Source organism: Ciconia boyciana, chromosome 8 (assembly GCF_034638445.1).
Source record: "Ciconia boyciana chromosome 8, ASM3463844v1, whole genome shotgun sequence".
Taxonomy (NCBI): domain Eukaryota; kingdom Metazoa; phylum Chordata; class Aves; order Ciconiiformes; family Ciconiidae; genus Ciconia; species Ciconia boyciana.
Window position 1 is genome coordinate 42244977 of NC_132941.1, and position 63200 is coordinate 42308176.

At 44.6% G+C, this 63200-nt stretch overlaps 2 protein-coding genes and 1 long non-coding RNA gene across 3 annotated transcripts; 2 read left to right on the plus strand and 1 right to left on the minus strand.

Moving 5' to 3' along the window:
- The first annotated feature begins 15182 nt into the window (after nucleotides 1-15182).
- On the plus strand, nucleotides 15183-18662 carry LOC140655668 (dual specificity protein phosphatase 13B-like). Its single transcript, XM_072870438.1, has 3 exons — nucleotides 15183-15343; nucleotides 16468-16688; nucleotides 18436-18662. Exons 1-3 carry the CDS (start codon nucleotides 15183-15185, stop codon nucleotides 18660-18662), a joined length of 609 nt encoding a protein of 202 aa, XP_072726539.1.
- A 17605-nt stretch (nucleotides 18663-36267) lies between these two features.
- Nucleotides 36268-47214, plus strand: LOC140655606 (dual specificity protein phosphatase 13B-like). Its single transcript, XM_072870347.1, has 3 exons — nucleotides 36268-36458; nucleotides 37156-37376; nucleotides 47000-47214. The coding sequence occupies exons 1-3, from the start codon at nucleotides 36268-36270 to the stop codon at nucleotides 47212-47214; spliced, it is 627 nt and encodes a 208-aa protein (XP_072726448.1).
- LOC140655607 (uncharacterized) lies at nucleotides 39830-54894 on the minus strand. The gene is made up of 3 exons (XR_012043813.1): nucleotides 54779-54894; nucleotides 41686-41755; nucleotides 39830-40232 (listed from the first exon to the last, which is right to left on the minus strand). It is a non-coding gene; the product is annotated as an uncharacterized lncRNA (long non-coding RNA).
- Between the last annotated feature and the right edge of the window lie 8306 nt (nucleotides 54895-63200).

Genomic DNA, 63200 nt, shown 5'->3' on the forward strand with positions numbered 1-63200 from the left:
AAAGTGACAGGGAGAAACATCAGACAGACAATCTGAATATGAGATAAAGATGAAAGGAACATGACCTAAAGCTTTGGCATCAAACTATCTTTCCTCTCTGTTTATGGGGTAGAGGGTTTCGGAATTTCGTAGACTCCAGTCACTCCTCAGTCGTTTGGTTAGATGGGGGCAACAAGTGTGCTACATTCTCCTCTAGGATACATTCCTGGTTTGTTGTCCATTCTGCTCATTAAAACTCATAAAACTCAACTCCAAGAGAAAATAGGCCCCTGTTTAAAGTTAAAGCTCTGAAGGATATTCCTGGACATAAAAAGATGCTAACCTGTTTTGCTGCATTAGGATCAGCAAATGAAAAGGGGGGAAGAATGTTGTAGTCCAAGACGTACAAGGAGTCACCCAGATGGGGGACAGCATTTTCCTACCCTAGTGACAATAGATGCTCAATGGCTGGGGACTTTCTAGAGGTACCTTCATCCCACCATGCCCTCTGCCCAGCTCTATCTTAGCTTTACGGACCCAAGATTTATAGCAAATGTAATACATTTTCAGCCATAAATTAGTTTTCTTTTCATGCTCAGAATTCCCCATTCCCACCAAAATTCTCTTTACACAAACAGTGCTGTGCCTCCAGTGCTAGTGAACACAGAAAGAGACAAGTTCTTTAATTTTACAGGAATATTTCATAAAGGAACTGGTCTTTCAACCCTACTCTGCTTGCTCAGAAGACAGGTTTCTCCCAGTACCCTGTCTTCTGTCAATGTCTCACAAAGGCAAGGGGATTGCAAAGATAAAATACAAATCAGACTTTTGAAATGACTACCCAAATTGACAAGCTAAGCTAGACTGCCCTTGGGTAGTTCTCATCTTAGAGTAGTCCTGGAAAACAAATTGCAGTTTTAGGCTTAAGTCCTAGACACGTAGAAGTAAAATACCTGGGGAAAGATGCTGGTGGCAATTCCAACATCTCAGCAGAACTATGTAGCACTGGCCCAGAGCTGATTTGCTGCACGCATGCATTTCTGTGCAAGGTAACACAGCTTAACATTGGAACGCCAACACTGGGGCCAAATTAATCCTTGGGGAAACTCCCACCAAAAACCAGTGGTGCAACCCAGAGCTGAATTCGCCCTCCTATTTCCGAACAGAGAAGTCTGCCAAGGACGGTATGGCCTAAGAGGCATACAGAGCTGGCAGGCTTTCAAGTGTCAAAATAGAACCAGCATCACTGGCCACGTACATCCCGTGCTTCGCAGGCGAGACACAGACAAGAAAGGCAATCAAGTTGTCTGGTGGAAAAAGCAGCTTCCCAGGATCGCTCTAGCCACGGTGTAATTGTGATCAATCCGCATTGGCAAGTATCAGCTTTCCATGTGTGTTTCGCCTAACGCAGGCTGCCTGCGGAGAGCAGCTCGGGCAGGCTGATGCATGCTTGTTATCGCTGGCGTAAATATCTCTGCCTTGTGTTACTGTGGCACAAAGCAGCTGGACCATTTGAAAATCATTTAAAAAGCACTATAAAATTAGGGCTCCAGTGCTCTTATTTTATGACTTTCATGAGCAGCCATTGCCTAGAGAGAAATTATCCTCTTTATTTTCAAGGCTAAAGGTTCTTTTAACATTCATCAAAATCAAAGTGCACCCTTGATAACACATTGAGCGGTTACTTATCTAGTACAGGCTCTTTACCTTCTGCATAATATCACATTTGAGATCTCAGTTCTTCATATACAACTCCTTTCATTGTGTCTGCTGTTGTTTGCACCAAGTGAATTTGCATAGTTTCAGGAGAGGCTGGCTGATGCCCTGAAACATATTCTTTCCATAATTCCTAATTTTTTTTTAATTTCTAGAACAATAGCCCAGAGTGTTTTTGTTACTGATCCTTCTATAAAAATGGTCAATTACCTCTTCTGGCAATGGATTTGCACAGACCAATTAAGCACTGTAAGCGAAAGATTTTCAAGGGCATAAATAGTACTTAGGTGCATAACCTGATAGACTCCCCTTTCTGCCTTTGAAAAATCTCTCCCCCATATATAAAAAAGAAAGTCTTTGATAATTTTCTTTTTTTCCATTCTGTTTTCACAGACAGCTTCTTTACTAAACTCAGGAAAACGGTGAGTGAACCAAAGCAGCATGACAAAATGCAAACAGTACAAAGGGAAAGCCATTCTTTTTAGAAATAAAAAAGAAGTTCAGCTGTATTGACCATACTTAAAGCTCAGATCTGAAGGGCTTAGGAAGAGACACTGCATGAAATCCTCAGCCACAGAGGTTGCGAGTGGGGAATGGTGAGGTCCTGCACATCCTCTGCCCTGCAGCTCAGGAAAACCACTGTTTTCCTCTGTGGTGTTTAACCTGCCTTAGGTTTCTGTAACAGACTGGTCACCTTATTATCCAGACATCAAATACAGACTGAAGAGAAACATTTGGGAAGTCATAACCTTAGCTCTGTTCTCACGATTCCCTCTTTGGCCAGGATTTTGTCTTTATTTCCTCTGGGGGTAGCAGGCTGCATTCCTGTGCCAAAAGGTGGCACGCTTTCAGATCTCTGCAAGGGGGGCTCGTTGGTGCTAATAGATCCCGCTGTGAAAGCATGTGTAGCCCCGTAGAGGAGCTGTAAAATCAAGATGCAGCGTCCTGCATGGAGGAGGTGTGACTGGCCAGAAGGCAGGCTGCATGTGTGTGAAGAGAGCCTTGCCACCATGCCAGCACCTCTGCTAGCAGAGGGAGTCTGAGTTTTTATCCATAGTGGTCTTGCCTGTTGTCACCCAGTTTGTGATTCATCAACAAGATGCTTAAGTTAACAGGGGGACGAGATGGAGTTATTTGGTGATCACAATTGTTTATGACCCTAGGAAGGCAGAAAACGGGACAGGCATGATCAGCAGACCCTAACACAGTCTGCTGTCACCACGGATGAAGGAAGTGGGACAGGCATTTAGCAAGTCAGGATAAGAAAGCAACTCAGCTCTGTGGCACGTTTTTCTGTTCCAATAGTGAGCAAGCCAGTAAGCACCTGCCTGTGACTGATGGTCCCAGAAATAGAGAAAAGGGCCCGACGGAGCTGACCTAGCTCTGGGCTCCTGCATTTCAGACCAGATTTGATATTTTAGGTTAGGACTGATCCACCCATTCTCAGCCCTTACTTGTGGCAACGGTCAAGAGCAAGCGGCACGACAAGTGCAGAGTTCAGTGTAGCCCTCTCAAGGCCTGATCCAGCACCACAACTGCAGTTCTCAGCTGTGCAGGAGCTTCCTCCCTTCTGAGCTCACCTGCGCGTATGCTTTTTCCCTCTCAGTCAATACACCTCACGCAATAGAACAGAAACAGAAAACTGCAAAATTCTTTCCACCCAGACCTTTCAAACTCCTGGACAGCCCTGATTTGCCTTTGTTTTGGGGATAAACTACCTGTGCTGAACTGTTTCTCACTACTGTCTTCACTAAAAAAGATAGCAAGTTAACATTTGAAGTTAATGCTTCAGTGCTGAAAGGGGAGGATTTTCCTTTCAAGCATGGAAGGGGAACAGATGTCTATAGAGCGTTGTTTGCTGCATACACACATACCTACTAAAACCTCAAGGTGTAAAGGGTATGTGCTTGCTCACCTCCTGTCCAGAGCAGGATTAAGCATACCCTGGAGGTGCTTTGACCTAGATGATCAGTTGTTGGAAGCCTGGCACCCAAGTTGCAGGATGTCCTGGACGAGGCAGATTCAAAGTCATTTTGTGCTCTGTTAAACCTATTGATTTTCAGGAAGGCTTCCTCTACTCCTGAATAGCAGGTGGCACCCCATAACTCAGAGGTGGGCAGCCAAAGGGCAAAAGAAAGCTCCCGGATGCTGGCAGTGCTCTTGTGGTGTTGCCAGCAGCCGCAGAGCTTCCATCACTCACTTTCCTTATAAGATGAAGCTGATTCCTGCTGCTAACCGCAGAACCAAGCTGGGAACAAAGTTATTTTACCAAAAGGAGCAATATAAGGAACAATAACTTAAAAAGCCAAGTAGGATCAGAATCCTGAGGGGGAAGGTGTGAGGGCACTGGGGTCTGTGTTAGCATCATCTCATGGGACAAGGGCGTTCCTGCCCAGGTGATGGGCATCCATATCATCAGTTGTTTTTCCTCATTGTCACAACAGTTGAAAGTTGCTTTAAACATTTTTCTTTTGCTTCTTCACTCCTGACCCCTTGTCATCCTCCTCCTTGCTGCCACCGAAATCAATCTTGGGTCATAGTGACAAATGTATTCCCAGCGTGGGAAGCAGATGCTGGATGTTTGGTGCCCATGTTTTATTCAATATTTAGTAATGGATATTGTAGACACCTCATTCATAAGACCGGTGGAAAAGGTGCCAAGGCAGGTTAGACCTGAAGGTCTGGCTAGTCCATCATCGTCCATCAGCCCAGAGCAGAATCTAGGGGAAGACAGCCTAAGAAACAGGACGACTTTAGAGCGATTCTTCCCCTGCATGTCTTCCAGCTTTTGGCCTTCAATAGATTAGTTACTTCCTAAACCTCATGATGCTTTTAATTACTGCAGACCAGAGAGAAGGTCTGGCCCTAGCAAAAAACTCTCCAGTTGCACCCCCCCGCCCCCAAGGAGCATCAGCTCCAGGGAGGTTAGCTCAGGCTGGGGGGGGAAGAAACGGAAGGGTGAAGGACTGGGGAGAAAGCCGGCGCCGGAGGGGGGCTGCCGCGGCCGCGGGGCTTCGTCCCCTCGCCGGCCGGCCAAGGCTCCTGAGAGACTGCTCGACGCCTCGGTCTGACGCGAAGGGAAAGCGAGCGGGCAGCAGGCTCCTCCTCGCCTTCCCCTCGGCTGCCGCAGCCGCCGCGCGGGGGCGGGGACACCTGCCGGGCAGCGCCGGGGCCGGGGCCGGGGCCGGGGCCGGGGCCCCACCGCCGGGGCCCCCAGGGCCCGCGCCGTGCTGCCGGTCGGAAGTAAGCCCTACCGGCTAACAAGCGCCTGATAATTTTCACTGATGCCCAATAACCTTTGCAAGTTTTCTTCGGTTTTCTTCTGTTTTTTAGAAGGATACAAGGGAAGCATCACTCTGCGTGGGGAGGGAGAGTAAAGCCTTCGGTTAACTCCAAGCCCCCGACCTGTCTGATTATTGTAGATAATTTGATGTATACACTCAGGTCAATACCAATTTAACTCATACAGTACACTTCACATTTTTCATCCATCCAACCAGTGCAGTTTCTTGTATATCAGTAACAGCTCCCTTCAAAAGCCAGTCACGAGTATGCTGTGTATTTTTAAATCATTCAAGATTGCTTTCTTCTGCCATCTTCTGGCAGTACGAAAAAATCACAGCGGTTCAGTAACGGCAGTGTTGCTGTGCTGGTCTAAGGCAAGGGTTGTCAGTGAAGGCAGTGTATAATTAGATCAGTTAGCATAACTGGAAAAAAATATAGCCCCTCTTGCTTATTTGAAAGCTTGCCTAATTCTTCCAGCTCTACCAGTTGATCTAGTAGCAGTGGCTCGGGGGTTATCCCAGGACAAAATGTCTGTTTTGCAGACCTTCTGTTTCTTGAATGTCTGTAACAGCAAAGGAGAGTTGCATAACATGTGAGGCTTTATCGTTTTGTAACAGGACTTCACCGAGTGTACCCTAAATATTTTGAAGACAGTCCTTTTTGCCAGTTTTGCTCTCGGCTCTTCATAGCTCCTTGACAAAAGACATCTTTGTTTCCTATGAAACCACAGGAAGATCTTGTCCGATAGGCATGTAAAGATTTTCTTTCTACTGCAACAACGATTTCTTTCTGATCTGTCAATGTAAACACCACAAATCATGCCAAAGCACCTTGCATTATTTGCTTAATTCTAAAACAAAACATTTTCAGTATTTTGTTAAAAAAAGTACGTAAGTTTTATATAAGATTAAATTATGGTTTCTGGGGTTTTTTTTTCCCCCTTTTCCTGCAATCACATTGAGGTTCTTTGTAAATGACTACTTGTGATCCCCACTTTCCTGTCACAATAGCTTTTCCCACATAGTTTTGCTGAAAATATGAAAGTAACATATGATAAGTAAAAAAGGAAAAAATCCAAAAGGAGAAAATGCCAATATTTTTCCTTAAAATAAACTCAAAATTCAAAGCCAGTGAGAAAAACTACTCACAAAATTCCAGCCTGCAAAGAGAACATAAATAAAAGCTGTTCAAAGCTTTGTTCATTTTCACTAGCACCAGCAAAAATGACTGCTTGGGATGCCAGGCATTGGAGAGAAAGGATGTTAATGCTATTTATAGCTCACGGATGGCTCCCATTACCATTGTACCTGAGAAAGCTCGCAGTCCTTAATGTATTCCTGCTCACAGCAACTTTCTCAAGCAGAGGCCAGCCTTCCCAAGGCTGTGCTGGAGGCACTGGGGTTTGCTTTGGGAAAATGGACTGTTATATTTGCAGCCTGTTCCCAAACTGTCTATTATAAACCGCCTCCGGCAGGCACAGCCTCCAGCAAGGCTGCACCCCTCCCTGCTACCTGTGCTTGACTCACCCTCCTGGGAGCCATGAGGCTGCTGCTTTGCTGGAGGCTCTTCCTCCCTCCATCACCCTACCAGCTTTGGCATCGATCTACAGTCCACACCAAGCCTCAGCAAGAAACAGCATCAGAAAACCAACAGCATAAAACCTGACAAGATAAAGGTGAAAAAAAACCTTCAAAAAACTTGCTGCCATGTAACAACCCTTGCTCCTGCCCTGCCTGACCAACTGCACAACTCAGGTGGCATCAGCATGGTATCTGGGGAGTATGGTCCTTGCAGAGACCGTGCAGCAGCAGGGCCTGGCAGGGAAACTCCTTCCCACAAGCCAGCAAATGCCAGGACAAGCTCTCCCAGGGACCCTGGGACTGGACGTCTCACCGACCAGCAAGCATGTCCCCTCTGCCCTTAGCCCCTCGTCCACTGCAGCCCAGAGAGGTGTCCGCACACGCCGCTTTACCCACACCCCCCGACTAGGCAGCTCCCTGGCTGCTTCCGCTCTGCTTTACCTGGTACCCCAATACCAGGGAGGAGCAACAGGAAAACAACCCCCAGTTTTATTTCTTCAAATTCAAGATAAGAAATTAGGAACAAATATTCATCAGACACATAATCAAAAGTCTGCAAGAGAAAGTAAACCCCAGTTCTAGGTCTTAGTATCTCTTCTTAGCTGTTCTCGTACACCTCATCCGTGGTCAATTCCTTTGACAAAAACTATCACCCTACTTAAGAGATGACTTCATTAAAAAAAAAAAAATCATTATTTTAAAGTCAGCAATTAAAAAAAATCTAAAGAAAAAATATCCTGCTTTGCCCCAACAAAGTTGAGAGTGTCCCTTGAAAGCTCTGTGATTTGCCTGGAAATACTTAAGTGCCAAAATAGGTCTTTCACTGTAGAGTTTTGAAGGCTTTTTGTTCTTGATTCCACTGCAAAGACTTTGTACAGCTTTGTTAACCTTAGAAAAAGGTGCCTTTCTCATATGTACCCTTTCAAGCAAGGCAAGGCAAGGAGAGCACTTCACTGCTTATGTTAAAAGTGCAGGGAGAGACAGACAGCTCAAAGGTACCACTGCCAAACGACTGAGGAATATCAAAACCCCTTTACTCGTGCCTTCAAATATTCTGAAATCTTGCAAGCTTGACAGCATTGTCAATTTTGTATTGACAGCAGCAGTCAGAGAAAAATCATTTGAGGAGTAAATCAAGGAGAAGAAAAAAAAGCCCTTTAATCCACAGTCACACAAATCCATACTGCCTGCAGAAGGGCAAGTGCTTTGGAGCCCCTTTTAATAGCAATATATTAACATCCTTGTTTGTCTTTCCTGAAGCTTGCAAGGCATTTCCCCCCCTCCCCTTTCAGAGTCTGGTCTCTTCGACATCATTTGTCTCAGAACTGCCCATAACTTACACCTATCGACAGCCTGTGACACCGAAGAAATCTCGGCGCAGTGCTGGCTGTGACGGCACTCACCGGACTGTTCATCGATATCAAGGTCACTTTGTTTTTCTTGCTCTCGCTGGAGCTCCTCTGCCCTCAGGGCACGGCTGCCCAAGGAAGCTTTCTGTCCAAGCTCCTCACAAGCCACAGCTTCTCTGCTCCATTACTGGCGTTATATAAGATTAGAGGAGAGTTTCTACTATTAGAAGCAGTTAGCTGCATGGGGACTGTGTGCTCTCCTGATTATAGCATATAGCACAGTTATGGCTGCTGGCAGCAGGACTTAAAACTACAGCTATTTTAATTCGGGGAGAAGCCTGAGTGCAGTCGAGATGTGTCAAGAAAACCAGTAGTTTTGAGTGGTTTTAATTCCTAGCAGTGGTACCCTGGACAGGAGTGCCCCAGAAGAGAATTAAAGGGGAAAGCATCACCCTAGGCTTGACAGATACCCACAGCCGAGTCGGAAATTATGGTAGGAGCCTGTGGAGGGCAGCGCTGTCTTGCTGGGGATGGTGCATTGAATAGCTCAGAGATGCCAGCTGCTAAGGTAATACTTCTTTTTTTTATCTCCTTTGAATCTGAAAGCTGCAGATGTAAAAGCTGTCGTCCTGCCACAGCTATGGCCTGTCACCGCAAGCAGGACTCCCCGTTTTTCCACCCGCCGCCCCCATTCTCCAGGCATCTTTTCCTGCAGCGTTAGGCCCGTGCATGGGCGGGTGCCTCTTCCTCGGCTGCGTGGCTCTTAAACAGGAGGCTTGGGGGAGGCAGGCTGGGGCTGGGGGGCTGGAGGCAGCTGGAGGTTCTCCCCCCTTGGAAAGATACGGTCTTGAGAAAATATGTGCAGATCAGTTACATTGCAAAGGCAAGGAAATGCTCTCCAGGAGCACTTCCATGAGCTAGCAATAACATCCTCTCCCCAAAAACCAGCAGGGCACAGGTGAAGCTCCCCCCACCAGCCTGAATCCTGCTGGCAGGGCCATGAGCCTGGCTCGGCAAGCTCTGCCCCTCCTGGGGCTCACCTTGTCCAAGGACAATGGTGGCTGGGTGACCTGGGACGGGGCTGTGGGAAGGAGCTGTGTGAGAGCGAGTGGTGGGAGGCCTCGCTGGGGCTCCCCACCTCGCTCAGGGGCCCATCCGAGCTCAGACACTCGGGCTTCATCTCCACCTGCGCTGCCTCGCAGCTCTGCCCATGCCTGGCCAGGCACCCCTTGACTTCCCGCTTCACCTGGGACCTGCCTTACCAGCCCAGGCTCTCCTGGCTATCCAGACCCCTGGCTGAGGCTGGTTACCCTCACCTGCCCTGCCCTCTGACCGCTCCCACTCCTGAAACAGCCTCGTGTGTCCCTGCCAGGGGGCTCACAGCTGCCGTGGGGCAGCAGCAGGCTGTCTCTGCCCTGCAGCAGCCCCTCCAGCCCCACGGGCAGCCCTGCGCAGGGACGGGAGGGCTCATGGAGGAAGAAGCCTTTTGCTCAGGAGGAGCCCAGCTCAGGCTCCTCGCAAGCAGAAGTTGGTACCTTCCAGCTCAGTTCGGAGGAGTAAGAGGGCCCCATCATAAATGTGCCAGGACGGATGTGAACGGAGGTGTCAGGAGGGAGACCAAGCAGTGAAGAGGTGTGAAGACTCGGATTTTTCTCCCACCCAGTAAAACACGGCTGCCAGCGTAGGGCGAGGGGCATCTGCGAGCTGAGCTGAGGGGGTAGCCGTGGAAGAAGCTTGCAGGGCTGCTCCCGCTCCTTCCCGACGCTGCGGTTAAAGAGAGGGCTGTGTTTTCCAGAGCCCTCGATCTGGCATGTTTCCCGGGTAGTAAATTCTCTTAAAAACCGAACCAAACAGAGCTTTAATTGTACACTCTGCTTTTCTCTTCACTCCGGAATAATGGCAATGGCATTAATACAGTGCTGCATTGAACACATACCCGCATTGAAGCCGAGGGACCGATTCTGCTTTCCATTATTCAGGGGCACTGCCTCTGGTGAGGCAGATCAGGGTTTAAACAGCGAGCAGGAGCAATGAACTTCTACTGTTCCCCGCTGTTTGAGTGTGGGCAAAATAAAAGGCCATAATATATGATGCAGTCAGCCAAGAAAGCAATATTGCTCTGCCATGTGCACGGTCTACACCGAGACGAGTCCAGGATCTCATTTCTAAATTCCCATAGGTGCCTCATTTAAACCATCAGCCATAACCTGCTTCTCATTTTCAATACCACTTGGTATTAGAGCTGCAGTGAACTGCTGGTGAGAGATTCTAATTCCTGCAAACAAGCCCCTGTAGGCTTGCAAGGAAAACAGAGAGTTCCCCTCTCGGTTGCCTGCTAGGTTCCCATCTGGCTGTTTTAACTTTGCTATTGCTTTTAAATGTGCCTGTTTCTGCACATGAGGCTTTCAGCTCTACCTCAAGAGACTCCTGGGTTCTCTTAGTGTCAGATTCTGGCCAAAGTGTAGAGACACAGATTGGGTCTTCTTAACAAAAAGGAAGATCAGATTTCACATTACAGTATCTGAAAGATTAATTCCACTTACATGATCATTTCCCTGTGAACCACACTTCTTTCCATCTGGATTTTTCCATCAGGAGGACAAAGAGCCGAAGTGTTAAGCACTACCTGAGAGAAAAGAGCAAGGAGTGTAAAAGATGAGTGCAGAGATGCTTGCTGAGAGAAAAGAGAAGAGAAAACAGAGTAGAGAGCAATTTCAAATGCATCGAGAGTCGTCTTTTTTTTTTTCACGTGAATTATATTCTGATCTCATGCTTTGGTATTTTGACCCATTTAGTTTGTCAGGTTTTGATTCAGGGAATTTAGGATATTTGGCTGCAGGAGCTTTCTGTATCATGTTATTGTTATCTAGTGTTCGCGTTATTGTAGTAGCCACAGGTCCAGCCAAAATCAGTGCCCTGCTGTGCCAGAGGCTATCAATAATCTCATGTAAGACCTTGTTATTGAAAGACACCTGTCTCCATCCAGGCTACCATCGTAACCACAAGCAGAGCTGTGCCAGCTTAGGAAGGTGCTAGCAAAAGGGATAGAGGAAAGATGACAGCTCATGCCCCGCCACAGACTCCTCTTGGGACTTCAGACAGTCATTTAATATCTCTGTACAGCTCAGTTCAGTCTTTAGGAGACAAGGTAACAACCATGGTAAAATGGTAAGAGGCTTTCCCCCTGTTGCAGAAGTGAAAATGAGGGCTAGGTGAATAAGTGGCTGCTCAGTTAGTTTGTGTTCATTTTTAGTTAAAAAAATATGTTTTTCTCAACCAGGAACAAACCACTTCATCTTGGTTTAATATTTTAAAAGATTTTATGCAATGCTAAAGTAAAACTCCAAAACAAATTAACTTTGAATAGAAACATGGAAATGGTAATTTTTTTTGAAATAACAAAATGAACTATTTCAAATCTACAATATTGGAGTGTTTGCATTTTTTTCCAGAACTTTGCTGAGTTTTCTTTGACTGGAATCTGCAAATGCAAGACAAATCTGTTAAATGCTTTAGCCAATTCAAGTCAGTGGGGGTTGTGTGTTTTTTTTCTTTTCTTTGCCAGAAAAATCTTCAATAGAAAACAGCAATTGTTTTCAGTGTAGAAAAAGAAAAAAAAAACAAACCTTGCAGACTGTAGTACTCAAGTGGCTGGATAATATCAGGGAGATACAACGCTCAGCTAGGTTGTGGTAGATGAGGTCCTGGAATGACCGAGTCCCTCGGGAGCTGCACCCAGCTGCACGCAAACAGTGTGCGGAGTCACGCCGCGTCCTCCCTGGTGCTCCCTGCAGCCCGGCAATGCTGGCCCCACGGCCACCTGCAGCCTGTGCCTCCAGGCTGGCTCTCGTGCCCCCAGGGAAATCCAAGCCTCCCTGACACCCAGAGAGGTGACTCAGGCTCCACAGCTCAGACGTGGAGCCAAGCAGGCCCTGGCCATTGCTCCCGTGCCCCAGTGCTCTGGGTGTCTGGGAACTGATGCTTAATGACAAAACAGTTCTAAATCTTGTGCTACCTTGTATTCTCCCGGGGAAGCAAGGAGGTTAATACATCTGGATTGCCCTTAAAATCTCCATCCAGTCTCAAGTGTCTCCTATAGGTAGGCGGCTTTTTTTGTTGCTGTTGTTTTGTTTTTAACCAGAAAAGAAAAAGGGAGAGAAAGAAAGATAGAAAGAAAGAATCTAATGAGATGGTCTTTAGGTACTTCCAAGGCTACAGTTTAAAAGAAAAGTAATCCTATCCAACTTGCATGGTCTAGAACTCTGCAGAAAACTTTAGTGACCTTGTAAGACAGAGAAATTTTTTTCCCAGTTACAGGGGCTCCTGCCCTCCTGCAGTCACTGGCTGTTTCCAACTAGAGCAGCTTCTGGGAGCCAGCCAGAGGGAGAAGCTTAGAGAAATGTAATCAGTGGCAGCACTTTTGCTAGCTTTGCAGTACCTTAAAGTAGAAGGGGGGGGGACATGGACCCTCAGCAAAGTCCCTGGACTTCAATTAAAAAATTCATATTACTTTCCTCATTAGTCCCATCATCTGATATAGCTATTTCCAAGTTTACCCCAAAGGCCCTGCAGAGCAATTCAATTTCAAGGCCAGCACAGAACGGAGAGGTGTGCTTGGGAGGAGCTATGCTTTGTGTTGACATGAGGAGCTCACTTGTCTGGCATTAGTCATGTGAAGCAAATGATGTTGACGCACTTTTTGGAAAGAGGATTGCTGTATGAAAGGGAGTTCTGTTGCAAAGCACCTCCTTGGCTGCAAAGCCTGGAGTCACCTGCTAAGTTTCACCAGCACCAAAACAACTCAATTCTTGGAGAACCTCCTCAAAGTCAGGTCTTGAGCAAGAGGCCTCGCAATGTAATTCTCTCTGCTGATCATCTCTTTCCCTCTCTCTGCTAATCATCTCCATTACTGTAACTAGCTGACAGGCTACAACAGAAGTTTAAAGCAGTGGGGGCTAGGAGAACTGAAAGTTTAGTATCCATCTGCTTACCTCCACAACTTCAGCCTTTAAATATCTGCAGAGATTGAGAGTCAGCCACACTCCTTGAAAATGAGCCTGTGGTCTTATGAATCTCCTGATGTAGAAGCTGTATTATCTTTTCCTTTATTTCGTTTTACTGCTTCAGCTTAACGTTCTGTGTCGGTGAAAGTACAAACAGGTCATCATGACAATGCTGGCAGTAGCTCTTGAGCACAGTGCATGACTTTCGCAAGGCAGTAAAACTTGTAGGGCAATGCACAATATCTTTTTCTGTGCTATTCTTCATGCTAATCTGTGCTGCGATTGCACAAGATACTCCTTTACCAAAGCTCTTGGTGTTACGTTATCTGCCCTGAAAAATTTGTAGGCTTTTATCCCTATATTCCTCTCTACTTCCCTGCAGTTCTTTTCCTTCATCATTAAAAGTAAAACCAGTCAGCTTTTTTTCCATCTCTCCCATCATTTTTATTGTGCTTTTCATATTTTGCTCATTAAGTAGTTACCCTAGGGGGACTTCCTTTTTATTGGAACATACAAAAAGCTGTAACTGCTCTTAACATTCGTGGGGAGGAGGAGGGAGAAGGGGGCAGGGGAAGCAAATTTAGGCTGAGATCACAGAAATATATGTGGTGTGTTCAATAATATGCCTTGCATCATCTCTACTTCTTTTTCCATAAGCAACAAGATATTCTCCCTTGCCTTCTGCTTATTCCCGAAATCAGCCTACCCTGTTAAAAATAACGTACCTGGATATTTGGACAAAGTTGTTGTTGTTGCTTTAGGAGCAACATCCATCTGGCTGCTGCTGCTGCTGTGGGGCACGGGACAGACTAGATGACTTCCAAAGGTCTCATCTGCACTTATTTTCTAGAATTGCTGAGAAAATAAACCCAAACTCCAGATTTAGGCATTCAGGCATTAGAGTGAAAGCTGATGCCACATCAGAATAAACACCGGCCACCCCACTTTGGGAAGAGTTTTAGTGTGACTCCGATGTTGATTATGGCTTTAATACCAACAAGCAACCAAACAAAGCTCACCCATGTTCTCTGGGGGTGAGAACAGCAATTCAGGATAATGAGATCCTGGCAGGAGAAATGCTCCTAAAGTCTCAGAGAAGGGACTGCTTGGATATCTTTGAACTCTTGCTCTTGACTGAGCTCTGCTTAAGGCTGGACCGGCTGGTCTGAGCTTCCTGGGTCTAAACCAGCAGACAACATTGCAAAAGGGATGCCCCATGTTCCACTGCGTGATCTGTGAGGGAGCAAAACAGTCCTAGATGGGATTCTCAACAGGGCAAAAAAGCCAGAACTTTCAGCTCTATAATTTCACAAAATTCAGATGCTCTTTTTTCTCACATCCCAGGTAAGTACCCTACCCCTCAGACAAGAGAAACAGCCTCTCTCTGGAGGCAAATAGCTATCACATAATTTATACAAAGTGGAACAGCTCCCAGAGGAGAGACTGAGACAGACAGACACAAGTATACCAGTGTAGCTGAGTGTTCAGGGGTATTCACCTGAAAGACAGGAAAAACTAGTTCAGATTCTCTCCATTTCTATTTATATACATACAGACATATATATAGATATGTATATATGCATGTGGAAATCCATTCATATATATACATGTCTGTATATGTATGTGTATACATGTTTAAAAACATCCCTATAAATGGAAGAAAATTGTACGCACATATATTTTATATATGTATGCACATACACTATATGAATATATGTCTTACATACACATCCTAAGATTTCCACCTTGACCCTAGAAGCTTTGTAAGTGTAAGTCAGCCCAATGATTCAGTCTTTCAAAAACTTCCAGTTTCAACTAACCAGAATCAAGCGTGCACAGACACTTCGGTAACTTTCCAACATAAAGTACTGGAGCTTTCCTGCATATACTCGTCAGCGCTATACTAACAGAAATAATACATGCACCTACGAGGTTCAGCCACTGCTGCATTCAGGTGGCACAGGATGTTCTTTTTCAACAGCGTTACTTGACAAGAAATTAAATCATATCGTCTTATGCTGCTGCTTTCTCAGGGGATGAATTACATGCCCGTAGAGTCCTACCACAGAGTCAGTCCTGCTCTCTGGATGCTTTTAGCAACACCCGCAGGCCCTGCTGCACACACCAGTTATAATAATGCAATGCTATTTGGAGGGTAATGAACAGGACTACTTTCTAGGGAATATTATTTCTGTATAAAAATTTCCTCTTAATTCATTTCAGAAAAGCTGTCTCTGATATAGCCCGAGTGCATGCAAGAGAGGAGCAAGATGCCTCACACCAGAGACTCTTCATCTCCGACTAGCAGTGCAGGGAGCAGAGCTTCCTATGAAACACCAGCGCTATCAGACCTCCAGCGGCTCTTTTGGTTCAGAGGAGGGTCTGATAATCATGTGGACCAAGTCTGGCCAAATATTTACCTGGGAGATGCGTAAGAACATATGCGCCTATCATTAAGCTGTTATCGGTCCCTGGGAGGAGAAGGAAGGGGTGTGGTACACTGGGGAGCAGCTTTTGGGTCTGCAGGAATGTTTTTGTGATACAGGCTTCCAAAACTGATAATGTAAGGAGTTTGGATGTCATGAAAAACATGACATACAAAATGGTGACTTACTCATAGTGTTTGAGTTGGGTTTTCTATATTCTGTGAACCAGAGTGGATCTGGCAAGGTAAGAATTATTTGTATTCTAGACAAAAGTCCTTAAAGAACCCATCCCAAATTGGTGTCAACTCTGAGATGCGTTATCTGCCCTGGAAGCTGTGCTCTAAGGCAGCACACAAGAGCACAGGAGCTGTCACACTCAAATAGCAGTAGCAGGATCAAGAACCAGATAGAGGAGGACCCAAATGAATTATACAATAGGGATTTTGCCAGTCCAAATGCAAACTTTCTTTCAAAGATGGTAAAACTGAAAATATCAAACAGGATTTTTCATGCAAATACCTTATTCTTGTAACCACTTCTATTTATTGCCTTTCCTTCTATTTGGATTGGATTACTGCAGATTACATAGATCATCAGCTCATTTTTCCCAACTCCTCCTCCTCATGAATACATCGGTTAAGGATCACAGTTTTGTGGAATAACTTCAGTCCCAGTTTATGGTGGGAAGCGGGGAGAACCTGGCTGGTAAGCATGATGCAGCCACTTCACGTCTGAACCAGGAATGAAGTGCTGCTGCATCTTGTGTGAGTTCTCGCCCTTGCGACCCATGCACACTATGAATGAGAAATTAGGTCTAGAACTTGCTAAACTATTTAAAGGAAAATCTTGACCACTTTATACAGTAAGCCATGTTCCCAGGGATTAACTGCTGGGAGGCACTTGCTTAACAGTATCCCACCAACAAGTCTGTTGCTCTTGCTGCTCTCCACAACACCGTATCACATTTTTCCTGTGCAAAGCACTATGCGCTTCTCAAAATTTGCTACTCTGTAAGCAAGCTGCAGTTCCTGCATCCTTCCCTAGAGGGAGCAGGCACTAACTTTTAAACCATGCTATTTTAGCAGAATGTTAGGAGTGTTGCCAATGAGCCCTTCATGTCTTTCAACAGGTGGGCTGCTAGGAGCAAAACTACTCTTCAAAGCCTCAACATTACTCATATCCTTAATGCAGCAGATGGGCCATATAGCATCAACACGGGAGCCAAATATTACAAAGATCTGCAAATAGAGTACTACGGAGTAGAAGCATTTGATGATCCTTCCTTTGATTTAAGTATCTTCTTCTACGATGCTGCCAATTTCATAGGCAAAGCCTTAAACACTTCAGGAGGTAAGAGGGAGGCAAAGAGAAGCTTCAGGAGGAAGTTTCAACATGAGCCAAATGGCTTCTCCTTGCAGTAACAAGCAGCCAGCAAAGCTCAGATTCAGCATACGGTTGGAGAAGGCACATGCAGAACCGCCGCGCGGATGATGGGAGAAGGGCGCCTGTGCCATGCGCTGCAGGGCAGGTGGCCGTGGCCAGGTCCCCAGGAGCTGGGGAACGCTGGCTGTCCCAAGCCCAGCGCGGTGGGAGGAAGGGCCAACTCTAGGAGCAGAGCGAGAGGGAAGGGCAGAGGTTATGGCACTGCCGGTGCTCCCCCACGGGTCCATCCTGCAGGAACTGGCAGGATCCATCTGCCTCCACACGCACCTCACACCCCTTGTGTTGTCCCACAAGTGTGAGGTCGTTTACCCGGTGTGCGAGACGCCAATATACACACAGGGCAAGAGGTATTTTACTTCATGTCTGCAGAGATGGGTGCTAGGTGGTAGCTCCACAAAGCTAGCACACAGTTCGGTCATACAGGTACAGTATTTATACAGTCCAGTTATGCATATACATAAGTAATTACACAGAGCAGTTTTCTATTGGTCTACATTTCTCTCATTTCAACTTAAAGTTACAGTGTTACTTTAATATTCTGCGCATGCTCAAAGGTGAGGGGTCTCTGCTTGGGCCGGGGTCTCCAGCTCGAGGGGTGTGACATTTAGTATTATAATGAGGATAGTTCGCATGAGGGTGCTTCTTATCACACTTCTACTAGTTGTTTCAGATGGTTCCCAAAACATTTTGATTAGCTTACATATTTCTTCAGGATGTGCTTCTCTCCCAAGGACAGTAATTCTTGTTTAGACGTTCCGCTTTCCAGCCTGAATCCCCCTTATCAGCTTTATGTAAGCCTTGGCCTTCCACCAGCTCCTGTTAGACTACACTGTTAGACTACACTGTTGTTAGACTACACTTGCACACCGGCACGGGCTCCAGCCCGGCAACCCTGTCCCGCGTACCGCAGCCCTGCTCCCGCTCCCGATGCGCTCAGCTGGGAGCAGCGGCACTTCAGTGCTGGCTTAAATGCTTCACGTGCTTAAGTGCTTCGCAGAATTGGAGCTTTATTCAGACTGTCTATTAAGCTAGAGAAGCAGCAGAAGTTAATGAACTAAGGCAAAAACTACGAGCCTGACCCACAGCCTGCTGAATTTTTGTCAGCAGAGTTTGGATTATGGCCTAGTTATCATAATTTCCATTTGTTCCAGAGTTTGCTCCGACTCTGACTGGCTGCAAGATCTGCTGCTTTCACTGGAGTGCTTTATTAAATCCCCAGTTATAGCTCACACTGGGCTGCTGAGATACAGTGAATTATGAGTCCATTTTTACAGGCAGACTATCCTACAGAGTTTATGGGACTTGTCAGTGATCACAGTCAGGGCTGGGCCAAAATTTTCTGCCAAAACTGGGGTTTTTTTGTCACAGAAAACTATACTAGCAAGTTTAGTCACAGAAAGCTTCTCCTTCCACAGAAAATTTCAACTATTTTAATCTGAGGCCTAAGTTAGATGCATTGGGTCAGTATGAAATACCACCTTGCCCAAGATGTATGGCAAGGTCTTATGCTAACCATCCCTGAAAACATGAGTATCTGCTAATTGTCACCGTTGTTTTACCAACTTGTTTCTAGTAGTTTTTGTCCTCCCTGTGTCTTTCTCACTTTAGAAATGCTAAAGCCCACTCACCTTGCTCTGCCTCCTTTTTTCTGCAGGTAAGGTGTTTGTTCATTGTGCCATGGGGGTGAGCCGCTCTGCATCTTTAGTGCTTGCCTTTTTAATGATCCATGAAAACATGACACTCGTGGATGCTCTGAAAACAGTGAGTGCTCACAGAGACATCTGCCCAAATTCAGGGTTCCTCAGCCAGCTCCGGGACCTGGACATTAAACTAAACGAAGAGAGGAAAGGAACCAGAGCATCTGCTACCAAAGAGCTGTAAGAGAGTATTGCTGAAAGAGCGAGGACAAAATGTTGAGTTTCCTATATCTCTTTTAAATGAATTGTATTTGTAAACTAAGGATTCAAGTTTATGATACACCAGAATGCATGTTATTACTAAAAGTAGACTTTACTTGATCTTTCCATTTTGCAAAGCCCGCCTAGATTATACTTACCATTGGTTGTATATTGTATCCTTCACTCTCCACCTTAAAACATTGCTCTCTGCCGGTAAAAAAAAAAAGATATCAGGTTCCACTTCAGAAATAGCTGTGTTTCAGCAACTAGTGAAGCTCATATCACTTTATGAAGTGCTAGGCTATTTGAGGTGAAAGATGCCATATTATTTACGCTACAATAATGCTTAGAAGTTTTCTTAGGAACCAGCCCCCCACCCCTTTGCTCCCCGTATCTAAAATGGTTTGTGTTTTGAGACTTGAATCTGGGTCTGGTTAGTTCTTGCTTTTACAGTTGGTGGAGCCCCTGAGCTGGGGGTAAGAGGCTGTTTAAAAGCAGAGCAGCTGGGAAACAACGTAAGCCACTCTTTAAGAAATTATTCCGAGTCTCTCTATAGTGTTTTCCCTTTGACTGGTCATCAGATTTTTTTTTTTTTCTTCCATGACAATATCTTTGTTTGAGAGGGCATTCAAATATTGTTCATCTTCCCTAGTAAAATTCATCCAGGAGATGCTGCGGAAAACAATTCTGAAAAGGAAGGTGGGTTCCCAGCTGAGGCTCCCAACAGCTGCATGGGCAGTGGGAGCGGGTGCAGGAAAGCATTTGACAACAGAGTTCAATGTATCCCAAATTTGTCTGACAGCTCTACATTATAAAACTTGGGATTTTCTTTCTCAAAAATAAAGGTCATTAACATTGCAACATCGTGTTCTGTGGCATTTGCTTTTGTGAGGGGACTCAAGTGAAAACTGAAGGGACACAGGAATGGCAAGGGAGGTGCTGACAGGCATCAGGCTTTAATCTTTGTGTCTCTGGGCCACCATAAGAGCACTCAATAGCTACTGTCATCTGATGGATCAGTGCTGCCTGGAAACTATGTGAAGCACATCTGGCTCTCGGTTCCCAGCGGACAAACATTCGCAGCACAAAGCCAGCTCGGGGATGGCAGTTGTTTGCATTCCCAGTACCAAACTCGAGAATGCAAAGGCATGAATACTCCCCACCATGTGAGCTGGCTGCTCAAGAACAGCACAGCAACAAGGGAAAACATTCTTTGCCATTCCCAGTGCTGTCTACAAGGCAGATTTCTGCCTTCAGGACAGAAAACTCAGCACCTTTTATAGTGCTCTTCAGCGATATCTACATCTGTTATATGGGCCAGGCTATAGGAGCGAGAGCACAAAGCAGAGCATTAGGCACTGAGGACCTGACCCTCACACCGAGGGCATCTCAGGGGGTTTTTGCTTTGGACTAACTCTGTGAATTGGACATCCCGAAGCAGCAGGAGCAGTGCTGGAGCACTTCTTTGCTTTAGTTCCCTGCATAAGGAAACCTGCTTATGAGCTCCAGGGCTGCTCTGCAAGGTCAACAAAAACAGAGCAAGTAGGAACAGTCAGCTTAAAAGTATGCTTCAGACCCAAATCAAAATTTAATATGCATGCCTCAGTTACCAATTAACTCTAACAAACTGATTTCAACTTACAGAACAAGTAGGGAAAAAACCCAGTAGATGCGTCTATAGAGATGCCCCCAGCCCCAAGCACAAGAACCCCATTTCCTTATGCTTCCCACCTACAGGAAAACTCTCCTCGCCTTTAGCAGCAGCAGGACTGAGGCCAGCCAGCCATTTTCGGCTGCAGAGCGAAGGGCACAGCTGAAGATGCACTCACTGGGGGTGCAAGAGCACCTGCAAATTAAACGCATTTCATGCGATAAAAACTTACCGCGTTTTTAAAATACCGGTTGGTGCAACTGGACAACCTGCATCTTACTCTGATGACAAATTACTGTAAGCACTGCAGAATACCACACAGAACGTAACCTCTCAGGCTGCGACGTAACACAGGCGGCTCCCCCCGCAAGGCCTGGCGCACGGCGCAGCCCGCAGCCCCGGCGCTGCCCCCTCGCCCGGCCGCCGCCTCCCGCCAGCCGCGGCACCGCGTGGCGCCGCCAGGTGGCGCCGTCAGCCCGGCGCGGGCGGCGCCCCGGCCGCAGGACGCGCGGCGGGGGGGGGCGCGGCGGGGCCGCGCCGAGCGGCGGCCGCTGCCCCGGCGCCGCGGGCCTCGACCCCGTGTCGGCCCTTTTGTTCCGAATTCGGGTCAAAGCCCGAGGGAAACGAACGGAGCCGGTGCGGGGGGCTGTGCGTGGGGGCGCGCCCGCCCTGGCACGCTCCAGGCGCCCTGTGCCGCCCGGGAGGCTCGGGCACGGCCCACGCACACAGCCCGCGCACACTCACCCCGCCAAGACAGACCCCAGCCCGTCCAGGGCAAAAGCCGACGCCCCCCAACACGCGTGCCGGGGTAACCCCAACCCCGCACTGATGCACGCGGCTGGGGTAAGACCCAACCACCCCACGGACGCCTGCTGCAAGGACGAACCCTGACTGCCCACCAACATGGGTGAGCCGGGGGTAAGCCCCGTCACCGCCAATTGCTCGCATCTGGGGTAAAGCGCAACTGCCTCGCCAACAAGCGCACATGGCAAAGCCCCAGGTATCTGGGGTAAACCCCAGGCACCCCGCCGCCGTTGACACGTCTCTAGCATCGCCACCAGCGTCGGCGAGCCGGGTGTAAACCAGCGCAGCCCCAGCAGGGCTGGCCGGGTCACATCTGCTCACACCACCTGACGATCGGCCTCCTTCAAAACTCGGCCTCCTGCTGCTCCTGCCCTCCAGTTGCCTCGCTCTGGCCGATGCTTGCAGGTCCAAAGAGGGTAGGGGATTATGGTTTATAATTAACACAATTAAAAATAGACTTTGAATAAGCTGAACACAGAGAGGCTAGAAATCTGTTGTGCAACTGGCACGCTAGGAGGAAACTAAGTGGTATTATTCAAACAAAGGTAATCCAAGACACCGCAGCGCAGGAGCTTCGACTACCAGGCAAGTACTTTTAAGCTTGTTTACAAACCAAGCCCCAGTGAACTCAATACATGCACTGAGCAGCATGAATTTAACCACAGCCAGCTCCGCAAGCAGTGAGACAACTGCAGGGCTAGGCCAGATTATCGTCTCTGCCGTTGTACTCAGATACTCTAATATTTGTGAAATTCTAGTTTGCATTCCAGCTGGATTCCCAGGCGGAGGATCTCTCACTGAAAAAGATGCTTATATTCGAGGGGTTTGCTTTTTTAAATACCAGTCCGGCTTGTATTTAAATTTCTTACAGATCTATCTTTAAGATAATAGCCGTGAAACACTGTATCTGGGTTTCCTTCTTCTCAGCTGATGTTCACAATGCTGATGCTCCCTCCTGGGAAGGGAGAAACTGGCCAGCCAGTTACACTGGAGAAAATGTGAAACAGACTATGCATAAAATGGTGTGCAGTTCAAAAACAAAACCCGGGGGAAAAAAAAAGAAAGATTAAGAAGTTGGGGGGGGAATATTTTTTTTTTTTTGCCTTTTTAAAATACTAACTCTTTATAGTTGGGGCTTCTATGGGTTATTTATAACTAGGATAGAATTTTCAGACAGAAATGGGATTTTTAATATCAGCAGCCTTTCTCAGAACACTTTTATTAAGGAAATATGTTTGTATGGCTGTGGAAGCCATCAGGATGCTTGGAGTAAAAGAGTACAGAAAGAGAAGACTGGGTTAAATTAATTCCTTCTAAATACCTACCAGCAGACTTGCTGTCTATATGGGGAGCTGGAGACAGAATTGTACCAGGGTAAAAAGGAGACTGTCTATTTATAGCACTGCCTTCAACACCATAGGAATTCAAAGGAAAGCTCCAACTCAGCACACAGTCTTCTCATCATCTGCTTCTGTCAAGATTAAATCGGGGCTGAGATCATTCCCTTCCTCTACAAATCCCTGCTAGGAAGGATCTGTTCCTTTCTGCAAGTAAGGAACTACCATGGTACAAACCACTCCAGAGCTCATACGGTCTGGGCTGTGGGAGTCATCGCCCAGCCAAATGTCACCTCTTTCCTCTTGGTAGTCGGAGGAAGGGGAGAAAAAGAGCCTCGCAAGCCTCAGCGCTTTAGCAGGAAAGACCAAAGATGTTTCACCTGCTCTGCATCCCTGCTCCCTGTACTGTCCCCAGCCCTTCTCCTTACATCAGATGCTCTGGGGCACTTGTAAACAAAAGGGTAGCGTAGCTCCACCATGCTCCAGTGCCGGGCAGCAAGGAGGGGAAGAGGAACAGGGTCCTGGCACATGGTCATGGTCACTCGTGGTGTCACTTACTGAGATGAGACCTTTACCCTACAGGGGTATGTGCCCCTCTTGCCACTGCAGGGCCCCCCATCTCTGGGAAGGAGTGGGCTTCAGCAGGTGTGTGGGGCACCTCTTTATCAGTGGAAATTCTCTCTGATGTTAAGAGTACAAATGAGAGCAGCCTTAGGAAAAGGTATTAGCAAAAACCTGACCACCACTCTACAAATAAAGCAGGCTCCTGGAGTTCCTTAGCTCCACTCTTCTTTTAGCATCATGGTGCCTCAGATCTTTCCTTCTCATCTTCCACCTTCCAGTTTCTCTTTAATAAAAGCTGCTCTTTCATTCTTGACAATGCACTACCTACTCTACTCTCTCAGTGCTCCTCTTTTGTACTTCCGTTATCAAGCTGTCTGCTAGGTGGGGAGCAGAAGGTGCAGGACTTGGTGCTGCCTTTGAGGTACAGGTAATTATTATGTGCATCTGTTATTGTGGTTGCTGCCTCAACAGGTGGAAAACATGCTGTTCTCTGATAGATTTGCAGCACTCTGTGCTCCTGCCTTGTCTTTTCTCTAAAGCCAGTTGTGTGGTGTTCCTAAAATAATAAACACAGCCTCACTGCTGCCACAAAAACCCCTGGTAAATATATTTTTATGGGAATGAAATATTAAAGGATTTGAACAGTTATTCACTGAAAGCAAAATATGAGCAGTAAGGTTGGGTAAAGATTCAAAGGCTGGTTTGCTTCCTTTCCCTGGGGCACATCAAGGCTGTACTGTTTGCACTTTAGAGATGGATAGTGGGGAATTACTTAACCCAAAATGATGGAAACAATTCAGACTATAATAATATAGCATGAGAGTTTCTCACGTTACATCTATTCCCCATACTGCTGGCTATATTCTGCCTTCAGATTTACGTGCATTGGATTCTGGAGGAACTGTATTTGAAGCCAAAATGCATTTCATTGTCTTTCTGAAGTCTCTCTACGGTTTAGTTGCTAAATCCTGAGCTCAAGTACTGGGGACAAAGCTTGTCTAAACATTTCCCAGTGTCTGTCTCTGTGAGATTCCCATCTGCTGTGTTTTATTTTGAATTTCATCTTCCTACTTTCCTAAAAACACAAAGCAGAAACACACGTTTCCTCTGCCCTGGAGTGCAGGAATCACCAAATTACCCAGCAGGTTCTCTCACAACATATGATGGATCCAAGTTTGTCTAAAAATGCTACAAGCCCTTTGTGGAGTAGAAAGGGAGGAGACCAGAAACGTGGGCCAAGTTTCTGAGTGTTATGAACACCCCTATCCCCCAAAGGGACTCCATATCCTGTTTCCTCTCTCCCAAAAATTCCACCTGGCTTTGGGTTTCATTAGGAGAAATACACATTGCTTGAGTCCAGGCTCTAAGTCTTCGGTTCGTGCTTCCTGCTGACACTGCAGAGACTACAAGAGCCACGAAAGTTGAGTCTGACCTGGGGGCTTCAAATTTACTACAATAGCAGAGCAAATTAAATGGAGAGCATGTGAAACGGGCTGGGAGATTGTTGTTGACCAACAAATCTTCATTAAGTTCCCGCACCAAGCTGTGCTGCACCTCCAATGAAACTGATTATTGTGTCTCCACCTGTGTTTCAACTATTTCTCCACCAGGCTTAAAAGAAATTCAGACTTGCTTTAGGTCTAATTAGAAATAAAACACAATATTAATCCACCTTGCCCCATGCATGCACCTAGTTTGCAGGTGCTGGTGCATCGTTCAAACAGGCCAGGTTCCACTCTGTTCACCACCAGTTATTTACTGCCCTGGTTTTCGCTAGCTCTTTTATTTACTGCCCATGTCTCACAGACGCTTTGTTCACTGTTTTATGGTGACTTTCTGGATTAGTGGTTTGCATTACCAAAACAAGGTCTGAGATCAGTTCCTGGCACTGCTCTCCAGACCTTTCAGCTCAAGAGCCACCAGCATGAACCCCAAGAGTTCATACGACTCGCACCTCCCCACAGCAAAGCCTGTGCTTGGCATAACAGCATCTTTCACAGGATTAGAGCAAAGCCCTTTTCTGATATTCATGATTGAAGGGAGGCTACCACAACTGGAGCCTCTGACAGCCTTCCCCACAGGCCACTACTAGAAATACAGCTCCACAGGTAAAACTCAGGTGCCCAAGCTACTCTGCTGTATGGGCTTTAAAAACACTTTGCCCAATTTAGACCAAACAGAGAAAGGTTTGAGGAAGAAGTGCAAAGAAAGGAAGGGGAATTAAGCAGCAGTACTGAGAGTTATATAGCTTTAGCATCTACAGTGTACATGCAGTGCAGGATCTTCTGCCACAGACTGTCCTTCCCTTAAGGCAAGATGAGAAACAATTATTAGCTATTTCTCTTCTGAATACAAGGTAAGAAACAAAAGGTACATGCAGATACACCATGAATGAGGGAGTTAGCCTTTAGTATCATTCTTTGCCAGGTAACATTTATGGTGGCCAAACTATGTGTTAGCCATGGAGATTGGCTGTACCCCATACCATGTTGTCCTCAGAGTCAGGAAGCACTTGAAAAACACAGACGGGACTCAAGCTTTTCTGTATCAAAGAGAAGGCACCGATCATTTGGGTTTATGCAGCAGCACCTCAGCACTCAGGCTGTTAGGGGTTCCCACCACTTGGGCACTGCAAGGCAGCCTCCCCTTCACAAAGCTGCCTGCTGTGTCCCAGGCAAGACTGAAGAGCGCAACCACAGCAGCTGCCTTCTGATGGGATCTGAATTATATTTTGCTAGTGGTTAATTGGTTTCCAGGTCTAGAAGAAAACGAGTTGTGTTCTTTTTGTACCAGGTGATCTATGACATTTGGGGGCACATATTTTTAACTGCTAGTTTGTTTTAGAAATATGGTAAGAGTTAACCTAAAGGACAAGGACCTTTAATCCCAAGAGCTAACACAAATGCTGGGAAATTCTAGACCTCAAATCAGCTGTGCTACAGAATATGATGAGTTCCTATTCCCCCCCCCTCCCCCCTTCAGCAGACTTAGTAGTGAGATTTTACAATGAGAAGAAAGCAATTTGCTTAGCTGACTTGGGATTTCATCTCCTTCCATTGCATCTCACACTATACACACATCAGCAAGCCTCAGCTCTGTTCAGTCTCAGTGTGACCTCTATACTAACTTGATTTATTGTTTTTAGTTCTCGAATAGTATATTGCATTGTACCCCAAAGGGTCTGATTAGAACTGGCCAGTATTTTAATGATTTATGAGGGGCATCTGGGACTGCATGGGTAACATACATGTTGTGTCACCGCTATAGGAGGAGTCTGTATTGATCCATACCATACCAGTGTACTCCAAGAAAAAAGCGTGTCAAATTCCAATAAGCTTTAGTTCACAAACCTGATTTGACAGGTGGCCAAGCTTGCACTGGGACTGACTGTAGTTCTCATGGTGGGAATAAAACAAAACAGCTGGATTGCTTCGAGCCATTGCATTATGAGAGGATTTCCATTCCTTTCTCTTGTTCTATTTCTATCTTACAGAGCTTAAGGAGCTGTCTGTCCTTCCCAGTTCTGTAGCCAGAAACCTGGGCAACAGGAGCTTGCTATCGGCTCTGTGGTTTAATCTTTCTGCCAGAAGACACTGGTGAGAAATACAGGCTACTGGAACTAGCCTTCCAAACCTCTGAGTCCTGCCATGGCTATCATGTTGCCAGAAAGTCTCTGATCTGAATCAGAGAGGCTGGGGTAAGAGAAAGAAAGATGAAAAAACACTTAGAAAGACAGTACAGTTGTTCTTAAGCCATAATGTCACTGTGTTTAGTAAGGGATTGTGCTATTTTTTTTTAGGGTACCTCTAAAGAAGGACTTTGCAGGCACAGAAAGAAGGATATGAGGAGCACAGCATGGTGATGTAGGGTTTCTGTGTCCTTGGTTTGATTTTGCATGTTCTGAATTCTATTTTGAGCACCAAAGCCAAAATCTGCCAAAGCATTCCTAGGAAACCTCATCCCCCAGCATGGAAGTCCAAACTTGACCATGACTTTCACCTCATAATGTAAGTTGTCTTTGACTCAGTAGAGGTGGGCACAGCTTTTGACCCAAATTGAACCCGAGGGTGACTCTTTACCCTGATTCAGCTATCACTACAAGCGTTTGGCAGCGCTCTGCCCCTGGGTTGCCTCCCAGCTCAGACTCGTGGACGGATGTAGAAAAATCATCCAACTTAACTTTACTATCTCCACCTGTGCAGTAGGAACACCAGTGTCTTCCTCACAGGCTCACTGTGATAACAACTATAAAGTGCATTCCCGTGCTCAAGAAACACCAGGGAACCTGCCGCCTACCTCCTGCTGTTTCCCATCTTCCTTCCTAGCAGGTTACTCAGCTCTCCTACTACGCCAGCATAGGGATATGTGTCTGCTGTCTCCTGTAAGTTGAGTAGCATAGAGCTATCTTCGTGGTGCTGGGGGAGACCACAGAGCAAGAACAAAGAGCAGTGAAGCTGTCAATACGCCCAAACAGAACAGACCCAAAAAAGAGCAATATATTGTTTTTAAGATAGAAGAACATACCAGAGCTAGTCACAGGGGAGAAGGGCTTTGCATTGTGCCATCCTTTCGGTTAAATCCTTGGGGCAGAAACCATTCATTTGTAATGGGATTCTTTGAATTCTGAAGCCTGATGTTTCCAGCGCTGGACTGAAGGACACTGCTATTTAGTTATTGTTAAAGCAGCCTCATTCACCTTCAGATGTGGCCTGCTAAACTCTGGTGGGGACACAGGACACCGACCTAACGGACTGCAGTACAACTGGGGTTCTGTGCAAGGCACAGCGCAGGACATCCTTGGCCTCTGCACAGTTATTGCTGAAGCAAGAAACAAACATGACTTCTGCCTCAGATCATTTTGGAGGTGACCTGGGAAGAGATCAGGCTAGATTAAGAATATGCAACACAGAGTAAGCCTGAAAAGTAAAACCATGGCAGAGAGACCGGAAACACCGAAGTGACACTTTGTCTTTCTTTCATTAATCTGGATGCAGCGTGCCCAGCAACCCATCTGTGGTTTTCTCGTGTTGTCTTCAGTTGGAAGTGAGATGTCCAGATTGACACCCCTTACAAAGTAAACAGTATGCAAAAGAGTGTAGCAGTCAGGCTGCTTGGCAGTCACAGTTTCACCCCAAACAGCCACAGAGAGGGAGCAGAGAATATACCCTGCGGTATACAGCACTAACAGGCTCTGCCTCCCACACAGCGACAGTGCTGAGGTTGAAATGCATCACCGCAAATGTGAGCCTTCAGTCCACTGGATCTGCTTCAGAGAAATAGACTCAGCACATTTCAGGCAATCTGTGAATAAACCCAAGCTTGTACCTCTCCACAGGGTCATGCTGTACTATCATCCAGTAATAAGAGCACCACACGCTCTCTGCAACTGCAGGCTGCAAATATTGGTAGAGCGTTACTAAAAGTCATGAAAAAACAACTAGGATTTGTGTTGTTCAGGGAGGGTGAAGGCTTTGGAGTGGTTGTACCAAAACACCAAAGTCAGCCAGACAACCCAGCTGGTTACTGGCAGCTCCAAGAGGAAATCAAAGTGGCACACATTACTCCTGATTTACAGCAACCTGCATCAACTTGCCAGGCTTGTTTTTCACAAATTTTTCATCCTTTGAGTTTTTCAGTAATCTTCTGAGGGGGCTTCCAGAAGTAAAAAAAGAGTTTACCCATTCAGAGTTTACCTGCTTTCACCTCAGACAAGTCATTGCTGGAGGCAGTAGAGATAAAGCGATGTACCAACCCTTGTGCACAGGAGAAGAGCCAGCCTTACACAGGAAGAACTGAATTTTAGGCAAGCTTGTCTTCAAGTAGGAGCATAGGGATAGCAAGAGTGTCTCATGAATGTAGCATGTCCAAGAGCTGTTTAGTGCCACAATACTGTAGATTGGGATTTTTGTTTTCCCAAGAGGGAGTGAAAAACATCAGTACTGAATGGAGGAAGGACTTACAGACTGTCAGAACCAATCATCGGTCAAGTCTGATGGCTGAAGTCCATTGCAGAAGAAACTAGCAATGATGTTTGATCGAGGAGCAGTAGCCTGGCAGGGAGCTAGAGAGACTCTCAAATCTGGGCATGCTGTTGCAGTTACAAATAGCACAGAGATGTGGTAGGTGCATTTTGGACCAGCTACTGTCTTTGGGTCATATGCAGTGCGTCTGATTCTCTACCAGATCAGGTTGGGTTAATGGGTATAAGGATGCACTTGGCAGCTGAGAGCACAGGAGTACCAAGGGGCTCCAGGGGGCCCAATTTTGCAACTGAACTTCTGTGCTCACAGCCAAAAGCCCTGCATCTTTGCTGGGACTAGGGCTGGAGGGGAACCGGCTTTCCTTTGCTTGCTTGCCAAGAGCCAAGTTCAGGTCCTTAGAGCTCTACAGTGCTCTCGCTCCAGCTGATGACTTCATGAACACCTAGCATCGGGAGGAACACAGCTCCCTGCACAGCTTTAAATGTTTGTGTTTCCCTGCATATGCCGATGACATCATTGCCACCTGAGGGCCTGAACTCTGGTCTTGGCAGGTAAAAGCCTTTCGGGTCACCTTACATTGGGGTTCTTGCTCTCGATGCATATTTATGTAATGATTGCTAGATGGCTGTAATTAAATGACTGTATAGCACCACCTAAAATGCAGTAGTAATAAATTCTTAATAGCTGATGCTATAACAAGCAGTTACCAAAAAATATATCATAACATGCAGATTGTTAACAGTGTCTGGGCCTGTTTAATGCACAGCTTTAAATAGTTACAATGCACACTATTAAAATGGCATGTAAAATTTGTAACTAGTAAATAAAAGGTCCAATTCAGCAACAAATATACCCTAGCTTCAGTGGTGAAGAAGCCACAGGAAAGCTTGGGGTGGATGAGCTATCTCTGCTTCTCTCTGCAATCCTTCTGGTGGTGCTACCTATCAGCCATGGTTTCTGTAAAGCATACTCCGTGTGCCCAGCCCTGCCTGGTGCAGACTCTGCCCCTGCCTCTGTCCTGACTCAGAAACGTGGTTAGGATCCCATTTATATTACAAAAGTGCAATTGTGTCCAGAAAACCCTTGGTTTTGCATTCTGTGAGGAAGGGGTGGGTCAGGGAAAATCCATTTAGCTGCCCATATTTTTCACTTCTCTTATATCCAGTCAAAGCTGCAATGTGGGCAATATCTCTACAGAGATCATTTCCTTTGGCTAAAGAATAAAATAAATATACATGCAAGACCCAGAAAAATTAGCAAAATCAGAAGGTGGCCAGGTTTTGCACATTTGGTACAACATTGCTGCACATGAAAGGATGGCCGCTTCTGTCTAGCCACTGTCAGGAACCACACACATGGTTGGTAAATACAAATGTACTAACCAGCTGATGACAAGAGAATATTTTATACTACAGTTACAGACAAAAACGAGGCCACCCTGCCTCGGGGCCTGCATGCTGATGTACATCCTGAAACAGTCAAGACCATCAGGTCTGAGCCCTGCTGGCTGGCCCACAGACTTGCTATGAAAAAATTAGACATTTTTGAGGCTTCTGAGGCCTGGCAACCCATAACATCAGTGGAAGCTGTGGTAAATTCAGCATATTTGAGAACCAGGATGGGTTGATTAATTTCTTCCTTACATTTGAGTAGTGCTTTGCATCAGAAATGTCGCTGCTGATTTCCCTGGATGTCACATGGAGGAAAGTTCCACTTGGACAGAGGAGAGGTCTCACAATCCCTCTCTAGTTAGAACAGAAAATTTTGTACCAATGCAATACTGAGGGAAAAAAAACAATCAGATGTTTTCCTCTTCCTTGTGCTGCTCAAAGCTGTCCAATACAGAGATTAATTTAGCTAGACTGCTCCTCAACGTAGGCTCTGCGTGGTCTGTTGAGAGCAAGGCCATCTAAATGGATTTTGCCAAGTCACACCAAGTGGGTGCCTTACCCTAAATGTATAGCTAGGTTAAAGTTGTGGGTCTGGAGACCTCTACTAAATTTGGAAGTGCTGTTCAGATTACATCCTCCAGCTGCTGGAGAGATTTTCTTACAAACAGTTGGCTACTCAAATACCTCGTGCCTCCCTGGAAACCGCCTCTGTCTCAGCTTTCAAGCCCAGCCAGCCCTACCTCAGTCATCGCTGTATTTGATTCATACCATCTATATCCTGTGGCGCTCCTAGCAATTGATAAATTACGGCTCCAGTGAGACTATCGGGTTAAACGCCAAGGAAGAAAGAATGATGACAGTAATACTTGTCATTTGTGTGGAGATGTAGCAACACAAAACCCTCTCTCAAACATATGTTATCTTGGAGGAATCTTTCCAAGGGATAGGCTTTCTGAGAAACGTTTATGACTTTTGAATACATGATAGGCATGAACTTGACACGACCTACTTTGGCCAAGCCCTGGGCTTCAGCCTGGTCTTTTACCACCACAAATCAGTCTATTTGAAGTGCAGTCAGACCAATATCTTCACTGAGATGACAAGGTTACAGCACATACCAGCTTGAGAAAAAACAGGATGTAGACCACTTTGTTCTCAGGATTTAAAAATTCAGAAATATTTTTACTAAAGCCAGAAGAAAATGGCTATGGTCTACCCATACACAAAACCGAATATAATGCCTGGGATGATTAAAATATTAATTACATCATTGAAATGAGAGCATTGACATCCTTATATTATACTCAAATCCCTCCTTTTCCTTGGCACTGGAAAATGCAAGAAAAAGCAGAAGATATAAAGGCTTTCTACCTAAATACCCTAGACACAAGAGTTGTTTTTTCCTCCTGACTTTCCACAGCATCATGCTGCAGGGTTTTGTGTCACCTCATCTCAGCTTTCACACCATCCTCTTAGCTTGATCTCATACCAATGTAATGCCAAATTGTCAAATTACACTGACTTTTGTGTTTGTTCTTATTCAATTAAATACTATGGTGTTGGAGAAATTGAGTAAAAGGGGGCACACGTTTCCAAGGACTGAGACACCTATCAAAGGATACCCGTCTCTAAAGGCCCCCTCCTCAGCCCACCACCAATTATGTTACGGATAAAGCCATAGTCACTGAATTAACTGAAAAACCACCAAAGCATCCACAGTATATGCAGTCCACAGGGGCATTCACTGCTGGGAAGAGAGGAAGCCTAAACATTCAGGAAGGAGAGACTCTCTGTGAGCTCTCACAGGACCACTTTCCTTTCTTCCTAGGATGCTCCATATGTAAGGAACCATTGACCTGGCCACTCTCATAGCCCAACTGCAGCAAAGCCACTAATGGGTTTCCAGAAAGGGGACTACAGATGCAGGCATGGTGTGGTGACACGTACAGCCTGTGTCATACTCTAGGCCACTCTAGATGATCAGAATGACCTTCTGCTCTGCGACAGGCCTTTCTGATTGCAATTCTCCTGCTAGTCATAATTAAGGAAATTCTATTACACAGTTCAGATACAATTACAGTTGTAGTACAAACCAATTCAAAATTAATCTAAATATAATGGTAAAATTTCTCCTACGTGATTGAATAATTACTGCAATACAACTCCAGTAGGGCAAAGATCAGGAACATTTCATATGAATATAATTCAGAAACCGGCATTTTAAAATTGTATTGCTCATTCATACGACACACATCACAGAAACAGATCCACTACAAAAAGTGAATATAGAGGAACTGAGCCGAGAATCATTAAAAACATATTTTTAAAATGAAGAACCACCACATTATTACATATAATAATTTTCCTTTCACACTAATTTGTCTTAATCTATTCATGCTCCTTAGAAAACATTACATAAAATTTTAATCATAGCATTGTTTTCTTTAAATATGTGCATTTCAGTAAATGACATTTGCATGTATAAATTTAGTGAGTTAAAATGTTAGACTGACGCTAGAACTGAGCAGTCATTTATTCAGAAAAAAATTGCCTTGTTTTCCTGTCTGTAAATTTTCTATGGAAAGCTATTATTTTTTTCAGTGTTTTCATTATTCAACATATTAGTTGAATAGTCCTACAGAGACTTGTCTGCTTTTGAATCATTCACAGCCTGTTAGTTCCAATTATTTCACATTTGAAATTTGAACCCCAGTCCTTCGCTTTCATTGGACATAGAGTTTACATGAACTGATGCTGTTCTCCATTTGAACAAATGTGACCAGAATGCAGATGGAATAAGTTTTGTACACAGCATCAGCAGTTCATGTCTGTGTTTCAACAGGAGTAAATGCCTTAGCTATAATACAAGATCAATGTGAGCACAAGCTGAAAGTCACCTTAGGATAATTCTGAAGCACACTCATTTTATAAAGACCATTATTCCACAACTTTCGATATCCACGTAACACACTACCTTCTTTTGCCAAGCCTACGCAGTTATGTTCCCTTCTAGAAAGACAACTTTAAAAAAAAAAAATCTCTGCAGGAGCACTTTTCCTAAGGTGTGCTATACTTCAGAGTTGTCCACCCAGCTGTTACAGGGATGGAGTTATGGACCTGGAAAGCACAGCTCCCAGAAGAGCCGTGTGAGTGAGTTGCCGCCTGTCCCTCCCCATCTTCACAACAGCCTGAATGCGGCAACATTACGAGGACATTTGGGCAGTGCCCTGTAATTCTCCACTCCCATGAGGCTTAGGAAAGCAAGGCTGACAGCAGTCTTCAGTCTTCTGAGGCTAGGTAATATGAAAATCAAAGTATTTATACAGTGGAGAGGGCAAGAGGAAGGGATAATGGGCAGTAGTAAATAAGAAGAAACCAAACCAGTTGAAAGCAACTTTATAGGGAGTGAGAAGTGCCCTAGAGTGGTCATTAGCCACACTGCAAGGAATGAGATACATCAAAAAAGGGGAACAGTTGCTACAGATATTATGAGGTGGGAAGGATTGGAGGAGGCTGTTATTCTTGAAAGTATTTAATGAACTGGCAGATGGCCCTGTGGTCAGGACACAGGAAATGCAAGTCCCATTTCTGCTGCAGACCTCCTGCATGGGATCAGAGAAGTCACACTGGTGTCTGAGATCACCAGCGGGTGCCAGGCAGACCTGGTGCAGTGGGCACTGGGGTGGCCAGCATCAAAGAAGCTATCAAAATTGATGGGGGATGTCTGTTCCAGTATGGGAATTCCTCCATGCCTCCTCTTGCATAAAGCCATCCAAAATGGGCAAGAACATCTGCTTTTGTTTTCACAGTAAAAGCTGACACTGGAGGAGATATGCACATTTGGGAGGGGAGCACATTCCACAGTGGAGCTCTTTGTAATACAGACAATACGAGATCATCATGGGAACATCATTATTTGGTGAAAACTTACTGTATTCAAGAGGACAAGGCTGCCTGTGAAGGTGGCAGAAGAAGGTGTACTGACAGAAGAGAAGGCCCCTCTTGGCAGCTGTGTGGCAAGGCAAATCACCCAAGTGCACGGCAGAAGGGTGGCTTCTAGCCAGCGTTCAGTGGCCTAACACAGACACAACAGTCACTGCTTCCCTCCTTCATTTCTGTGGACATTTCAGGGACTTGGTTTCTCCATTTCTCCTTCAGCAAAACAATGGACTAATATAAAGGTACAACGAGCTCCCAAAGCAGGCTAGTCTTCAGACTGTCTCTCTGTCTTTGTGCATGCAAAGACAAATATTTTTGAACAAAATTAGACCAAAATGTGAACCTAGGGCTAGTGAAAGTACCTTGATGGGAAACTATGAAAACCTTTCACCACAGTTAGTGTTTGGAAAGAAATTGTCAGTGGAGGTGCTTGAACGTGAATACAACCTATTTGTAAGTGGCAGAGCTGTTCAGCAGAAAGATGGAAGGTTTCAGGTTTTCCATCCTGGACTGTTCTACCCCAAACCACCCCTCTAATCATTTATGCAAAAGACATTCAGCAGTCAGTGGCAGAGCAAGACTTTGACTCATTGACTACAACTTCATCCATGTCCTAGACAGATGCTTCTGTTCTAAAGCTGCCTCAGTTGACAGAGTTCCCAATATCTCTGTAATGCAGATACTTGACTAATTTTTAGAACATAGAAAAGAAATTATTAAAAATATATATATATTAAAACATAACTCTGGTAAAAATAGAGTTTCTGTTCCCCTCTTCAAAAATCGTCCCAATGGTTCAAATCTGTAGCTAACACAAGGAACCACTATTCAAAAGAAATGTATCACATGGGAACAGAGTAATTCCAGAGATAAACTGATGCCTAAAAAACCTGTTTCTCCTTGTAATTAAAGTTCTTACTTCAAGATTAGAAATGGGACAGTTCTTGGAGGGGGCAGAGAGGAGCAGAATGCAAATGAAACAACCTATTAAAAAAATATATGAATGGCAGCTGGAATCACTATAACTTACTCATGCAGATTCTTTCTACCATGAACATTTGTCATCTGGGCAACAAGTACGGCTGGCAACTACCATTGGAAAGAACAAAAATACTCCTTACAGAGTTTCCCCTGTTTAAGTTGACAATTAAGATTTAACCAGTGAATAAGATTTTGCATGACCAATTTATTCAGCTCAGCTCAGTTTGTTGAGCAAATTATAAAAGACAAATCAGATAAAGTATATATAAGCAAGTCCTAGTTACGTGGTTAAAGGAAAAGCTCAGCATACGAAATTAGTAACTTGTTTCTATACCCACTGCATAGCTACATTTACACAATACATTTTCCGTAGCATTAACTCTTTCCATTCGGAAGCAGAACTCTCTTGCTGGCATATCAAGGACCAGTCTGTTTCACTGGGGTAGTAATAGTATCTAGAATTCCAAATAGGAAGTGGGAAAGTTCATACTACTACGAAAAAACCTTTAAAAATATAATCATGATGTTTTAATTGACTGTTTGACATACTTAGAAAGAAGGGTTGAGTAGTCAGGTCAAAATAAGCCTGCTGAGGCCCTGAGCCTAGTAGTTTGAAAAAGCTTTAGCTTCCAATTTGCCATAATAATATAAAACTTTATTTAAGAAGCACAGGCTTCGAAATCATTGTCTGAACCACAACATGGGACTATGGGAGCCACTGGACTGTTGTTTATATTGCAACAGTATTCCCAAGCCCAGTCGTGGCCTCTGCTGTGCTAAGTACATAAAGACATGAGAAAAAGACAATCTCTTCCCCAAAGAGCTTACTACTGTAACTGTGGGCAAGCTTTGTGAGGGGGTAAGGGAGGGTGAGAAGAAGAGAGGGCAACCTCAGAAACGTCTCTGGCTGGTGGTGAATGTCTGCCCTCCACCTTTCAGGATGGCCTGGGACTCCCTGTGCAGCAGGGACCTACTGCGCCCCAAGATAAGAAGTGCCTCAAGCCGGACGCCTGGCAGCCGGAGCAGTGCCGAAACGCCGACCCTGGAGGAGCTGCAGCGCCTGCTCTGGACACGCACACACCCCATGGGGCACGTGGATGAAGTCTGGCCAAACCTTTACGTGGGAGACCTGTAAGAGAGAGGGAAGGGTTGCAGGTGTAATGCAACTCTTAGCCCCCACCCTATATCCCCTCAAATCATCTGCTCTTTATTTAAAAAGAGAGCTAGGCACTAATTTGGTGCCTCACAGTAAGTCTAAGTGTTGAGCAAGGCTGAACTGTGCTTAGGATGCTAGCATAGAGAAAAGGCATCCTAAGTATCCCAAAATAATATTCCCCCTCCCGATTTCTCCTCCTGCATTAGTACAGGAGTCCCACACTGCAGCAGCCTGGTGGGGCTGTGGCATCGGTACTGCAGGCGGTCACGCCAGAGGTAGGTAAAACGGGATCAACCTGATGTTCTCCTCACATTGCCAGATGGTATCAGTCCTCTGAACTGATGGATGCTCAGCAGAGGTGACTTGGTGAGAAAGCAAACCAGAAAACTCTTGGCTTCTGCAAAATACCATCACCACCACCTTTTTATTTTTTGTCAGTTGAGAAGAACCTAAACTGATGTTTGGGGAAAAAAATGCAGGAAACATAAAAGTCAGTTTCTTAATGAGCCACTTCTGTCTTGAAGCATTTTGGTGGATGCTTTGCACCTGATCAACCTGTCAGAAAATAGCCACTACAACTTCATGCAGTTTTAACAAACTGCACCATCAGCAGCATGTTTTACTCCGCATTGTCATGCAGCAGGTAATATAACCCCCCCATCCTTCTTCCAGGTACGTCGCTCGTGACAAAGTGCAGCTGAGCCGAATGGGCATCTCCCATGTTGTGAATGCTGCTGCTGGGCGATTTCACATCGACACCGGACCCAAGTTCTACAAAGACCTGCCTGTCGATTACTACGGAGTAGAAGCAGAGGACAACCCAAACTTTGATCTCAGCATTTACTTCTACCCCGTTGCTCGATACATAAGAGCAGCACTGAATTCCCCAAGAGGTAACTAGACCATCTGTGCATGTTGCATACCTTCTGCATAGGAGCCAAGTAGGGCAAGTTACCAAATAGTATTTGGCATAAACCAACCACCTGCAGATGTGGGTAAGAATGGAGATACCCAAACTGAGAAGTGTCATGCCCGCCTGCTGATCTCCCACAGTGGGTAGGAGTTCCCCTGTTCCCCTGAAACAGGAAAGGATGCACTTAACAGGCTTTCAAAAGGGTTTTCCTTATGCCTAGTGCTATTCATTAGCAAAAGACAAAATAGCAAGTATCCTTTATTACCTATAGGGACACACAGACCTGGGAAGAGGCATGTACACTTGATCTTTTCAAATTAGTGATGGGGTTTAAAGTCTCCACTGTGCCACAAAACTGTACAGATACCCACTCAAAAGTGGGTAAAAAGATTTATTAAGAGAACAGTTATACACTCAGCAAACTGTTTTGCTTGCATCTTGGTGAGCTTTAATATCAATGAGGGCCCTAAAATACTAACTACTCAGCTTAATCATGTGCAGCTAGTAGATCTGATCTACACCGTACAATCTAGGAAAGGGACATGCAGTAACTGAAAATAGTGCACCTCTGTGCTAGATACCTCAGCATTTACTGCTGTTTGGAGGGCTTGATCCATCCTGTTAGAAAGTATTTGCCTTTGTGAAACTGAGGGCTGCATTTGGATTTCAAAACCACCAGCATCTTTGGGGAATTTGGATCTGCACCCATTTCTATTACAGCATACGCTATTTGCAATTGAAGTCATTATTGGTGGTGCTCCAGAGAAAGGTAAGATCCAAAATCTTTTCATGTGTGAGTAAAAAAAAAAGTTCCAAATCAATTGACAAAAACCAGAAACCAGCAGATGAATCGTGGTGGCCACAAAAGAAAACAAAACCAGTGCTTTGCAAGATGCATGCCCAAATACTGAAAGTTATGAATGCAGAACAAGTTAAGGCTCAAGGCAAACACAATGAACTCATCATGTCTAGAGTGCATATTTATCCCTACTCCCATGCTTTTAGATATTGCTTTGCTGAACTCCATATGGAAGCAGGGTTCTGGGAATGGAGACAAGGTGAAATTCAATCATATACAGTCCAGCTGTTGCTGACATTCATCATTTTAAGGAAAGTGCAACAGTTTAGAAAATATATAAACACAATGTTCTGGAAACATAATTTCCTGAGATACAGAAATTTAGCAGCTAAATACCCATAACCTGTGCAGGGATGAGACAGGGAGGGGATTGTTACTGACATCATTTAGAAGAAGAGAAAAAATGGCATTTATTATAAGCAGTGATGCTGAACAAAAAGTTATACCAGGTGACAAGAGGCCTGTTCATATTAAACTCAGGATGTAACGAGGTACTTCTGCTTGATTGAGAAGTCATTTAAGACTGCTGCTTAACTATTACAAGCAAATTCAACATCTTTTTTTAAATGGAATTAAATTATCTTTTTCACCTGGGAGGATAAGTCAAAGTTAAGACTATATGAGGCACAAACATATTTAAAACTATGAATCAAATACTCATTAGAATTAAGTAAGAACTGTTACTCCCCTCATGCTTGAAGAAAAATTCTGATGCTTTACACTAGAAGTCCAGAAAACAGCATGGTCAGATTTATTCCAGTTTTCTACCTTAGCTGAACAGAATACGTCTTTGGTGATGTAAGGAATTTATTTTTAAGGCAATTTCTTGAAACACGGATGCCAGAGCATGAGCAAAAGGAAGCAGGGGAGCATGCACTCATATACTCCTAATTGGGACCTATTCCTGTCACAGTGGTCAATGGCTGCATCACACCCTGAATGACTTCCTTCATCATCTTTGTCGTACAGATTAAGAAATACGGGCGCTACTATTGCAGCCATGCCATATAAGCATTATTTTATGAACCCTGCTTCCTTGGCTGCCTTTCCTTCAGCACAGCCCTGCTATGCCTTTGCCCACATAACAGAGCTGTTTGGGTAGGCTTAGCCAAGAGCAAGCAGATGCACAATCTGCCCCCTTCTCTGCAAGGAAAAACATGGTGTCAGGGAAATACTGGCCTTCTCCCTCATGCTCATGCTCAAGGGGCAACACCGTGAATATCAATCTCATCCCTTTGCATGGCCATCTGTACAATTTGCATTTTTCTGGAGTGCAGCTAAACCTAAGCATAAATAGCAGGGTTTGGTAAAGTCTAGCAGAAGAGGAAGGGAAAGAGAACTTGAACAGATGAAAGCATGCCATGAAAACTATTAAACTAACACCATGCAGAGAGAAAGACTCCCAAGTAGAGAGCTTCTCCTTTTAATTGACCTCTGAACATGTTTAAAACAGGCAGGTTAAAAACACCTGTTAACTTCCTGAAATGGCAAACCCTTGGGAAGGCATTGCCCTTCTTCTACTTCATTGGAGCAAATGAAAAGCCAGGCTTCCTCTCCTGCCTTCTTCTTGGTGGTGGTTATGAAAGAAGCTTAACTTAGGAGAAAAGGGTCTTCTCTCTTGACTCTGCCATAGCAGATGACAGCCCTTACGTGTTCCAGGTGTGGGAAGAAGGGACATGCCACCATTTAAAGCTCTCCGTAGGTTTCTTGCTATTTTCAGCTGTGACAAAATAGGCACTCGATTAATCAAGAAATAGAAAACTCACTCTGCACCTGGCTACAGGACAGTGACTAAAACATAACAGGAGATGAGAAAACCACAGTGGAGTGGGAAGAGTCCCTGGGGCCCACTAGCCCAGCTGAGCTCTCCTCCTGGGGAGCAGCATAATTCTGCTGGATTCAATGGAGCAAGGGCAGCTGGGGCCTTCACTCTGGGTGACAGTCTGGAGCCTGGTCTTAAGCCACACTGAATCCATCCTGCAAGAAAGCAAGGGCTAGTTCAGGACATTTAGCTCAGTTAATGATGAGTAGCAAAAGGACAATAAGATATTATGTGTTTTAATGACTAATTTGTTCAACAACATTGAATTTCCCAACTTGAATTTGGCCAACAGTTGAATGTGCAAACTTTATCCCCAGTGCAAACCCTTTGATGTCAGTAGAGTTACAGCAGGCATGAGCTGGATATAATATCCATAATCCGTTGTTAAAAACCAAGTGTTATTGTTCTGCACAAATCCCAGCCAGATGACAGTTATTGTCTGCCTCTGCAAAAAGTAGCTTGAGATGTGCGGTGCAACATTTCAAATAAGGATTGCAAGATTTAATAATGCCAGAAGCTAAGTGCCCCCACTTCTCCTCAGTTAATCCCATTATTCCTAAGGGATCCTGTTACATGCTCAGAGAGAAGGTTGCAACATGGCCTTCTAATGTGGGATCAGTCCAACTTCTCTTTCCCTGTGTGTTAAAACAAATGGGGGCAGGGAAGGCAGATTTAGAGGATGTCAGCTTGTAGCATGGATTCTGTGGTACAGAAGATCTGGTTATAACCTCCTTGCCCACCCCATGACAGGGGCATGCACCACGACTGCCTCTGTGAACGCTGCTTTCCCAGGCTGTGGTCCAGCAGCCACCCGGGAATCGGAGCCTCGGTACTGGGATGGTGCATCTCGGCTGCCTCCTGTGAGAGGCTGATGCAACACGCTGTTATCAAGACCACTGCGGTCAGCCCACGTGGTGCAGACATGCTTCAGGTGCTATTCAAATGCAGTATATCATGGTGGGTTCAGAGTGCCACTTAACCCATTTACAGCTACTGCTAAGACACAAGGGTCTGAGCCTGTAAACATGAACCACATAGCAACACAGTTTTTGTTTCCTGACTCAAGTTTAACATTCAATGTGTTTGCTACAAATAATCACATAGTAAATTCAAATCTGCTTTCATTAGAGCAATTTTACATTAATTAAATCACTTCACACGACTGATTTATCTGCAACAAACAGTCATTTTATTGTCAGAGTATCAGCATTTATCATAACCTCTGTGCATAGTGAAACAAAGGCTAACAATGTGGAATAGATATTGCACATGTAAAAGAAAATATACCTGCTGCATCCTCATGGGAACAAGTATATTAGCCATGCAGATTAGGTCCAAGGTCAATAGTTGGGGCTTGTCCAGGTTTTTGCTGAGACACTTTCTAAAGCTAGTTGCTGATCTAGGAGGACTCTTTTGAAGTGCAGATAAGCCAGAGAAGCAGGGAAGATCATTAAGTGTGTTCTTACTCGCCACCTCCTCCTCTCAGACACAGAGTTAGATATAAAAGGGTAACGAGCCAGCCTATACAAGCAGGAGTCTGGAATTTGTTCTGCTTCCTGTCCCCCCAACAAAAACACATCAAGCAATATTTAATGGCAGCTTCCTTACCTGTGCTCAGCTAGGCTTCAGTTCCAGACTGCAGGTGGGGCAGAGCATTTTCCAAAGCAGAAGGCTCCATCTGGGTGGAAAAAAAATGGACTCAAGAACAACTTTACAGAAATTAGGTTCAGAACAGCAAGTCTCCTGTCCCCCATCCAATTTCTGGCCAAATTCAGACTGAATTTCAAAATATTTAGTGATTCAAAATCAAATCCAACATCGAGGCCATCTCTTTTTGGTTGTTTTTTCCCCGCTCCTGGTGCAGTTCAAACCATAAATATGATTTCTTTTTCTTTTAGTTGTAGAGTGTTGGTAGCTTAGAAGTTTTCAGACAAAAAAAAAAAAAAAGTGGTTCTGGTTCCAAGAAAATTTTTCAGAACATGTTGTTCCTTGGCTTCTGTTACCTGGGGTGTGCATGAGGGTGAGTGTCTGGATTTCCCCAGTCCCTGCCACTGCATTGTAGTTAGGCCTACTGCAAACTGCTGAAGCATGGATTTTCCAAAGACCTTTTGGACTTAGCCCTATTCGCAGTATTTCTCAAAGAGAAATTGTGTCCTGACTCGGTTACGTTCCTCTGAAAATCTCAGACCTGGGTTATTTGGGTCTGAAGTGCCTCCTCTAGGGAAGATAATACAGCATACGTATCCTACAAGGTTGGTGTGAAGGCTAATGATAGTGCAGCACATTGAAAAAAAAGTCTAGTGAAAATTCAAATTAGCATTATCTTTTAGCAAGGGTGCAAAGCATTTCTCCACATTCCCATAAAAAGTAGGACTTCACTTCCAAGAATCCCCATGGAGTTAATGGAATTGACAGAGAGATGTAATTTAACTTGAATAATGGCATCAGTATCTCAATAAATTCTGTGAAGCTGTATCTGAATGGGAAAACACAAATAGAAATCACTTGATCTTCTAATTCTGCAAAACTGACATTACGTTAGAAAAACCTCTTCCTTCCCCCAAAGGTTTCGATGCCCAGTCCAAGTCTGCTGTCACCAGAGCTGTTCTCGCTGCTTCCTTGGAGACTATATTTGTCCCTTTATTTCTACTGAAGACATGTCTATCTTTAGGGCTGAGCTCAGATTTCTCATGCCAGGATAATGAAAGGTGACTGTGTCACATATGTTGCGGAATTCAACACTTCTCTCAACCTGCTGGCCAGAGCAGGTTTTTACAACACATGCTCGTGCTCTCCGAGCATGTGGCTATGCCATCATCATTAGTCAGAACTGGAACGGTTGCTAAATAAATACTCTGTCACAAACAAAATGAGATTTAAGATGAAAAGCTGTGCACAAAGTACCCAGAATTAACACCCGGGGAGATGGGGGCAATCAGTCTGAGGTTTTTGGCTGGATCTAGGCTCATCATCCAACAAGGATATTTTTGTCTCACTCCCTGGTAAGAGAGAAATTAAGATGCTGTAAGCACAAACAGAACAAGGAACTAGCCCTGAAAAGCTGTCCATTCTTTCTACCTCTCCTTACATTTTACAGAGAAGCAGCATCTGAGGTACTTTATTCCACCTCCAAAGGAAAAAAAAGCAACATGGAATTGTTTTTACTGATTTTCATCTTTTTCTGGATATAAATTATATTGTTGTTAAATTGCATTTCTGTAGAGCTATAAAATTAGTAAACAACAGACTACAAATGTGACAGTCTAAAAAAATTAAAATTTAAAAAAAATGCAGAAAATACGTCATTTCAAACTTATAAAGATTTCCAGTGAAGAAGTGTTCTGAAATTTTCATGCTAAAAATACATCATCTTTTAGCTGCCTTAATGGGAGACAGAGCTGTCCATTAGGTGGTCAGAAGTTCAAATCTGATTCTAATCACTTGTTATTTCAGTAATGCCCAATTGCTGAGCCATGGTCTCTGGGAAAAGACTAGATCTGACTGCAGTAAAGGAAAAGAGAGTTTGAAATTTTTCAGGCATGGTTATAATTGAGTAGAACAACAGAACATTTTTTTTTCCAATTATAATTTTCTCGTCAAATCATACCAAGTTGAAGCATTTTACAGTATTTACAAGACGTAGGTTTTCAGATTCCAGAATGAGCTCTTTGCTCACACCCAGAGGGAAAGGACTGTCCTCTCCAGAGGGAGACAGTCCTGAAGGACAAAGGGGTCCAGGAGGGTTGGGCATTCTTTAAGAAGGAAGTCCTAAAGGCGCAGGAGCAGGCTGTCCCCATGTGCCGTAAGACGAAACAGTGGGGAAGACGACTGACCTGGCTGAACAGGGAGCTTTTGCTGGAACTCAGGAAAAAAAGGAGAGTTTACCACTTTTGGAAGAAGGGGCAGACAACTCAAGAAGAGTACAGGGATCTCGTCAAGTCATGCAGAGAGAAGATTAGAAAGGCAAAAGCCCAGCTAGAACTCAATCTGGCCACTGTTGTAAGAGATAATAAAAAAATGTTTTTACAAATACATTAACAACAGAAAGAGAGCCAAGGAGAATCTCCCTCCTTTATTGGAGGGGGGGGGGGGGGGGAACATTGCCACCAAGGATGAGGAAAAGGCTGAGGTACTTAATGCCTTCTTTGCCTCAGTCTTTAATAGTCAGACCAGTTATCCCCAGGGTAGTCAGCCCCCTGAGCTGGAAGACAGGGATGGAGAGCAGAATAAAGCCCCCATAATCCAGGAGGAAGCAGTTAAGGACCTGCTACACCACCTGGACACCCACAAGTCTATGGGGCCAGATGGGATCCACCCGAGAGTACTGAGGGAGCTGGCGGAGGAGCTTGCCAAGCCACTGCCCATCATTTATCAGCAGTCCTGGTTAACAGGGGAGATCGCAGCTGACTAGAGGCTTGCCCATGTGACCCCCATCTACAACAAGGGCCAGAAGGAGGATCTGGGGAACTACAGGCCTGTCAGCCTGATCTCGGTACTGGGGAAAATTATGGAGCGGTTCATCTTGAGTGTGCTCAACAGGCATGTGCAGGCCAACCAGGGATTCATGCCCAGCCAGCATGGGTTCATGAAAGGCAGGTCCTGCTTGACCAACCTGATCTCCTTCTACGACAAGGTGACCTGCCGAGTGGATGAGGGAAAGGCTGTAGATGTTATCTACCTGGACTTCAGTAAAGCCTTTGACACTGTCTTCCACAGCATTCTCCTAGAGAAGCTGGCGGCTCATAGCTTAGGCGGGTGTACTCTTTGCTGGGTAAAGAACTGCCTGGATGGCCGAGCCCAGAGAGTTGTGGTGAATGGAGTTAAATCCAGTTGGCGGCCGGTCACAAGTGGTGTTCCCCAGGGCTCAGTTTTGGGGCCAGTCTTGTTTAATATCTTTATCAATGATCTGGATGAAGGGATCGAGTGCACCCTCAGTAAGTTTGCAGATGACACCAAACTGGATGGGAGTGTTGATCTGCTTGAGGGTAGGAAGGCTCTACAGAGGGACCTGGACAGGCTGGATCGATGGGCCAAGGTCAATTGTATGGGGTTCAACAAGGCCAAGTGTCAGGTCCTGCACTTGGGCCACAACAACCCCATGCAATGCTACAGGCTTGGGGAAGAGTGGCTGGAAAGCTGCCTGGCAGAGAAGGCCCTGGGGGTGCTGGTTGACAGCTGGCTGAGTATGAGCTGGCAGTGTGCCAGGTGGCCAAGAAAGCCAATGGCATCCTGGCTTGTATCAGGAATAGTGTGGCCAGCAGGACTAGGGAAGTGATCGTGCCCCTGTACTCAGCACTGGTGAGGCCGCACCTCGAATACTGTGTTCAGTTTTGGGCCCCTCACTACAAGAGAGACATTGAGGTGCTGGAGCGTGTCCAGAGAAGGGCAACAAAGCTGGTGAAGGGTCTAGAGCATGAGTCTTATGAGGAGCAGCTGAGAGAACTGGGGTTGTTTAGCGTGGAGAAGTGGAGGCTGAGGGGAGACCTTATGGCTCTCTACAACTACCTGAAAGGAGGTTGTAGTGAGGTAGGTGTCAGTCTCTTCTCCCAGGTAACAAGTGATAGGACAAGAGGAAATGGCCTCAAGTTGCGCCAGGAGAGGTTTAGAGTGGATATTAGGAAAAATTTCTTTACTGAAAGGGTGGTCAAACATTGGAACAGGCTGCCCAGGGAAGTGGTTGAGTCGCCATCCCTGGAAGAGTTAAAAAAAAAGTGTAGACATGGCACTTTGGGACATGCTTTAGTAGGCATGGAGGTGTTGGTTTGACAGTTAGACTAGATGATCTTAGAGGTCTTTTCCAACCTTAATGATTCTGTGATCACAAACTTGAATTTTTCCATCTGAAAGCAATCCTTTTGACAAAGTTTCCTTTAATTTCACATAAGACCATTTAAAAAAAAAAAGTTGATCTCCCTCCAGCATGGGTCCAAGACGCACATTAGAAACCTGGGAAGTAGTCATGATACAGAATTGCATTTCTCTGGCTGCTTCCATTAGTGGTCACAGCAGAGAAACCTAAAGCAGAGCAGAGGGAAGGAGGGAGCTACGCTCCTGGATCCCTGGAAGGTCTTCCCTGAGGCTCGCTTACAGCAACATGGAAGGACTTATGATATTACTCTTAATGAACTCTTAATGAAGGTGCACACATCACACTGAAATCTCTAGGGAACTCAAAACATTTCATAAACCATTTTTCTAGTGATCACCCAACACAGAGGGAAGATGAAGGCATTAGGGAAGAACAGTGACTATAGATGTACAGGGTAGGCTATGAAAATAAAAAAACATAAGTAAGCTGGTGCAAATAGCATGTACAAACAGGCCGCTGTTCTTACTGCTAACACCCATTTTCCAACACACTTCCAAAACAAGGTCTGGGCAGTAGTCAGCACCTTCAGAAAGCGTTACTGCCCTAAGCAAAGAAGAAAAAAGACCTTGTGGAAAACCAGGAGCCTTCTTGTAATAACAGTGAGCACTCCTGAGCATTGCACATTTGAAATCCCAAGTTTCTAGGTCCTCTGGTAGTAAGCAACCCACCAAGGCTGCTTCCCATAGCACAGCCTTCAAGTATGAAGGCTTGAAGCTTCGCCAGCAAGTACGTCACTCCTAAAACTACATGTAAGCAAGCAGGGACACCATGGACAACAAGCTGGACAGGAGGGCTAAGGGCACGCCCTCAAGCTGACAGCTAAGCCCAAACAAGCGCAATCATGGATCCTGCAATACAATTATGAATTTTCTGTCCCCAGCCATTAAAAACCCCATTGCTCCCCAACCAGCACTGCACCAGCTCTGCTCTGCAGGGCTGAGCACAGCTGCTTGCTCAGCCCCAGTATCAGCACCACTTCCCTCTCTGGTCCAGCATGATAAACCACACCATTTGCCTCCTGGCATAATTGCATTTCTGTCTCCTTTTTTCCAGGCAAAGTACTAGTTCACTGTGCAATGGGAATCAGCCGATCTGCAACTCTCGTCCTCGCTTTCTTAATGATCTGCGAAGATATGTCCCTCACTGACGCAATTCAGACTGTACGCTCACACAGAGGGATCTGCCCCAACTCCGGCTTCCTCAAGCAGCTTCAGGAGCTGGACATCCAGTTAGGAAGAAGGAAAGGCAGAGGAGCAGAGGCCTGCTAGTGCCAAGGAGGCATGTCTCCTGGCACCGGACCAAGAGATGCTGCCCTCACTGAAGACAGTGCGAGGATGCTGTCAGGACTGCTCTGTAGCTGCACTGAGAAACTCCTTGGGAAATGGCTGAGCATAAGCAAGCTGGTAGGAGTTCAGTATGTACTTTTTGGATAAGCCCACTAATTGAAAGAAAATGAAATAAAGAAGGCTTCAGACTGGCAGTTTTGCCCACCTGGGCCTGTTTATTTAACTACCTATTGGGCAGGGCATAGGGAGCAGTTGGGTTTTCATGCAGAATTAAAAGGCAGCCCAGTCAACTTGAAAAAAAGACTCTTTACATGCTTATAATTGCATTTATAAGGCAAGAGGGAAAATGGCTAAACTAGTAAAAAGAAAAAGAAACCATGCGGTTTTTAAGCAAGTCTTTAACATTTCACATCCAGCTGGCATAGGGTGAGACTTCAGGTTTTGCAAGCTGACATGCTCCTTTAGTCTGACATGGTGACACTAGTCAGGATCCAACTCAGACCTTGGGCTCTCTCTATTACAAGCCATGGAGGCTCTTGCTGGGACCTTCACAAGTCCTTTCAGCTTCAAATCTATGGCAAATGCTCAGAACTTAAAAAGACCATGAGATCCTCAGAAGCTGATACTGGAGGTCCCAGCCAGACGCTGCACCCTGGGGCACGGCTATCGACAGCCCCACTGCTAGTCAGAGGGAAGGAAGGTCTCCCCCTGCGTGCATAAGGCAAGGGGCACACTGCCCACTGCTGCACTGCGGGCTGGCAGCAGTGCCAGACAGAAACATCCTCCTCTTGGCTTGCAACCCAGCGCTCCAAATCACATTCCCTAAATTTCCGTGTTTTAACGGAAAGCCAGAACCTAGTGTCATCGTGTCAGAGCAAAAATGAGCAATGCCTCTAATAAATCCAAAGCAGCAGCTCTGCATTTCGATTACTCTTTTACGCCCAATTGGCCACATTTAATCTTGTGAAGAACTCAAAGCAGATATTTGCTTCAGTGCAATTACAGCCACATACAGAACATTGGCAAACGCAAACAATATAGAATTTCCACTTGACGGCAGATTAATTTGGTGTGATGTTTTCTCTTGAGAGGTCTTAAAGGCTTGCAGTTCTGAAAGTACCCTGCAGTTTGTATTTATAGCACTATGGATGTTGAATAGAAAGAGAAGCATATACTCATTCTGAACTGAAGTTTCTTTTGCCTCCATACATTAAAAAAAATTAACTGAGCATAGCACACTTCCACTGCGTTTCTCATAATGCAATATGGAAACATGATTTCCCTGCAGAGCCTATAGAGAAATTCAGGTGCTGTTTCCACTTTTATAAACATAGTAAGTAAAACACAAGCAATGCTACAGACTAATTTCCTCTCAGGGAATGAGAGATGGGTCTTCCCTCCAGAAAGGGTCCCATCCTTTGAGACTGGAGCAAGCGGCCAAGAAGGGAGGTCATAGCTAATGATGGAAAAATCAGTGAAGTTATAGCTTTCACAGACCTCTTACTGGCTGCCACAGCAAGGAGATTAGATTTCAGTGAGCATGGTGGCTGAACCACTGCTGGCACTTGGGTCTCCTCCACCTCGGTCTGTCTGGGGATCCTTTTTTATTGCAGACCACGCTGAAGCTGTTTTGTGAGTAGTCTTTTCAGTTGCCTTACTAACCACTCCCTTCAAGTGTCTGTAACTCAGCCTATGCCAAGCCAAATGGCACTATATTAAAGCACAAGGGGCATATGAAACACAACGGTCCAAAATCTCCGTGCATTGAGCCCGTCAGGACAGGTCATAATTCCCAGCAAGCTGCACATCTGGAAACATCTGTAGCTGCAGGGCAGAATTTAAAGTGAACAACTTGTGAGTGACTGAGCCTAAATTTACCCCAGCTAGGCCTGTTAGCCATTGAAGGACTATTTCAGCTGGCCAGGGACAGCCATAGATTGCCCTGCCATGTGTGACTTCCAGCTGGGAGCAGTAAGTCTGGCTGGAGCTGCAGCCTGCCAGGAAAGCCAGGGTGCTGGCAAAGCAGGGCCGCTGGCTGGATGTCACTGCTACAGGTGTATAGTGGAGGCTTCCTCTTCTCTCTGAAAAAAAGAAACCAAAACCCCACAACAAACCCAATCAAACAATGAAGAACAAGAGGTCAAAACACTGACCCAAAGACAATAAAGTAGCTATCCAACCCCAGGACATAAAATTCCCTTTCTAGAAGAGCCTGGCCTGGTTCCAGCACTTTGCATTCCTGCAAAGTTCAGACAGTGGGAGGCAGGTCCCCCCATCTCCTTGCAGTTTCTCCACCCTCCACCAGATGACAGTACCTGAGCCCACAGTTACCTTCCCTCAACTAGGCAAGGGCTGCAGCATCAGGGAGGTGGCCTGGCAGGGGCACAGGTGCAGGCTCAGTAGTTGATGACAATTAAGCAGTCCTAATCTGACCCACGTGTTGCACACTGAGGTGGCTTACTGCCCCTGTGCTTAGTTAAGCAGAAGTCTCTTAAAATTACAGCTGGAATCAAGACAAAGAAAATGAAAACAATATTGGGGGTGGTTCCAGGTATATCTTGTGCTACAATTTCCAGATCCAGAGTTGCTGGCTCTTTGCAAGCCACCAGGTCAGCCCAAGCAACAAGGAATAGCTTCTTTCCACCACAGGCATCCTTGCTAACAATGAGGCTTTTGGTCCCAGCAAGCAGCTGTCAATTTTGCTGCTGCTGAGTCAGCAGAATGAAGCCCCTCTCGCTCCCCTGCAGGTGTATTGCCTCTGCAGCACCAGCTGTAATCACACTTGTGCAGTGCCCTAGCTAAATATTACCTGCCAAAGGCAATGTCAACTGAGACCACAGGCAGGATGGAAGTGATCGGTTGATGCTACCATCTTTTCCATGCCTACTTCTTACCCAGTGCAGAGCAAATGCTGAGGTTTATTTACAAACGCCTATCCACTCTGCATGCTTATGAAGGAGTGACCTCCAGCGCTGTGGTGGAGCTGGCGTACTTCACACAGAGAAGCCTGCAAGGGAGGATGGGCATCTTAACCCCTTTCCACAGAAAAGGCACCTGGAGTTTGCCTGAGCTGCAGCAGGATGTTTGGGGAAAAGCTCAACAGGATTGCTCTCCAGCCTCCAGAATTGGCATGAAAGCATGAGAATAGTTCTCTCACATAAGATATCTTGCCTTCACCAGCTTTTCCTCCCAGACTTTCAGCAATGATAAATACAGAGAATATTGCTGTGGGCATGTCTGCACTGCGTTATTTATCCTTTGGATTTGCACTTAGGGGTTTGTTTGTAAAAGGAAAGTGGGACCATAAATCTGCTCTGCAAAGAGCCAAGGGAAGAGAGGACAGAAATTTTCAACAAGTTGCACAGAAGGAGATGCTGCCAAGGACAGGTTTCCCATGGAAAGAAATACCAGCCAGGATATTGCCCAGGTACACAACACGTGTAGTGGTGACAGCTAAGAGTGTCAGCCTTTTTCTTGCAGGTGCATTAATTCATGCCTCCTTGCACAGGTAGCTTTGGGGTTGCTGCAGCAAGGATGGCCCTACTATAGGACCTTCTTAAGTCATAGCTTTTGCCCTTTTTCTCTTACCAAAAAAAAAAAAAAAAATCTGAACTGGGACCCAAGTAGGCCACAAAGCTAAAAAACTAAGTGTGACCAAGACTAACTTGTCAGGGCTGAGTAACAAGCCACTGGACAAGCCTAAGTTGACCACATTCCAGAGTAACCATTTTGTTCATGGCCTTCAGCATACACACGACTGCTCTTTGGGTACAGCACCCTAAGTAACATGCAGTGCTTGTAGGCAAGGATGGAGCCAGGTAGTCTCACAGGCAGATCCCCTGGTTCTGCATTACACTGGCCTGTTCCGCTTTAGCCAGTGGCTCCCACTTCTGCTTTAACTTCGGCACTGCCCCCAAGACCAGGTGACTTTCTTCTGCATAACCCTGATGTCTAGATCAGATCTGCCCAACTCCTGCCAGCCCCTCCAGAATTGCAAAGCACTGTCAAGTCTACTTGCCAGACGTTATCCTTGTCCCATTATTTTTCATGTCTTGTGTTTTCCTGATAACAGGGCTGAGCTATGTGTTGCTGTTGAGAGGGGCTTCAAAATAGCTTGTGCTTTCAAATTTACTTCATAGTCTGAGGTTCAAAGAGTATATGCAGCTCCTGAAGCCAAGTCAAACAGGAATCTAGGGTCTGTGAGGCTTTCAACAGTTAAGTTTTCTTTAGGCTACAATTATTTTGCTTAGAAACTAGACCCTTGATCCATTGCAGGAGGCTGCAGTTTAATAAAGTCAAACAATTTGCTCTTTGCAACGTACTATTTGCGGTACAAGTATCATTGAGTTATACTGCTCCCCCTCACCGCTGCCTCCTGGAACCTCGTCTGTTTATATACAGAAAGCGCTCTCAGGAAGCGCTCCTAAAAATACCCAGCAATGTTAGCTGAGGATCTGGCTCTGTCTCTCCTCCTCCTGCTTCTGCCTCCATAACATCCTTCCATCATCTTCATGCTCAACAAGCCCAGCTGTTCAAGCAACCTTATTCCTGTCTCACCCTCTAAAAAATTGTTCTTTTCCTTCCTCCTCTGCCAGTAGCCATTCTCCACCCTGTCACAGAGTGCCTTCCATGACGTTGCCATGCCATGCCCCATCTAGTGTTTTCTCACTTGATCACTAAGTTACAGTGAAGCCCACATTGTCTTTATCAAATCCTTGAGCACACCTACATGGCTCTGCCCACTTTTCAGACAATAACAAGGTGCCAAGTCGGGGCAAAAATAGTATCAGAAAGAGAATAACATCTTTAATTACTGTCTAAAGGGGCATTTGAAAACTGCAAAATAAGAGGCAGTACTTTCCACAGACTAACTTTTAAAACCACTCTCAGGGAAGTTACCCTGGAGACAAAGCATCTCCCAATGGAAATACCATTGCAAATAAAAATATTTTCATAGTAGCACAAACAGAAAATCTGCACACTAAAAACCCAGCCAGCTGACAAAAACATCAGTTATTAAACTTCAGGTAAAATTCAAAAGCAGGTCTGGGACTCGGGTCACCCTTCTGATCTGTCTGTTGCCCAAGATGTGGGCAGAGCCTCCTCTCACGCAAAATGCCACTTGTCAAGGGATAGGGTCTTCCAGTTGCTGCAGTCTGATCCTGCTTGTTGCCAACAGTCCTCATGACCACAAAGATCTTGAGTGCATTCAGCAGGCACCCAGCACAGACCGAGATTCATAGAGGCACGGAGGATCTTTGATCCCTCAAGCTGTCCACATATCACCAATTGACTCAAATGTTTCTCTTCTGTAGGTGTTCAGCAGACAGACCCTGAAAATGAAAGCTCAACAACTCTTCTATTGTTGCTTAGTAGTAGACAAGATCCACCCTTGTGGTTATTCTCAGTGTAAAATTCTTCTGAAAGACAGTCGCTGTTCTACAAGCCCCTTACTATGAAAACAAAGCATCTAATTCATCTAATTCCTTCTAATTCAATAACAACTATAATTCCACAATTCATCTAATATTAAATATCAGCAATGAGATATTCACAAAAATTTACAATCAAAATGAGTCACCAAAGCCCTTAAGATTGCTTTTGGAGGACCAATAGGTTTTAGACAAAAATTCCAAAAAACCTGAGGAGCACAGAACTGTAAGAAGTGAGACACTGATAACTTTTCCCCTAAAAACATTTAGGTTTCTTACAATAAATAAATAAATGAATCAGTCCTTTACAAAAACCCCACCCATCACTGGAAAACCATCAGCCAGCAAAGAGCAAGCGAGGAATTATTTGCTCAGCTCTGGTGACAATTGGCTGTTACTAGAGTTATTCTGACACATTGTTTTGGAGAACATCTGTTTCCACTCTGACTCCTTTAACTTTCAGATGTGGAAAACAAAAGCTCATTTTCATGCCATGTCTCCCCTCTTCAGTTGGCAACAGTTGCGTGATTATGAAGTTATTGTTATGCTGGATGATCTGTTTGTCAGTTTATATTTTCCTATCATATCTATTTTTAGCTGCTCATTAGTATTACTTGGAGCCTCTCCTATAAATCTTAAACATTTATAGCACATCTCGACAATTCATCAAATGGAGCCAACCTCCAAGGAAAGGAAACCCAAACCACTTCCCCCTGCTCAGCTGAATGAGATTCAGATCCTTGTCTTTTAAACTTCAAACTCAACATTTTCCCATCTGCTCTTTATACACAACAGCCTTTTTGCTCCACACCAATATTTTATTCTCCATTCATAACTTTTTACTTCCCTCCAGAGGTTTCCTGATGCTTTTAGTCTGCTGGACTCATAGAAGACTTGGATTTTGGAGGGTTTCCCCCCCTGCACTCCATTGAAGGGGAAAAATAATCATTCAGCAATGAATGGCCACTTTTCATTACTCATTCACAAGAGGGACACAGCAGGATCCCAGGGCTGGACTCAAAGACACTTTTCTTTGCCATTCTCACAAGAGGAAAACAGCATTTTATCAGAGACTATTCAAGCTAAGGATATTTGGAAAATTAAATTTACTTTTTACTCTCTGTTCTGTTCATTGACTTGCATTTCTAATCCTCTGTGCATGCATGTATGACTATCAATCAGCTGCACAATTTTTGTAGCTATGACCACGCCTGGAGTTACTAGTACATGTGATTTAGCCAGGTCACCCTCACAGGGAACATTTCTAAAGGGTTCAGACTATAATGGCCAATGACAAGATGATTTCAAGAAATAATAACCAAAAGATGTTGCCTAGCCAAGAGTTTTGCAGAAGAAAAATCTCCACTCGTGAAGAAACGCCATCCCCTGCCAGGCAGTGCTCGGCTGCCAGGAGAGGCTGTGCAGCAGCTCCTGGCTGGTGGGACCAAGTACTGCCCCATGCCAGGGGAGATTGCTCTCCTCCTCCTCCTCGGCTCTCCTGGGGAAATCCCAGCCTTGCATGCTCTGCACATTTGAAGGCTAAGCAACACATTTCTCAGATACAACTGTTAATTGTCTGTATTTAATTAGCTGATACCTGACTGGAACACACAACCGAATAAAAAAATCAGACTGACCATCTTTTTAGTTTCCTACATATTTGAATTAATCAAAGGAGACAGCATATAACAAGAAATTAAAACTGTACCAAGGAAAACAGACCTAGTATGCATGTTAGTCTTACAGAGTGGCTTTAATTTAAACAGCTCATCTGATCAGGCAGAATAACTGTCTGTTGCTTTTTAGGGAGGTAGGGAGTACATGGGAGAAGACAGTACAGAAAGGAGTATTTAGATTTTTACAACCAAAGTTGCTTTCCATCAATTCACACAATTCTTCAGTTCACCTGATGTCTTTCCCTACTGTCATCTTCCATGGAAGAAAAGAAAAACAACTAAAAAAAACCCCAAACAAAAAAAACCCAACCCAAACCAGTTTAGACTCAGTTACGCCTCCATGCAGTTACAGCCCAATTTTACAACCACTATAACTTCCAGGAAGTCCAACAGTTTCTACCCTGTCCTGCTTCGCACCACAGACATACGTCAACTTACCTGCATCTCTGCTATCCCAGGTCCTTTCAGTCAGATGTCAAGTATCAGTGCCATAGCAGTCTGTCTGGCCAGTCATCCAAAAGCATTTCAAGAGATGAATACTAATATATCTTTTTCAGACTAGTCATGTTGACAACAGTCATCCCAATGCTCAGAAATGCCTGCCTGCCATTAAAGGTGCTGTCTTGCTAAAAAAAAAAAAAACCAAAATAACTTTTGGGCTACTTGGAAAAAAAAAAATCATGGGAGGCTAAAAGTTCTGTATATTCTAGTAGTTATCCCATGCAATGTACTGCAAGAGCACTTCGGGACTGCTGTGATTGTACTGACAGAATATTGCACCATGGAATATCAGCTCACGATGTGGAACAAACATTTTGGAAAAAAAAGCAAACTGTGCAGGCATAATGACTCACAGAGATGAAAGATTACAGCAGCAAACCCCAGCAAGTCAAAGAAAGCACCATCATATCAGGATCCCCTCCCCACCCCAACCACTTTTCCCATGAAAAGTAGTATGCCAAATCCCTTATAATTCTTTCAAATTAAAACATAAGATTAAACTGAAGATTGACACAAACTACAAGGTTCAAATCTTACCCAGATTTCCCTTAGCACTAGACACTTACAGACCTGGGATCTTAAAGTTTATTATGGTAATAGCAACCTTGGATCCAGAACCACAGCTAGACTCAGGCACACATACAAATCACCCCTTCATCTACCTAAGCAAGAACTGTATTTCTGCCAGCCCCAGATGTTCAGAACTCCTGTATCACATCCCCCCACTTTCCCATTGTAAGACTGTCTTTATAAAGCATGGGATTTTATTATTATTTGTCTTAAGGTTCATTGTTTTCATTATTTTCTTGACAAGGGCAATAAACTTATATTCCTCCTCCTCTCCCCTGCCAAGGAAAGCTGAGATTCTCTGGTAGATTTAGGAGTGCATACCATGTCATGAGACATGGAAAAAGCTATGAGAGCCAGAGTACTGCCACCTGGTACACCACCACCATGTTCTGGGGCTAAAGCAGCTGGGAGCACATGCTGTTTCATTTACTTGGCTATGCCTTAAAATGAGCAGTGCCAAGGAAGGATGTATACATACATATATATTACAGCATCATCAACATCCATGACATTGGGACATTTAACAAATCTTTTCACTTACCAGCAGCTCCAAGCCTGCTCTGTCAGCTTTGGGAAGGAACAGCCCTTTGTGAGCTGTCAGTCACGCTAAGATCACTGCTCAAACCAAGATGATTCCCACCAGAAAGTGGAAATTTGACCAGGCCCTGTGTTATCACATACAAACTGATGGAACAAATCTGTGTCTCAATTTGAAAGGAATCATTTACTAACAGAGCCATAACCAATCCATTTTTAAAATTTTCTTATTTATTTTTATTTTAAACATCTGGAAAGACCATATAATAACACGATTTATACAAGGCTTTAGTCTTTTGAAGGAAGATTTAGCTACATTAGCCCTTAAGATGTGTGAATTGCCCGATTTTGAAGCTATCCTTTTAGCAGTGTTGTATACACATACTCAGATAAGAGTTTGGCTGTAAAAGCAGGGAGAAAGTTGCACGTCACTAAAAAGTAAAGGTTATAAGATGAACCACTGCATAGTCCAAAGGAACCCATCTATAACAATGAAAACATAATCATTTGGTTTAGTTACTAATGGTATAAATATTTCATAGCATCAAGAAACACAACTCAGAAACAGAAAACACTTGCAATCCACACTTAACGCTACCGGGATGCAAGAGATGGGCCCCACAACACAGCTGGGACCATGAGCTTGCAGCAGGCTGGAAGCTCTGTGCTTGCCTTTAGACCTTCCTCAGATGCTATTGCTCACCCCGACGGGGGCAGAGGGATGCTTCGGCCCTGATCACAACAGTTGCATGACTGCAGGGTGGCTAAAGAGAGAGGAGAAGGGGGCAGGATGTAGCGGGGACCGCGGGAGAACAGGCACCCTGAGTCACCCCAGTGAGCTGCAGCTCATCTTGTCCAAAAGCCTGAACTCCCCCCAGAGCACAGCGATGCGTCACACAGGTTGTTTCTCACAAACATTAATATGGGCTTTAGGTTTTCACTGTCCTGCCATGGCCGCCTGAAGGATTTAGAGTTCAGGCTGAAGCCTTTTAGGAATTTCTGCCACAGCAGCATAGCAGGGCTCTGGAGACACTGATGGTATTTATAGCAGCCTGAAAATTGTACCTCTTCTCACCAACCGAACCAGTTCCCTGAGCTGAATGCTACAGCTAATTGAGAGAAGACTATCATACACCATCAGCTAAATTTACTGCTGGTCCTCCAGATGAGGTTGTGCTGACTGCATTGTGGCAGCAGTGTCTAAAGGGAAGTCATTTTCATTTCTAAATTTTCCCTCTAGGAACAAGAGTGTCTTCTGCATCTGCACTGTTAGGTTTCTATTTATAGGCTTGAACCCTGTGATGTAATTTCCTTTTTGTTTCCAAGGAAACAATATTTGATGATGTATTCTACTTTCAAGTTTTTCTTCCTTTAGGTTCCCCAACCCCCTGCTCTCTCCCTCCCTTTTTAAAGAGATAAGTCAACAGGTAAAACCTGTACTTACTTATCTCTGGTGTGCAGCATAGTTCTCTCTCTCTAAACCCAGGCTTATTCATATCACTAAAAAATTCAAGACATTTCAAAAATACACATAGCAGTAATTTTATGCACTGTTTATACATATTACTTTTCTGATAGTAATTGAGCTATAATTGTAGCAGGCAGCAACTCCTGTTGATAGCTCAATTTTTGCAAAAACTTCAGTTCTGCACCTCAGCCCCCAGTCCTCTTTTCCTGGAAACATTTTTTTAAAATCCTCTCACTGACCACCCATCCAGCTTTCCTACAGTTTTACTCCTCAAGCCGGGCTCCTGGCAGCCAGTCCTGTCCCCTGGCACTCCCTTTCTGGCGGCAGGGCATCTCCTGACACCTCTCTGCACACTCCTCTCTGGCACAGGGCAGTTTTCTCAGGTCTGTTGTGACTCTGAGTTCATTTTCATTCACATTAAAATCCTCTTCATTAATGTTCTTTTAAAACAATTGGCTGTCACTTCACTGTCTGTAGATCAGGAAAATGCAGGGGATTGAATCCATAATTCATACTGAAATCAGCATCTGTAACAGCTGGAATAAAGTGTATTGAATGGATTCTTGGAGAAATGTGGATGCTTTGGAGACTTAATGGAAAAGCAATGGGTCAAGCTAAAAGCTTTCCTTAAAATCCTCAGTGCTAGTGTGTTTATATGGATGGGTTGAATGGTGTGGGAGAGACTGGCTGGTTTCACAAAAAGAGACTATTTTAACACTGCATAAAAATTAAGAGTAGCAATGCTCATCAATGCAGTTGATTAATTCTGACTGGGAAACATGCACTCATTTGTTACTCTCCTGCCTTGTGCCTCAGTGATATAAAACAATAAATGAGCTGGACTGATGATCTTCTGCTCTATGTACAATGAAGGTACAGCCAGAATTCTTTTTAGGACTACTAATTTTGGAACATAAAAGGGCAGGTAAACTCCCAACCTAAATGAGATGATGTGGACCAAGAACACTCAATAAGATTTTGTGTGGTGAAGGGGAAAAAGGGTGATAAATCATATGCTGGATATACAGTCAGCAAATATTACAAATTTTACGCTATCAAAGTGAACATGGAAATTATCTGCATTTTCCATTTTGGGTCATATGGGTCATAGACTAACATCCGTAAATTCCTGTGTCAGCTCCAAAAAAGGCCAAGCTCTTTTTTGAGGTATCTGATCTTGGTTCACAAGCTCCAAGTCATTCCACAAAATTTCTGACTTGGCAACAGCAAGGGACATGGGATAGGAAGACTTGCATGATCTAGACTTCTGCCAACATCTCTGGATCCTTTTCAAAAATTCATCACAATTTTTCTTCAAAACCCTAAAATAAGGGTTTCCCACATTGCATTCTTACTGGAAGCTGCTCCAGGAAGCCATTTCTCTCCTCTTTCCCCCTCAAAAGCATTCATAATCAGTTTTGTCCCAGACAATCACAGTTGTTATCAAGCCTTCGTATCTCCCAGTCCAACCATGGCTCAATGGTTTGACAACTCTGTCTCCTTCCTAGTGGTTACTCAGTCTCTTGAAGAACTTCAGTAAAAGTCACATTTGACAGGAAAGGGAACAGTAGCAAGCTTCAAGTGTTTGTCACTAGGTTTTGTTAGTTTATTTCTAAAGCAAAACATTTCTGGTAGCTAAAATGCAGAGCACATTTCATGGTCTGGCAAGGCATTGCTTTAGAGATTGTGATTTTGTAAAGAAAGAGCTTTATCAAATTTGTTTGCTTCTCAAAGACACTCCTTGGCACTGGACAGGTGCAATTGGGTCTCAGTAAATCAAATGCTTATTTGATGTCAGTGAAACTAAGATGCAACTGCTGTTTTGCTCAAGGTTGTCAGAAAGCTTTTCAGTAATCACGTTCAGCCAGAATAGATGCTCAATTGTTCTTTGCTGCTGCTGCAAGGGGAAAAAAAAAAAAAACAGCAGCTTGCTCTTCCTCAATAATTCCCTCATATTTCATTTTTAATCTCTTAAGCAAATTACAAGTGAAGACCTTTGATGTATGCGCCAGCCAAACTCATTCATTTCTCAGTACTTGCTGGACTAGAGAGGATCTCCCGTTCTTATGCATGTGGATGATAATAACAACTTCAAAGCCTCCAGGCATGTGTTAGCTTTCCCTGATTTCCTTTCTAAGTATGCATTTCGTGGGCCAACACCAGTTAAGACCCATAAACAGCTGCACTTGAATGCCATCTATTAAGGCAGTATTGCTATCTCTCATAGTGTAACAACTCTATTTCTGCTTCACAGAACTACTCGGTCTGGCTTTTGTATTTCCTGAAATGGAGTACCTCATTTCCAACATTTATGGTGTTCTCAACTTAAAAGAGTCTGGAACCTGATCAAACTCAGAGCAAAAAGCCATTAAAAGGCACTTGCCCTGAGGTGGCTTGGAGCATTCCTAGTGGATTATGAGGCATTGTTTTGCTGTTGTGGGGTTTTATGACATGAAGTGTACTTGATGACTTCTCGGAGGATGGTAGGTCGTAGCCATATGGTACCACAGGACCAGATGTTCAAGTACAGCAGAACAGCTGCACCTGAGCAGTGGTTGGGCAAACTTCTCCCAAGCTGGCTCAGGAAAAATGAAAAGGGAACATATTTCAAACCAGTTAATGTTATAAGTTATAGCTATTATCATTATTTAGTCTGTTGAACTCATTATCAGAACACTTGGAGGCAGAGAGCATAGAAGAGTTAAAGAGAATATCAGGTAGTCACATAAATAAGAAAAACCACCACCAGAGACAATTTACATTGGAAGAAAAGAAATAGTTTTGGAAAAGCTGTAAGACTTCATGCTTCAGGCTTCCAGCCAAGTGTTATCTAAGGAGGTGGAGTGGGGAAATTAAACAGATTTTCTGTGGGGCAGAAAATTTATCCCATAAGTGGAGAGGACAGATTTCATGTACTTTTCTTTAAGACATTTGTTACTGACCACGGCCAGCAGTACAGACACTGGCCTAATAGCACCAGCACGGCAACTCTGGTTTCTCCATCTGCACTGCCAGCGAGCCAGAAGCCTGTACCAAGAGGACAGCAAACATCAATCCAATTTCTGGCTCTCAGCTCTATTTAAGTCTAGATTTGGCACTCAGTATACCATGAGATTAGTCTGACCTTAAACCTGCTCTCAGCATGTCTGGACAAAACTTTCTGATCAGAGTTACATACCAAGTATCAATTATTTTTGTTTATTTTTTTAAAACACGCTATGTTTAGGGAATAGGTTGCACCACACGTGTCTGGAATCTTTGCAGCAACATGTTATTAAGGATATAGAGAAGGAGAAGAAAAAAACCCGTTCTTATCCCAGTGAACAATAAGAGTAAAATAGACTGTGGCAGTTTCACAACTTGTCATCAAGAGAATTTAAGTGCAATCCTGTGTGTGATACTGTGATATGTTAGGGAGAAAACCACCTTGAATTTTGGCAGTGCTATCTTCCTTGTAGGGCAGTTTAAATGCTATGAAGGATTGGTGGTGCCCGATTTTTGGACCTCAGGAGCACGACAGGCTGCCCTGCACAGCACAGAACAACGTACTCCTGGTTAACACTCACTCTCTGTAGGATTTCTCTGGTAGGTGCTCTTCTTGCCAGGCTTCCTCTCAGCACCAACCAAAAAACGGGGGGGCTAAGCAGTTTGGGGCCCCAGGCCTTCCTGTTCCCAGCATTCTTTGGTAAAGGGAAGTTACAAGAAAGCCCTCATCCCCTATTTTCCACATTACTGTGCCTTGGGATCTATATTCCACTTGAACACAAATCTCCCAGAACATTTTTTCTGCTGACAGCGAGAGAAAAAACAGAACAGTGAACAAAACTCCTTTCAGAGCCCAAGCCACAGCCTCCCCCCACAAGCCCAGGGAACCTCGTTCAGGACTGGGGTCCTTCCTTCCTTCCTAGCCCCCGGGAGCTTGCTTTACCCCTAGCATCCAATACTGTCTTATAAACACAGCCACTACTGCTGGGCTATTAGCCCTGTCAGAGACGTAGCAAGAGACGCACCAGCCAGTAAATTTGACTCCTATCAGGTCAAATCCAAATTACCCTCCTGACAATAGTGCCTAAGAAGCTCATAAAACAGTATTTCTACCTGTTATAATACTCAAAAAACATCAACTATTATCTACAAGAACACTTGCTTATTGACTAAAAAACCCAACATAAAAAGTAATGTACCGTGAGTCTATCATTTCTGATGGACCTTTCTGTTGCTCCTATTTTCAGAATTTCGGAAATGCTCCTAATGTGTTGACTTAAAACATTCAGATGCTGAAAATCCTTGCCCTGTGAAGCAAAGCTGCCCCTTTGATTTGATTTGCAGAATGATCTCGTGAGTCAATATAATTCTGATTCCCCTGCTGATAGAAGCTAGCACAACCGACATCTACCTGAAATACAGTCATGAACACAACAGACAATGTTTATTAAAGAATCAAATAAGACTCTAAATACATCAATCAAAAATAAGCATACCACCAATATTTTCTGGTAATCCTTAACAAAGAGATGAAGAGAGAAGAACAAACTCAAGCTCAAATGGTAGGTTACAGAGGGCAGTAACTGTCCTTTTTGTTTTATGGGTCTGCAACGCCTGCCTCAGCAGAGCCCCAACCCCTGATGGGGGCCATTAAGCAAAACTTCAGTATAAAGAGAAATTAAACAAGTAACGCCCAGCTAGATACTCATGCACGCAAGGTATTGTCAAACAAGTTTTATGTAGTGCTGCTTAAACGCCAGTTGACTTCAGCAAGAATCCAGGGCACGCAGCATTTTGTGAGGAGGGTGCACAGTCATTTAAAACATTTCTCTCTATCTGCAATAATCAAAACAAGTTATAGCCAGGCTACAGCTATGTGTCTAGTTTGAAGACTGCTTGTCTGTGCAAGAGAGAACCATCTGGATTTACTTTATGGTTAACTTTAGAATATATATATATATATATATATATATAAGGTTTCTTAACTTTTGCCAAACAACTGGAAACATAATGGTTTCTGTATGCTGTTAGCATCTCAGTACAGCTGCAAATGTCCATTAGGACAATCTTACATAATTATATACTTATTCTTCCCATGCAATTGTTAAAAACCCAGCTTTTCCAAATAATAGTGTATTTTGTAGCAAAGAGGAAATCTTCCAGTCTACCAGGTTGGAATGGGGGAGAAAAGTCTTCTAAAGCAGAACTTTTACTCAAAGCTTTTATTTTAAACTAACATAAAAATTTCAAGCCTTAGAAAACAGAGTGTCAGATTTTTCCAACTGTACCTCTAGTGTGGTCTGGCCAGAAATCTATCATTTCTCTCCCTTCTCTCTTTCTTTACCCAGTGTTTGTGGAAGAAATTCAGTCCCTCTAAGAATTTTTTTTTTAAAAAAGCTTTCGGTTTTTTTCCCCCTTCACACCCCCTCCCCCCTGAATGGGACTTGAGCTCTCATTCTTCCCACAGCTCCATACTCTGTGCCACAGAAACTCCCACCTACGAAGCTGGTTGGTGGCATTTTTTTGGCCACAGCCTTGCTCGTTTTGGTTAGGTGTCATCCTTTTTCCCACCTAAGCCTTTGCCTCTTCTCTCTATAACATCAGTTGTCAATGCTAGGAATTGCCTTTTATCACGTATCTGAACAGTGCTTGGCACTGTTCTTGCTTGGCCCTTTGACACTTTCAGAATACACTTGAAAAATAAAGGGATAATGAATTTTGCCCAGGGTCATGTTCTGGGTCTGGGGCTGGTGCAGTAGCTTTGCTAAGACAGGCACGTGGGGCCAGTGGGTGACTGCA

Excerpts from the sequence above, each read along its gene's own strand:
- LOC140655668 (XM_072870438.1), top strand. The coding sequence starts at position 15,183 with ATGCCTCACACCAGAGACTCTTCATCTCCGACTAGCAGTGCAGGGAGC. Across the intron at positions 15,344-16,467 it reads AATATTTACCTGGGAGATGC|GTGGGCTGCTAGGAGCAAAA; the intron begins GTAAGAACATAT and ends GTCTTTCAACAG. Across the intron at positions 16,689-18,435 it reads AGCCTTAAACACTTCAGGAG|GTAAGGTGTTTGTTCATTGT; the intron begins GTAAGAGGGAGG and ends TTTTTTCTGCAG.
- LOC140655606 (XM_072870347.1), top strand. The coding sequence starts at position 36,268 with ATGGCCTGGGACTCCCTGTGCAGCAGGGACCTACTGCGCCCCAAGATA. Across the intron at positions 36,459-37,155 it reads AACCTTTACGTGGGAGACCT|GTACGTCGCTCGTGACAAAG; the intron begins GTAAGAGAGAGG and ends TCCTTCTTCCAG. Across the intron at positions 37,377-46,999 it reads AGCACTGAATTCCCCAAGAG|GCAAAGTACTAGTTCACTGT; the intron begins GTAACTAGACCA and ends CCTTTTTTCCAG.